This window comes from Sceloporus undulatus, chromosome 1 (genome assembly GCF_019175285.1).
Source record: "Sceloporus undulatus isolate JIND9_A2432 ecotype Alabama chromosome 1, SceUnd_v1.1, whole genome shotgun sequence".
Lineage (NCBI taxonomy): Eukaryota > Metazoa > Chordata > Lepidosauria > Squamata > Phrynosomatidae > Sceloporus > Sceloporus undulatus.
The window spans coordinates 92801044-92873132 of record NC_056522.1 but is presented as its reverse complement, the minus strand read 5'-3'; the positions used below and the strand labels follow the sequence as shown (position 1 = coordinate 92873132).

The 72089-nt window shown below is 40.4% G+C and overlaps 2 protein-coding genes across 2 annotated transcripts; both read right to left on the bottom strand.

Annotated features, from left to right (window-relative positions):
- Positions 1 to 21644: 21644 nt before the first annotated feature.
- Positions 21645 to 28298, bottom strand: LOC121918741 (p53 apoptosis effector related to PMP-22-like). The gene is made up of 3 exons (XM_042444744.1): positions 27956 to 28298; positions 24322 to 24465; positions 21645 to 23536 (listed from the first exon to the last, which is right to left on the bottom strand). The coding sequence occupies exons 1-3, from the start codon at positions 28155 to 28157 to the stop codon at positions 23319 to 23321; spliced, it is 564 nt and encodes a 187-aa protein (XP_042300678.1). The 5' UTR covers positions 28158 to 28298; the 3' UTR covers positions 21645 to 23318.
- Positions 28299 to 35347: 7049 nt separating this feature from the next.
- LOC121919633 (p53 apoptosis effector related to PMP22) lies at positions 35348 to 46202 on the bottom strand. Its single transcript, XM_042446458.1, has 4 exons — positions 46127 to 46202; positions 45752 to 45980; positions 38734 to 38877; positions 35348 to 37576 (listed from the first exon to the last, which is right to left on the bottom strand). The coding sequence occupies exons 2-4, from the start codon at positions 45963 to 45965 to the stop codon at positions 37356 to 37358; spliced, it is 579 nt and encodes a 192-aa protein (XP_042302392.1). The 5' UTR covers positions 45966 to 45980; positions 46127 to 46202; the 3' UTR covers positions 35348 to 37355.
- Positions 46203 to 72089: the final 25887 nt, after the last annotated feature.

The window sequence follows — 72089 nt, the reverse complement described above, 5'->3', positions numbered from 1 at the left end:
GAATTTTCCTTTGTTCCCCAAGTGTCTTGTACTTCAGGAACTCATCATTTCCACTGAGCATTTCAAAACAGAGTTCAGGCATACAAAGAAAAAGGGAAGGCAAAGGTACCAAGATAATGTGAAAACAGAAAATACTCTTGCTGTGGTGGGCATTTTCAAACTCTCACTCTCTGCAAAGCTAGAAGCTTGGAACTGAAGGAAAATGTCATTGGGGAGCAGTGGTGATAATCACCCTTGAAGGAAATCCCATGATTGGCTCCCTGGAATGCGGGACTTCCAGGTCAGGGGTTGCCACAAGGCACTATGGGAAGGCAAAAGGGGCTGGACTTCTGAGATGGGAGGTATTTTCGGGCTGTTTTTTGGTGTTGAGCGGTAAGGGCTGATTCCCTAGAATTTACGCTGAAATTTCTCATGCACAGAAATCAAATGGAAAGCTTTTAAATTACCCGGAAACCGGGGAATTCCCCGGAAATTGGCATCACTGTTGGGGAGAGTAGAATTCCCAATGCCCCCTTCCCGTTGCTACACCCCTAGGAGGGTGTGCTTAAGGACTAGGAGGTAAAGCTGTGAGGTGCAGGGAATGATGGGAGTTGAGGGTCTTTTTTAGTTTTCTTTTTCCTCAGCCAAGGCAGTTGGGAGCTTCACCTTTCAACCTCTTGGAAAAAGTGGTTCTGAGTCTAACACTTTTTAGGTTTCTTTTTCCTTAGACTATTTAGCCTTATGCTGCATCTGCACTGCAGAATTAATGCGGTTTGACACTGCTTTAACTACCACTGCTCAATGCCATGGAATCCTGGGATTTGTAGAATTCCATAGCATTGAGCCATGGCAATTAAAGTGGTGTCCAACTGCATTAATTCTGCAGTGGAGATACAGCCTACAGACAACTAAGCTCAAGCTTATATTTGAATTCCAGCCTACTTTTGGAAGTACTAGTTCCAGAACTCCCAATTAGTCTGATCCAAACATCCCAAGCCCTGCCTTTAAATAATATTACAGCTAAGAAGCATTCATCATCTTATTGCTCAGTAAACTCAATCCTTACCTTTTCTTGTTAATAATATATAACATTCAAGTTCAAGGCTATAATCACTGCTAATGTAGTCACCATTTTATTTGCTTTGCCTTTGCATCCTTCTAGACATGTGTGCGTTTTCTTTGCCACTGGTTGCCTCCCTCAAACATCACACAAAGTCGCCATTTACCATAGTTCCCTCCTTGTCCACCCAGCCTTTAGGATGAGCACAATTATACTTGCCAGAATTTTGTAACTTCTTTGCTTTGTCCTTTATGTCATTTGTGACGAGTCCTTACGTTTTACCCTCAACTTATGAATGAATACACAACAATAAATACCTCCTGTGATTTTATAATTGTGTCTCATTTTGTACTGTTACAAAATAATCACGTCAGTATATAGCAGTGATGATGAACCTTTTAGAAGCCGAGTGCCCAAACTGCAACCCAAAACCCACTTATTTATTGCAAAGTGCCATGTCCCTCTGGCTTTCTAATAACAAACTCTGGCAAACTCTGTGCTGGGGCAACGGCACATGTGCCCACAGAGAGGGCCCTGAGTGCCACCTCTGGCACGCATGCCATAGATTAGCCATCACTGGTATATAGGATTTTGTATAAGAAATGAACCACCTGAGATCCTAGAAAATAAAGCCAATGACATCATTTACACAGGGAGAAGCTGGAGCTCAGTGATACCAGTACAGTAGTCCCTCGGGTTACGAAATTAATTCGTTCCGCCGTTCCGTTCGTAACCCGAGTAATTTCGCAACCCGAAAAGGCTTTCCGTTAGCGCTGGAAAGCCGCTAGCCGCGCTTTGCGTTTGAATTTCGCGCCGAAAAAAATTTCGTAACCCGAAAAAAATATCGTAACCCGGAACAGTTTTTTCCAATCTAACTTTTTCGTACCCCGGAAATTTCGTAACGCGATCATTTCGTATCCCGGGGCACCACTGTATGTGCTTTACATACAGATGTAATCCCAGCTTCAATCCCTGGCATTTCTATTGTACAGCTCTAATGGTTTGTTGCTCACAAGGGTTGCAATTCAGGATCATACCAAACACTGAGATTTCTGGGCTAAAACCTGAGACCTAGAAACAGTCCATTAAGTACCAACTACAGTTGCTCAAAGTTTGTGCTTCAAACACACACACAGAGAGAGAAATCTGGTGCTGCTCCCAGATCAAGGTGAAATAGAAGGATTATTCCCTCTCACATACTTTGAGAAATGGGATAAGGAACATTTAATCTAGCCTACTTGCTCTTAGCAGAAGGGGGATGCAAAGCAGAGCAGAGGGTGAGCCCTGGCACCACCACAACTGGGAAGGAAGGAGCAAGTGAATATAAATCAATTAAGACTTGCACACTGGAGAAAGCAGCCACACTACTAGCTGAGCTGGATATCTGCACACAACCCTTTCCTCTTGCCTGGAGCTGAGCCCTGCAAAACTGGGGAACTTGTTCTCATTTCCTTCCTGAAGATGACACACGAAAACTGGAGAGTTAAGGCCAGGTCCTGAGAAATGGCAAGCTGTTATACATCCTGATTCATCATGCAAACAGAACAGTGTCATGACCTCCCTCCCTCCACCATCACCTCCTTCACATGGACTGTGCCGTTTCTTCAGATGCTCCTGTTGACATGGAAGTCTCTTCACTAGAATAATAACTCTGGAAAATTGGGAATCTTGCTTGTGTGGAAAACCTCCACAAGAAGAGCAACCTCCTTTTGGAGTCATATTGCTTGCCATGTGAGGAAAGCAACAAAGGCTTAATGCTCCTGTGCTCACATAATGAAGGAACTAGGGCGGCTAACAGTGAACAGGGCTTTAGGGGGTGCATGAAGGACTCTTGCCTGATGCCATAGAAACCTGCTGCCAATCAATATGGGTAATATTGATCTGTATCAGGGATGGGCAATTTTGGATGATCTAGGGACAAGTTACACTCCCTCGGCCTCAGATGATGGCAATGGCAAACCCCCTCTGAAGAAATTTGTCAAGAAAACCCAATAGGGTCACCATAAATCAGAAACAATGATGAAAAGGAATGAAAACATTTAAACATAGATGTTACTGCATGTCTCCATGCCCTGGCAGGAGGCATCCAGTACCCAGACATGGCATCCCATACCCTATCTGGACTTCTCCAACACTTTTTGAAAGAATTGGATTTTCCCATTCTTTGCAAGGCACAGAAGTCCAGATCTGTTGTAGGTTGCCTCCTACCTGGATACAAAGGCATATGATAACATCCATGTTTAAAAGTTTTCACCCTGCACCTAGCTTGGGAGGAAAGGATGGGAAAGGGCAGTGTGATAAACTCCAAAACAACAACAAGGGGCCATTTTGGCCCTTCCACCAACATATCCATGCCAGAAGGGTGTTTGGTATAAAAATGTCCAGTGGTGCCCACAGAAATCTCTCAACTGGAACTTAATTAACCATTTAAAAGCTACTTCTCACTAGGCCTCTCATACACCAGAGAGGGGGAAACTAAGATATTTTTTAAGAGCTTGTTTTTATCCAAAAAGAGGTTCTGCCCCCAAATAACTATTAAAGAGACAATCGAGTCCCCAAGAGATTTCTGTGGGTATGTGACTGGACATTTTCACATTTTTTTCCAGCCTAGGAGAAGTTCTGGGAGCTGGGCTGGGGGCCATGGTGCAGGGCAGCTGTATTGAACTCACAGGCCACCCTTCAACTACTCTTGAATAAGGGGCAGCTATTGTTGTCCAAAGTCTTCCAAGAATTCATGGCACAGAGGTGCTGTTTCATTGCCAACAATACAATTGGTCCAAGCAAACATGATATAAGGGGCAGAAAGACAAATTAGGACCAAGACATGTTTGTGGCTCTCTTCCGGTCAGAAGAACTTTCTAATTTAGTAGCTCATGAATTTTATAGATGCCAACTTCAAGAAAATATGTTTTCAGAAGTATGGTCAGCCTACTCTCTCTTCTCTTTTTTGGTCATCATACATTTAAAAATCTAATAAAAATATTTTTAAAAAGAAGAATTCTAAATTGTGTCTGCATAAGATATACTTCAATCAGATCTTGGAAGACTTGTGGGTTGTTTCATTTTGTTTTGTTTTAAACTGCTTTCCATGCTGACTGAGGGATTTTAGGACTTGTAGCTCAAAAAGTAGTTTTTTCAAGCTCTGTTTCTAATGCAATAATATTTTATCTAACTAGCACATATGTGGAAACTTCCTCCATGTAGTCACATGACAATGTCATGCATAAATACTTCATTTTTCAAACACTGTACTAGATTTCCTCCAGGTGGCATATTTTCCTTCTCACATCTTTAATGTGTAAGAGGAGGAATGGGGTGGAGAAAGAGGAGGGAGGTGAGCAAAGTCTTTTAAAACAGTGGTTCTCAAACTTTGGTCCTCCAGGTGTTTTTGACTTGAGTTTCCAGAAGCCTCATCCTCTTTGGCCAGTGATTTGGAACATCTGTAAGATAAAGAGTTAAGAACCACTCTGTTTTAAATTATAGCCAAAGCAAATTTTTCATACACTAAAAGCCAATAGAAACCAACACGGAAACTGGTCTTTTAAGTTCATACTACAAACAGTAAAAAATTATAACACGGGTGAAAGTGACAGGAGAGAAGTCGAATGCTCCCACCACTATTGCACAATTGGAGGAAGATTATCACACAACATTCTGCGGCATTGTGCTCATCTCATCCTTTTCCTGTCAGTGAAATTTAATGATCCCGTCACTTTTGTATTAATGGAACACATGTGATAATCATCCTCCAATCATGCGATAGTGATGAGAGCGCCCCACTTCTCTCCTGTCACTTTTCTGTAACTTTTGCCCATGTGATAATCTCCATAGTCCAAAGCAGTAACATTTTCAAGCTTTGAAATGCTAACCAGATTCCTTTGTAACTACCAAAATAAAGTCATCATATCACCTTAGGCTATGGCAATACTTCTCAAATAGTGGGGCGCGCCCCCTAGGGGGGGGCGTGTGGCTCTGTAAAGGGGGGCTCGTTTGACCTCGGCAAATACTGTAAATAGACAAATGATACTATATACAGTCGCGCGGGGGGCGCAAAATGTTTTCTTCTTCCTGGGGGGGGGGGGGCATGACAGAAAATAATTGAGAAGCACTGGGCTATGGTGACAAGAGAAATGCTAAAGCATTAACCATTGTTTCCATATGCTGTCCCATTATGTTTGATGAAGGGTAGATTTATAAGATCACTTTGTTTCATGTCTCCCATGGTTGGCACTGTTTACTGTTGCCTCCCAGTGGGAGAAGAGTTTTATGAATATGTCCAACAAAAGCACATTAAAGCAAGATTAATAAATGATGGTGGTCTATCGAAATAGGAGATTATGCAGAGAAAGGAAACAGAATGGATATTTGGAAGAAGGCAGGGCTACAGCCAATTCTACGTGAACAGGAGCACTCCACACTACAACATCATGATATCAGAAAAAGAAAACAAATATTAATACATTTCTTTTGGTGAGCTGTCCAGAGAACATGTATCCACATAATATATATATATTATTGGATAGCCACATACATTTATCAATCATATTCAACCAGTCAATCATGTTGTGGTTTCTCAGGAAAATGGGCTTTCTCCCTCCTGTTTCAAGGCAAGGGTTTCCCACATGAGAATGCTTAAGAAGCACAGATTTAGAGCAGACTTTAAAATGTGACCTCCTCAGGAAAAAGGAATAAGAGAATTTAACCCTTTTTTCTTTCAGTTTTCCAGATTAAATTCCTGCTACAAGTAGCAGTTTATCATTTATTGTTTTCTTATTGGCTTTAGAGACCACTTTTCTCCAAAAGGAAAGACACTCAAATTGGCTAATAGTACAAAATGATACAGAATGATAAAATTATAAGAGGCAGTTGTTGCTGTGTGCCTACAAGTTGTTTCTGACTTAGGTTGCCCCTAAGGCAATCCTATCACAGGGTTTTCTGGGGCTGAGAACATGTGACTTGCCCAAGGGTCACCCAGTGGGTTTCCATGGCCGAGCAGGAAATCAGACCACTACGCACCATGCTTGCTCTTTACAGAGGCAGAAAAAACACCAATAGATGTATTTCCTTCCTTCCATGGGGCAAATAATGGTTTGGAAAGGCTATTTTGATTAAGAACATAGAGAAAGACACAAAATAGCCTTACTCCACTGACACAGCCAACAACTCAGCAGCCCACATAACTGCATTTCAGTAAAAATGAAAGGATAAATCTTGCTTCTCCTGCATAGTTCAGCCCATAGTGTGTGAATGGCTTCCACTGGATGATGCAGTGTTCAAGGTGATGTGCAGGTCTGTGACATTCTGTTTTCAGTGAACCTGTTCATACATTCAAAAGTCATCACTTGCCAGAACATACTTAAAATGGGCACCATGCATATATGAGCTAAATCTACATATGTAAATAGGTAAGATGTGTAAATGTTTGGGGTCACTGGCATATGTTAAGATTCCCAGTGTAATAACAGTGGGGGCCCCCAGACAATCATGTTGTTTATTCTGCACTAATACTCCTGTTAAGGTAATCGTAACTTCAGTTTTTGTATTCATTGTGTCTTACACTTGCTTCAGTGACAATCAAAATGCCTGTCCTGCATTTTACTGTAATAACAGCAAATGTAAATGTGTACAACCACAAAGGCACCCCATCTCTTCAAATTACTACACACATTAGATACCTGCAGACATTTTCAGCTTGCATATACTTTGTCTTGGGTGGCTTTTTTGCTCTTCATTCTTCCTTGTCCTAATGTATATTTTCTTGTAGGACAATTACACCTTTTGCTCAGACACATGAAGCCAAAGATTTTCATTGCTGTAACAGCATGCCCAGTCTGTGCTGGGAACATATGAAAAGAGCCATACTGGAGATAAGAATCTCCACACATTGCTGTGAGGTGTATAAGCTGAATATCTAAGCAAATTAGACATAAAGTGAATCAAGAAAGGGCTGGGCAGGGCTCTTATTAGCACATCATTTACAAGTTAAAACAGAAATAGTTCTCGTGCAGTTGGGGAGGGGTACTCACTTGACACAGATGTTAAAGGGGGAAATTGTACTAATACTGGCCAAAATCCTGTATGGGATTTATGTATGCACAAGTACCACAGTTACAGTGTTATGCAGTGAATCCTATCCTTATCTTCTCCTGAGGGGCCTTGAGGGGCCTGTTCCCCTGTTGTTCAGAAAGCAGCTGACTGCCATTTGCACCCCCTCCCATGAACGATCTCTGGTACAACAGGCAGAATCACTGTCATAATTCCCCCTTGCACTCTAGTTTGCTCACATGAGGAGCAACAGTCAGCTGCTTCCCAAATGACATGGCAACAGGCCTCAGTCAATCATAGCAGCTGCTGCCTAGTAAATAGAGATTGGTGCACTTTCTTGGTCCCTGTGTAGTCCCTAAACTAGGATCATGAATACGCAACAGTCACAAGTGCACACCTCTAGTTTATGCGTTCATAATCACCATAGAGGTTTGCAGCACATATCTCTAACAAGTTGGCACTTTGATCACAAACATATTTGGTATATGAAAACCAGCATGGTCTGATTGTTGGACTACAACTCTGGAAAGCAGGGTTTGAATCCCCATTTGGCTATGGTAATCTGGCCTTGGGCAAGTTACAGTTTCTCAACCTCAGAGGAAGTCAAAGAGAAAACCCTTCTGAACAAATCTTGCCAAGAGACCCCTATGACAGGAGATTAGCACAGTGGCTTTTATTCCCTTGCTAGGCACGGGATGTAAACTCACAGGGATGGATTCTATCGCACAGCTCCATCCCCGGGCAGTACTCATCCCGTACTCAATCCGGGCTTCTCCCAGACCTTTCAAAGAATAGGATTTCCCCACTCTTTAAAAGGTCCAGGAGAAGCCCAGATCAGGTGCAGGATGAGTACTGCCCAGGGAATCCGTCCCTGTGCGTTCACATCCTGCATCTCGTGCAGAAATAAAAAGTCAGTGCACTAATCTCCAGGGTCACCTTAGAGTGAGAAATGACTTGAAAGCACACAAAAACAATACACTGAAATTACTTTTCTTTCCATGCTGATCTTGGAAACATTATTTTCTGGATTCCAGTTGCCAGAAATCCCCAGTGACCATATTGGCTCTGAGGTTCTGGGATTCAGAATCCCCCCCACCAAAAAAAAAAAAAAAACCTTTCCCAAGCATTTCTTTGGAAGAATTAACATATGTTTGTAACTGATTTCTGTCTTTGGCCTCCAATCTTGCTCAAATCCCATTGGAATCAGTAGGAGTTATGCTGGGTGCAGGACTGCAGTCATAATAGCTTAATCAGAGCAAGATAAAACATCTCTGAGCCACATTCCTGACTCCTCTGCTTACAAGCTAGGTTAAGCTGATAAACAGCTGACTTTTACTACCGAATATGTAATGAATTCAAAACATCTCAGTGCTAGCTATGGAGATGCTGTCTAGGGCTGATAGGAGTTGTCGTTCATCTGGAGGTTACCGGACTGAGAAAAGCTGGGAAATAATACGAGATGTCTGAATGCTCCATCTCATGGCCATATCTTTTTTCAACACATGAAAGTTATGTTTTAAAATGGTCCCTCGCTGTATGTTTTAAAAAATCTTTCTGACTGCAAGGCAGACAGATCAGATCATGTCTTCTTTGCTCAGAAATCTTCTCTGATGGGCTCTGTATGTTTTGCAAGACAAGGAGGGCATTTTGGGGGAGATATGCAATCAGTGTTAAAACTGGGAAGAGACATTTATAAATCAAACACAGGAACTTATCCCATTAACAAATAAGACAGTTTACCTATTCCAGCTTGAATTCAGGATCCAGGATGCCCCTCGATGTTATCATACCTAAATGGCTGCCTATCTAGCCAAGATGCTGCTGCCTGAACGAACCCCTGATCAAAGCTTTGCTCAGCTGGCAAATTTTTGAACTCAGAAATTTCAACACTTAGTTAAGTCCCAGTAATTCAGAGGGTCTACTTCACTTAGTACGACTGGTAATTTGATTTTGGTCTACGAATGAATCACCTCTGTAGCCCTAGTCAGTCATTATTGAAGAGGGTTTACTCTACATATGCATATTCTTCAACTATCCTGATTTGACAAAGACAATCCTCTGTGGTTTGACTTTTTCAGCAGCTTTCAAAATACTCCAGTTTTTCTGCTTTTCCCCTTTATCCTCAGCTTACCTCTGTTGCTGCAAACGGGGTTTAATGTGCAAAAATACTTTGCTTTCAGTTAACTTAACATGAAGGAGAGGAGAGGGCAGAATTTTCCCATTTCTTGTAGGCTCAGGCAAAAGCAAACCACTGTGGCCTCTTCTAGCTTGTCTGTTCTTCCTCATTAATAATGTTTACCATCTTGACCACACTGTGATGTTGCATGCCTTATGAAATACTGAAGAATATGTATGTGAGGAAGGAGATCATCCTAGTCCCATCACTTCCATTATCTGTTGGCTTTCTAAGGGGTTCAATAGGCTGCCCCTTCCCTAGCTGAATAGGAGCCATGGCAACTTCATGCTGCAGCCCCAATCTGCCCTTTCAAGGATGCAAAAAGGAGCCACAAAAAGCAGCTCCTTTTTGCGCTTTCCAAAGGGTGTCCTAGCCATGGCAGCACGGCTATATGGCGCTCCTTCAGTGGTGTATCATATGGACGCAGCGCTAGAGGCGTACCATGATGCCGCATGCCATGTGGAGTGGTGTGTGGCATCAGGGCACCCTGGGGGTGGAGTCAGGTGTGCATCATGAGGACACTATGCCCCAACTCTGCCCCCATGCCAGCCTTTCAGGCTGGTCTGTAAAGCGCCTCTGTGTTTTGGACAGGGGATGCTCCTGATTTTCTAGGATTTCAAATTGCTTGGAGACACACCATGGATAAGTTTTTTGCTTCAGATTTCTTGTCTTTCATATGTAGAGGGCAATAGAAGTGGCAGAAATGTAGGAAAAAGAGAATTAATACACACACACACACCTTGCATGCTGAGATAACATGCTTGTATAACAACTAAATAGGGGGTTCACACGTTTGCTGTGGATTTTTTTTTTTTTTTTTGGGTCAGCATTTCATTGTGAGCTCTATAGACTATAATATTCTCATCACAGCAAGGGTAACAGTTCTTATTCATTGCTACCCTTTTCTGACACTCTTGTATTGCCTCTTGCTATAGTGAAGAAGTAGTTCACATAATGTCAACTGCTTGACTGACATATAAAAGGCACCTTGTTCTCTTTCGTATCTTGGCCACAGTGGGTATATGCTGACTGCCATGAGATATTGGGGTGAAGGGCTTTCAAAGGATAGGTCAGTCAGTATTGCCCTCACCACAGGAATGGCAGCAGTCCCACAGTGTTAGGTCATAGAAATGCATGGCCAGAACAGAAACATGACCATTGCAGACCCAAAGAGTCAATATAACCTTTTCTTTTAGAGAAATGTCACCATAGAGGTCATCTCAGGTTAATATTCTAAAAAGCCTTCCTCTTTCTTTTCTTTTTTAGATTTTTTCTTTTTATTTTCTCTTAACACATAATATTACTTTGATTTTTTTTTTAAATACACGTAATAAGAAAAGGTAAATGCACATAATAATACAACATGATTACTTAACAACACAAGGGGAAGAAACACAATGATTTCAGCTATTAGAATATTTGAATGTTAGAATCAGAAATGAGAAGGGCTTCTAAACAGGAGATAAATTTGCAGGAAACGAATGTATCATTCTTAAACACTGTGGGAAGAAGACAGAATACTGTTTTTAATAATAATATTCCCAGACACTGTATACCAGTCTTTTCCAGCCTACTGTCCTCCAGATGTGTTGGACTTCAACTCTCAAATCCCCAGTCATTGGCCATGCTGCCAGGAAATGATGAGAGTTGCAGTGCCACACATCTGGAGAACACTGATATGGCCTTTAACTTGCTCCAAATCATTACAGAACCTGAATGAAACTTTTTGATATGGCCTATTAACTCTGCACATTTATTTTTCTGCTGAAGGGATGAGAATTATGTATCCCTCGAGATGTTCAGGTGCAACTCCCTGTTTTCCTCACCATTGGTTGTTTTGGTTGGGGTTGCTGGAAGTTACAGTTCAACTTCTGAAGGGATATAAAGTTTCCACTCTAGTTCTACTGCAGCTTTTGTAGCTCAGGCAGGGAAAGGTCTATCTTGTTTTGTCAGTTTCCTTCTGAGTGTAGAAACAAAGCATTTAGTTATTTTTTGTTCCACATGTCTTGCAGTTCCTAAGCCAACACCCAGTGCCTCACCCTCTGTCATTTTGACAGCAAAGACATTGTGTTCACTGACCACAACAAAGAGATCTCTCATCTTCTATATATTGCATATGGGTGTATCTCCCACTCAGGAGCCAGTACTAGCCACTATCAGTGTTGTGTGATGGAGGAAAAGTCTTTTTAATCAAACTGGTTAATTATGACTATTTCCATTGGCAGCTCAAGTCTCACAGGCTCAGCACCTATCATAGATTTGCAATACAAGGATGATCTCATAGAGTTCCTTACAGGGCTATCCCAAAGGTTGAAGAACTTATATATAGGAAAAGCATTAAATTTATGGGCTGAATCTTAGTCAGGATAGGCATAATAACCTTATTTCAAAGTAATACTCTATGATAAAGAAGAAAAGAAAAAGAAGCCTTCTAGAATACTATCCTGAGGCCACTACACTGACAACAATCCACAGAAGAAAACTGCCACATCATTTTCTTCCTTTGGAAAAGCAGGCTGGATTTCTTTCAATCTGAGGGGCCATTCACATTAAAATTTACCCCAGTTCTGAAATCGATTCTTGCAGTGAAGTTCATATTCACCCCGATCTCCCACAAGGAACAGAGGCTTGCACACCCCGTTCCATGGCAAATGCCTTAGAGCGGGTTAAAAGAAATCGACGCAAATAGCGTTTATTTTGAGAAACCCCGGGTTCTGTGGAATATGAACTGCCCCCGATCAGACCGGGGCAAATTGAGGGAGGGATTTAGTCAGAGGGTGGGCAAAGGGCAGGGCATTCCCCCCATCATCAGAAGGGAGGGGGAGGATGAGGATTAGGAGGAAAGAGCCGAAAAAAAGGGGAATCTGGATGCAAAGGGTGACTTTTGGGCTGCAGAGGACTGTCAGAGAGAGGTGGGAGGGTGGAGAAAGTGGGAGGAGGGGGAGGAGGGAGGAGGAGGAGGGAGAGGGGCCTAGGGAGGGACCTGGGAGGTTCTAATAGGACGAGGGGAATGCTGGGGAAGGTCAATGGATCCCCAAGGAAGGAGAGGGTCTGAAGGAAGGAGGAGAAAGAGGAGGATTTCCAGGGGGAAGTGGTTGCGGGGCTACGCTGCGGCATGTAGGGAAATCCAGCTGCAGCAGAAGCTGCTCCTTCTATTTCTGATAATTTCCCTTTGATGTGTATTTTTTAAAAATTATTTTTGGCAAAAAATGTGCATGTTCTGGCAAGATAGATAGAGATAGATAGATAGATGGTGATCAGGAGCAAGGGTCATTCAGGGCGGGGGGGGGGGCAAGAGCAAGACAACCCCCCTATCCATCAGGGACCTTTTCCCTTTAATGTGTATTTTTCTAAAATATTTTTTCTGTCTATTCTATGCGCGTATCCTTTCCTTTGGAATGACCTGCTGGATTGCGAATGAATGTTACAAACCGAATGTAATGTTGCAACTTGGCAAATTGATACAGCTTTTGCTAGGGCAGGCTATTATTTCCTTTGGAATGACTGCTGGATGAATGTTCTCAATTGAATGTAATGCTTCTCTTTCCAATTATGTAAATTGACAAATTGATACAGCTTTTGCTAGGAATTCAGGGGTAGCCTAGGGAGAGCAAAAAAAAAAAAAATGCATCCTTTTCTGGCATTCCGAGGTGAGGAATTAATATTATTGATATTATTATTATTACCTGTGTATGAGGCATTCTGGGGTGGCAAGGAATGGGGGATACTGGATCCATTAACTTGCATTTTGGGGTTGAAAATGGGGCCGGGGGAGATCATAACCTGCAACCCCCCCCCCCCCCCCACACACACACACAAAGAGGTTTATTTGACAAAATGTGCTCAATTTGGGGCATTTTGTGCATGGTTCTTTAAAAAAAGGAGGGGGGAGGACACTTCCGATGCCCCTGCAAACGTCACCTATGACGATTGCTTGATTGACAGCAGGTGCCCTCAAGTTAAACCCGATAAGACATTCGAGTTAAAATGCCCCTCAAATCGTAGTGGGCACTCGCTCACGGAGAGATTCAGGGGAGGGGCATCCGGATCTAACCAGTTCCACCCACGTTAACTGGGCCAGTGGGAATGGGGCCTGAGAAAACTCTCATCATAATAAATAGCTCCATCCCCTTTCTCTTCTTCTTTCCTTGCTATTATAGACTAACATGACTTTTCTCTTGGTGTTAGTGTATCCAAATCATTTGTGACTTCCTGTTTGGTGTCATGGATGTTGTTCTTTGTCTTGCAAATAACTTACTTTGGACTCGCTGGCAGTTTCACCTTAGGCAATCAGGTGGTTCTGAATAAGATGGGTGTGATGGCATAAAGAAAAATACCAGCTTCAGTGATCAAATGCCATCATTAGTGGAAAGTAATACTTTAATATTGACCCCAGTGGCATCTATAAATCTCTTCACAGACATTGTGGTTCACAGTTCCTCCACAGAGTACCTTATAGTTATAAATGGATGATTTTCTTGGATTTATAGTCAAAGAGTAAACAGTGTTTCCTAAAACCTAGGCAATGAATCCCTGAAAAAGATCCATATATAACATTTTGAGCTAAGCAGTTTTATTTCTGCCTTCTGTCTTCCTCTTTACATTCTCAAACAGCTCACAGTTAGAATATCTAGAATATCACTTAGAGTATGTTTGGCCACAGTCTCAAAAAGTGTTTTGTTTTTGTTTTTTGAACTAAAACTCCCAGAATCCCTCAGACAGCATGGATATAGGCAGCCTGGGAACTGGTGATCTGGATTATGTTAAATTGGGCAAAAGTCTATATGAAGCATGGTTGGGACTAGAGTCCACATGACATCTTCAATGTGATTCTCATCCAATCAATCAGATAGTGCATCAATCTTTTTATTTACCTTCCCCAAAGATTGGGGAAATCACTCAAAGTGGTTTACAGGATAAAATTAAATAAAGAGAAAATGACATGTAGCTAAAACATACAAAGAATTAATACAGAAACAGAATTAAGCTACCTATAGAATTAAAACCTTTAGATCATTAATTTAAAAGCATTGAATAAAAATAATAAACAAAGATGAGTGCGACTAAATCTGCTTCTGGCCAGAGTGGATTCGGGCCACTCTTTCATGCCCATCTGCTGCAGCCTGGATGCACACAGGTACAGTACAATCAGCTACAGAATTTACCTGTTCCTTTGTCTCTGCTTCTGTGGTGCGGAAGTTATTTGCATGGACCATCCTGTACATCCACAGCTGTTGTGGGTCACCCATTCTGAGGTCAAAATAAGGCCCCCAGCATGTGACCATCACTGGACACCTCAGTTTGACCTTAGAAGTGAGCAGCAGATGTGCCGCATAGTTTAGCAGAACATTGATACAGGCAAACATGCAGGAACGGGGTAGCTGTGGGGCCAGGATACTCTGGGATGCCCCTGGAGTATGCTGGTCAGTGCAGACAAGGCATCTGTAGTGAGAATGAACCCCAAGTTGCTGTATCCAGGGTCAAATCCTGGCTAGCAATTGTTTTACCATTCACTGACCTGGTATGAAGCAGAAGCTTTTGTCGGCCAAGAAGGACTGTCACCAAGGCAATCCAGAGGATATTTGAGCCAGGAGGCAGTTTGGGTACCCCTCTAAGAGTTTTGAAGTATCAGAGCAGCTGACACAACAGCTCCTCCCTTTTCATGTCTAGGTAGACCCTCAACTCTCTTCCAAGGAGTACTGTTGAGTCTCAAGCCTGTTGAGTCCAGTTTATTACGACATTCATATACAGGTATACCCATGTAATGAAGTAGTTGTTTACCTGGACATTACTTCATTAACAGAATATTTGTTACCAGGGGCAGAAACAACATGGAAAGGAAGAGAAGCTCAACATATTTCAGTAACTTTTTATTCAAAACTAACAATATGCACATAAACAACCAGATCAGATAAGTTTTGCATAAAAATATTTTAAACCTTCTAGATACCATTTCAAGGCTTCTTCCAATATGCATCCAGGGATGCTTCTTCCTTTCAAAAGTCTTCACTTTTCTTATGATTTTCATTTTAGTGACCAAGCTTACAGTCTATGGGTTGTTGGGTTTTGTTTTTTTACCATGTTGGGGGTAGATGGTGAGGCAGACTTATCTGCTCTTACCTATTCTGCTTCTGCTGTTCCTGCATGCCTAGTAAAAAAATTCCAGAGGCAGCTGTTGCTTATGTTGCCTTTTGTAAGTGGATGCAGACAGGTACGGTACAATCAGCTACAGAAGAATTCTACAGTATTCTTTCCCAACTCAAGCTTTATTGCATTGTTTATTGCAGATACTCTGCTCAACCTGGCACAGAAAGCCTGTGTTTCTCCAGTCCTTCACCACACTCTGAAGGCCATTCCAGCTTTAAAAAAAATCCAGCAGAAGATGAAGAGGAAATGGAGGTTGGACAGGTATAAAAAGACTTTTGTAAAAAAGACTTTCTCTGTCAGAAGCTTTAACTGAGGTATTCCTGTAGCTGTCATCACCAGGCTTCTTACCATGTTGAAGTTGTACAAGAAAAGATCTTGCCTTTTCCTTTTGTATTGGACTATTACACATTAACATTATCTATTTTTCTATAATCAACAAAATAGCATTTAAATAAACAAACAAACAAACAAATAAATAAATAAAGGTTACTTATTTTTCTACAGTCAAGTAAACAGGATTTTAATAACCTTAGCAGCTGTAAAGCTAAGATTATAATCACACCCAACTCTTAGAACACATCTGCAGAAGCATCCACAGGTAACACCTAACTACCATGTTCCACCTGGGGCTCCAATCCATAAGTGAAACAAACCAGTTCACTGTGATGCACTTGCCATGGATGCATGTCCTGGGGAGACAGTAGTGAAGCTACTGCAAGTATTTCACCTCAAGCTTGATGCATTGATGGGAAAACTGTATTTTCCTGCAGCCACAGCAGTGTGACACAAAATTCTTAAAATGAGAACAGTGTGGAATGTTAAGAAATCTTAATTTCAGATTTGTAACAGAGTAGTATATCCCACAGAGCTTTTTGGAGATTTTCCAGCTCAGTTCCAACGTGACTGTGCTTCCAACAATGCACATTCACGTTGTAAAGTGAATGTGTTATCAGACGCCATTCCTTTCTATGGGAGCTCCTTGCGAGGTGCTTCCGCAGTGATTCCAAAGTGACCTCTCATTTTGGTAAAACCGGAAAAAAAAGTGACTTCACAGAATTCGCTTCCAGGCTCACTTCAATTGCACTGCGAATTGGTCTGGTGTGGAAAACCACTCCAATGTCACCTCTCTTGGCTCCCTGTGTCCTGCTCCATCCTCCTCCTCCTCCTCCTCCTTCATGCCATCTTGCCCCCTCTGCCAACCAGCCGATCCCATCATCCCGAGTCCTCCTAGACCCCGATCTGCTCCCCTCCTTCAGCCTGCCACCAATCCCATCATCCCCTGTGTCCTCCTAGACCCTGATCTGCTCCCGTCCTTTACCCTGCCACCAATCCCATCATCCCCTGAATCCTCCTAGACCCCGATCTGCTCCCCTCCTTCAGCCTGCCACCAATCCCATCATCCCCTACATCCTCCTAGACCCTAATCTGCTCCCCTCCTTCAGCCTGCCACCAATCCCATCATTCCCTGAGTCCTCCTAGACCCCGATCTGCTCCCCTCCTTCACCCTGCTGCCTATCCCATCATCCCCTGCATCCTCCTAGACCCCGATCTGCTCCCCTCCTTCACCTTGCCGCCTATTCCATCATCCCCTGCATCCTCCTAGACCCCGATCTGCTCCAGCCTGCCACCAATCCCATCATCCCCTACCTTCTCCTAGACCATGATGAAGGATGATGAAGGGGGCAGGGAAGGAGGGCAGTGTCCAGAGCCCCACTGAGCATGTGCAAGGGTGCCAATTCGAATAATTGAACCCTCAAAGTATGCTCTGGTGTGGTAATACAATATACACTCACTTTGCTTTGCTTCAATCCGCATCACGTGACTTGCTTGGAATCCAACTGACTTCGCTTCCCCCTCAGTTTGGAAGAGCAACAGAAAGGCAACCAGGTGTGGTAAAACATCATGTTTTAACCTTAATTTGCATTGCTAGAGAGGAGTGGATCTGGTGTGAAAAAACATCACGCTTTGCATTGCTAGAACAGAAGTGACTGTGGATCTGAGCTGAAACCCCCCCCCACATGTGATAAGGTCCAGAGAAATCTTAAAATGAGAAAAGCAAGGAAAGTTAAAGGAGTTTGTTTGTTTGTTTGTTTGTTTGTTTGACAGCATCTCCCTGAATCACCCAGCCAATACGACTAGGGGATGGTCAGAATTGCACTCCAAAGAAGTAACACTCCAGAGGTGATTGCCATTGCCTTCCACTGAAATTTATCTACAACACTTAGCATAGAACCCTAATGCAATGTGGATTCCCTACCTCATATTCTAGAGAGGTTAGGATGGCCTCTACCATTTATTTATTGAATTTATATCCTACCTTTCTCCCAAAATGGGCTATTTGAGGAGTTTCTTGCTGAAAAAATCAGTACAACATTATGATTGAAATATTCCCTTCAGTTTTATTTTATTTATTTTTTTCTTATATTTTAATCAGGTCTAAAAGAACATCAATAAGATAGAAGGCAACAGATACTGAAAACTTACTCATGACAAATTGTACTCTGTTGTCAATTCTACAAAGGGGATATCTTCACCTTGCTATAAGTGTTTGATTTTATAGGTGGTAGGCATGGGTTTGCAATCAACTGTTGGGAACATGTGCCTGGTAACTGAAAACCAGGCTAAGAGGGTGGAGTTCTTAAATGCAATTATAAAGCTTCTTAGCACATGATCCCAGTTGTGCCATGGGAAAGACTCTTCTAACTTTGATTTCCATGCTGGAATGGCATCCCTGGTAATTGCTTAAGTGCCTTTGAGCAATTTCAGACCGACAGCTTTTTGGTATGCAATTTAAAGGCGTTGCTTATTGGGAGTTGTAGCCAGTGAGGTGTTGCTTCATTCAGCCCTTGCTTGAGGCAAAGGGACAAAACAAGTTTCAACAGAAATCTGAAATCAAATAATCATCTCTTCAAAGAGCAGTGGGCTGCTGATTCGGCTTTACAGATTTCTGTTTTTAAAGTGCAGAATTTTCCTTAACAATTTTATTCCCTAAAAATGAACAGAAAAAAACCCTGGATGTCTGTCTTGAGATATCCATGTAGGAAAATGTTGATGGCTAGGACAATGTGCATGAAAAGTTGCCATTGGTGGATAGCACATTACTTCTAACATTAGTAAATGTCTGATGACAATGTACATACTAGGCAACTTGTACCAAATATTACCCATAGAAAGTTGACACTTTATTCCCTCCCAGCCAATGAGTTCCCATATTTTTCTTCTGCACCACCCTCCTTTTCATCTCATTCCACCACTGTGCCTGTTTCTTCCCATCATTCCATTTCCTTAATAATTAAACCCAGACTTGAGTTTGAGGCTTTATGCCTGAAGCTAACAATGTCTGTTGCTACTATGTGGCTCAGTGGAAGCAGCAATAAAGTCAGACAAATCACTAATATTTGTATCCAGTGCCATCTCTGCATGCACACACTCACACAGACTCCATAATACTTGCCAGAAACAAATTAAGATGGAAATAGTTGTTGGAGAGGGATAAGGAGGCAATAGCTCCCAGGATACGTCAGAGAAAAAAGTGTTGTACTTTAGCCTCTTTCTAGTCTATCTGTACACTTCGTGCCCTAGTCTTTCACTATTCCCCTCATCTTTGTCAACTATATCTGTTGTGAATTGTGAGCCCATCAGTATCACAAAACAGAGGATGTTACAAGTTCTGTACAATATTTTTGTGACTAGAACTCAGATTCTTATTAATGTTTTGCCTTTGCTCCTTTCCTTCAAAATATACCCAGTCTCTGACAAAACTGTTAACATAGTCTGAGTACAGAATGTTTGTGTTTCATTTGGCCTAGGTTTTAGATGAATAAGAGCCACGCCTGAGGAGTGTCTGTGGGAGAGCTGACATACAAGCCTAGGCATATAAATATCACATTGCTTTGATTTTCATCTACTCACATTAAAAAAACCCCCCACAACATTCATGTTTCCCATGCTTATATGTTTTAGTTTCTTAAAAGCAAAACCCCTCCTTTATTCTTTATTTTCTATCCACTTCATCTTCAGAACATACCTGTTCAGGAATTCAGAACCTGATAAAACACTTTCAGTTTCTGTTATCTTTCTCCACTTTACAGGATGTTAACTTTTCAGGGTTTTATAAGTAAAGAATTGTCTTGTGTCCAGGCTGATATTGGCTTGGGCAAAGTCACTCTGTTCCACCAAAAGTCAATACAGAGATCATTGGCTGGGTAAACACAATAATTATTGTAAGCAACTAACATCTATGGACCATATCCAGGTGTAGCCTTGTTGGCTGTGTAGCAAAGTATAATAACATCCAAAATCCATAAAACAGTGCTAACTTTTTTTGTGGATTTTGGATGATATTGTTCTTTGCTACATGGCCAACACAGCTATCCCTGGATATGTTTTCTGGAGGTAAGATACCAAATTTTAGCCACATCAGGAGAAACCTGAAGAGAAATTCAATGGACTGGGACTTTACCATTTGAGGTTTCTACCTCCAACAAAGGCAAAACATTTTTCTAACAAATTTGGACTACACTTGGCATGTTCTACCAAAACAGCACCTAAGAAATGTTTCCCAATGCAAAACATGGAGGGCTTCTTTAGAAAGTCAGTGCTCTATACCTAACAAAGTAGCTTGTTGCTTCATAAAGGATGATGGCAACCATGATCTCAAAAGGAACATCACTTTTTGTCTTGCTAATGGAACTTTTTTTGTACTTCATGGAGTACCCACATGGCCAGAAGAAGGAGGGGCTTGCCTACCTGCTTGCCTGTCCCTCTAGACCATTTGAACTGAGAACAGCTACATCTTGACAAAATGCAGGTTTGTGACTAACACCATAATTTTTTCCCCTGTACGATTTTTAACACCTTTGCTTGATGAAGAAGCCAGAGGAGCTTCACAAGCTTGCAACATGTATTTGGTGCATTTTGGTTGGCCCGATAAAATTATCACTGTTTTGTGGATTTTTAATGTTATTGTACTTATGTATGAAGCATGTATTTGCACGTGATATATGAGAACTGTGAACTCATAGGTATTTTGACCATGAACCTCTAATGTGCATGAACCTGCTTTGTCTAAATTAGGGATTACCTCTTGTGGATCTCGGATGATCAAAACAGAGCCTGGGGAAATGGCTTTTGAGGTCCACAGTTCACAGAGTTCCCATAGCAAGTAGCTATGTTGGCTGAGGTATTCTAGTTCTCAAAGTCCAAAAAAGTAATACACCACCAAGCTCTGTCTCACACAACAGGGAGCCATTCACCACAAAGATACTACAAGAGTTGTTCAGCTGGACTGGTCAATTCTGGAAGAAAACCTCTGCTTCCCAACTTAACCATTGTCATTACAACAAATTCTGAAGCAGTGGTGAAGTGACTTGGGTAAAAATAGAAACACAGGACACTTTGTGCTGGTTACTTCCCACATTCTAGGCCAGCTCCAGAGAGCCTAGGCAGCCACACCTTTTGTTCTGCATCATGGAAATGGAGACAAGACCCTTGCTTAAAGGCAAAGAAAAGTTTGAAGGATGTTTCCTCACCTTTAAATTAAGCTAAACCATTTTTAAAAGTCCTCTTCCCAGCTCATAGAAAATATGAATATTAGGGGGAAACATTTCCTTCTCATACTCATTTTCTTCAGGAAGAAGAGTTTCTGATGCAGGGAGTGAACTCCATTTGCAGATTATGAAATTGTTCAGTCCAGTGAGGCCATGCTAATATTTCTAAATATGTAATTTGGTGAACCAAACACAAGGCTAAGGGAGGTGAAGGCCAACGTGTCCCTGATGTTACAAGAGCTTTCCATTTCTTCTAAAAGAAAGAGGAACAGTCTTAGATTTTGCAGCTCTGTTCACATGATGGCAGCATCTACACTGCAGAATTAATGCAGTTTGATGTCACTTTAACTGTCATGGCTCCATGGTATGGAATTCTAGGATTCGTGATTCTGTGAGATACTTTACCTTCTCTGTCAGAGAGCTCTTGTGCCACAACAAACTGTGAATCCCAGGTTTCTATAGGATGGAGTTGTGACAGTTAAAATGGTGTCAAACTGAATTAATTTTGCAGTGTGGCAATAGTCATGGGCTTCCAAAGCATTTAAATGAACAAGTCATTTCATGGACATGAAGGCTAACATATCTGCATACTTAAAGAGTTTTTAAAATTATTCACCACTAAACTTTCTTTATTTCCACCCTAAACATTCTTTTTACCATGAAGCAACAGACAGCAATATTTTATTAACTTGTTTTAATGAGAAAATGTCATCTTTAATATGCAGTAAAGAAATATTCAAAAATATGCCAGAACACTGTAGTTAGGCTGGAGTTAAAACTTCTAACACAACTACTGTTGATTTAACACTAGCTAACACCTTGTACATAATACAAAGCAGTAATCATACAGTTCTTGCCAAAGGGCTTGCAATCTACAGCTACAGACTATTACTTGGGATTAAGCATTGAATCATTTGGTAAAATGGACTGGGTAAAGACAAAAGGGAGGAATAAAGGAATACTGGTGTAACAGAATGAGTTGCTAATTAGTCTGTAGTCCATTTTCCTAATTCTCAAGACACTAGGACTAATCAAAGACATTTTGTTGCCTGTACCAAAACACAAGATGGTATCCCATTCAGTTGTCAATATATAGAACCCAATTTTAATCAAGTGGGTTCTACATATTGACAGGGGGATGGGATGTCATCCTGCCTTTTGCCTTAGCAAAATGTCTTTGCTCAGCCCTGGTGTCTTGAAAATTGGTTTGTTGATGGATTTGGAATTGGCTGGTGGTTGGATTGTACCAGGGATGAGATAATACCTTTCACCACACCTGAGTAAAGTGAGCCAGTATAAGGGCCTTGAGAAGGATAAGTTGGGGTCCCATCCTCCCACAACTGTTACCTATGTCAGACATCTCATTGGTCCTAATGATGTCTGGCCTTGCTGGATACACTAAAACTTTATTGCACAGTTCCTTCATCCTTTCACTTATTTGATGGAGAAGGATTTTGCTACTTCTCATCCATTACTGTTATCAGGGCAAAGAAACTTACACTGTACATACACAAAAAATACATCACTAGCTTCTGTGAAACCACAGTTTCTGGCAAATATGCATTATACAACCATTTTTTTCATCAACCAAATTGATGAAATCAGACTTGATTTAAATTGTAGCTTTGGTGACAATATTTGATAAGGGACTTAGATCTTACTCTTTTTTTCCCTAGGTAGCAAGGGTTTAACGACATTACATTTCAGAAGTAAGGTTATGAAAAAGGGTGAAGTTAGTGTACTGGTCTAATGAGAAATTCTTTTTATTTTCAAATCTCATGTGAGCAGCATTTTGACAGGTTTTAAAAAGTTCTATACTATACTGTTATGGAACATAATACTTCTGAGAAAAGTAGTGAAAAGTAACAAGAAAGTAGCCAGCAGTACAAAAAGGCTAGTTACTTTTTTCAACACTGTAGCAAGCAACAAAAGCAGTTACTTCTCAAACATTGTAATGAGTAATGGTAGCAAATTACTTTTTAAAAGGAACTTTCCAAGAGCTGGTGGAGATATACTGTACATTTTAATAGGTAATGTATCAGTCATAGACAGGATCCAATAAAAGTTTTATTTGCCTGTTCTACCTCAAAAATTAAAAAAGGCATTTTAAACAGTGACTTGCCTTCCCTTTGCTCTCTAGGGATGAAGAAAACTGTAAGGCAAAGTAACCCACATCAAAAAATGAAAAATAATTTCATTTCAAAGGTATGTATGCATATGTGCATGCTCTCTACTGTTTCTACTGGGTGCACAGAAATGCGGGGCGGGAGGGGGGCATGATATTGTAGTGTTTAGATATTTTTGGATTCCCACCATTCATGAAATTAATAAGATTTCTCTGCTGATGTTCTTAACAGTTATTCTATATGTCTGGATAATAATAAGGTTTGACATTTCCCAAAATTTGATCTTCATAGAGGGGAATGCAGCAAAAGAAGAATCCAAGTCCTATTGACATTAGACACATGGTCCAACCAAAGCCATAGGCCCAGCCAAACTCATTCACAGTCCCGACTGGGAAGAGGATATATTTGGAGATCATTACAGGATAGATGACGAGGCCCATTAGTGAGAAAGCAGCTGCAAAAATAAATAAACAAATAAGAGTTTTTAGAAATAAAAAATAATCATAGAATGAGTGATTATCTATTCAATTATATCTCTCTGTTATTTAGAGTCCACTTTTCCCTCAAAGCTGAGACTCAAGGCAGACAATGATGATAAAATCATTATCATGTCATTTATATAATGAAGACAGAAAGAGATAATTTAGGATGCTATTGCCTTAAGTAGTGAACTTGGATGATTACACTTCTATTAACCTGAAAGTAATTAAAGTAAAGTAAATTAGTGATTTCTACACACTATCAGAGCTTACTTGTTGGTCAGATATGTCTAGTAAAATATGCCACAGTGCTATTTCTGCCATCCAGTTGGACACATAATATCAGACTATTAAGCATCATTTAAAAACTCACACAATCTGTAGCTTCTGAGTGTTATCATCCGAAAGGAAACTTTTTCAAACTGTAATTCTAATTCTAACCTTGCTTCTATGAATGGCATTCAGGAAGGGCAGTGGGGTTAATTTTCTGACATTCTTCCCTATTCTTCCCTCAGTGAAATGTTCTAGTTCAATAACCAATTAAATGAGTATGCCAAAAGAATATTTTTAAAGAGATATTATTATTTTGTTCTGGGAGAATAACATCCTCTAGTTATTACAACCAGGGTTTGGGACCCTTGAAATGATCTGAAACAGTGTCCTTCAAGACTCTATTTTCCTACAACTCTTAACTTCAAATCAAAACCAGGCACATCTCCTCTCATTGTTTCAAGACTTTGAATTTGATGCACATTCTTACCAGCAACAAACAACAGGCCTCCTATTCCTCTCAAGAAGTTGAAGCGAAGTGTCGGGATAGCAAATGCGATGATGGCCAAGGCAAAACAGATGCACACAAGAACAAATCCAACCAAGAAAGTGGCTGCTGCACCTTGACCCCAGGCTGCAAATCCAAATCATATTTATTTATTTATTTATTTATTTATTTATATCCTGCCTTTCTCCCAAAATGGGACCCAAGGTGGCTAACATACATAAAACATAACAGTTAAAATTAGTTCATCTCCTGTTACATAGAGAAAGAGCCATACAAGTTTATTCATCTGCTGAAGACATTATGTTTCTGTGTGTGCCATGGAGACACTTGATCAATAGAACACCATGGGATCCTAGTACTACCAATGAGCAGACCTTGGGAAATCATTCTGTCCTAATCAGATTTTGATGCTGACAGGAAAAAACAGAAGCAAGGATCAGAAAAACAAGCTGAAAAATCCAAGGTGACAACAATATCTGTGCCCTAGCTCAATGAACAAGGCAATTGCACAATAAATATCTTTAGGACTGCATCTGCTCTGCATAATTAATGCAGTTAGACATCGCTTTAACTGTCATGGCTCCATCCTAAGGAATCCTGGGATTTGTAGTTTGTTGTGGCTCCAGACCTCTCAGACAAAGAAGGCTAAATGCCTCACAAAACTACAAATCTCAGGATTCTGCAGGATGGAGCCCTGACAGTTAAACTGGTGTCAAACTGAATTATTTCTACAGTGTAGAAGCAGCTTATGTCTCTATGTTTGCATGTAATGATACTTTAATGTAAATCTGTATGTAAATATTTGATGTTAAGATACTAATATTCTCGGTTCACTTTGCCTTTCCTTCTTTCAAACAGGTTTCTGTGAGTGATAGCTTGTTGCATTGCTTCAATAACCTATTTTGCCAGAGGCATTTAGAGCACCACGGAAAATGTGGGCATGACATGGGGAATAAAATCCTCCCAAAATCACTCCTAGATCTCTTAAAAACAGTTGCATGTTTTATGAATAAGTCGAATATACATTAGATTTGTAATCTGATGATATATGTTATTGTTATTATGTTAAAAGAACGTAAGTCTTGTAAACAAGATACTCTAATAAATATTTTTTTAAAAAAACAACAGTTGCATGTTTTTATTTTAACAACTTATTAAGACAGTAACACTAATCTCTCTGGAGTGTGTGTAGAAAAGAATGACCATGCTGGCTGGAGAATTCCAGATGTACAAGCCCCGAAAGTAACTTTTCCAAACTCTATTGGTTTGCCATATGAATACAGATGTTGAATCTGAACAGATTAAAACCAGGAGAGATTATCTGATGTGTGCCATTTCAAATGTGAATATAGAGAGCAGAATTTAATATTGACTGCTGCACAAATAAATAAATGAATAAATAAATAATCTGGAATGTGTTTGCTGGAAAGATAACACTGAAAGATGGTGGTAAATAACTGATAAGGTTCAGTGGGATTCCATTAAGTTTGGGTAAATGGGAGGCAAGATCTGTAGAACTACCCACTTAAAATGCAATATTCACAAAGGATGCAAAATACATCTTCTGTTCATATATATATATATATATATATTTGGACTGAAAAATAAACAAACCTAGCCTTTGGCTACCATTCTAGAATAAGTAACATGAAGAAATTAACAAAGTAAGACAGCAGAATTAATAAATATGGGGATAGTATGAATAAAAAATTCAAAAATAAGGTTCTATATCAGACTATTAAGCATCATTTTAAAACTCCATTTTCAAGTAGGTGTGTACAAGACTACAGCCTCACTCTACAAACCTATACCTGTCAGGTATACACTTGGAAGTAAAATGCTTTGAGTTCAGATGCACTTAAACATGTAAGTGTGTCTACATGTAGTCTCCACATGTAATTACGAGTGAGAGTCATCGTGGTGTAGTGGTTTGAGTGTTAGACTAGAACCTGAGACTCCAGTGGTTCAATCCATGCTTGGCCATGGAAACTCACTGGGTGAACCTGGACAAGTCACACTCTCACCATCAGAGGGAGGTAATGGCAATCCCACTTTGAAAAATTCTTGCCAAAAATTCTCCAGTCTGGGTTTTTCTTAGGATGAGACAGAATGTGAAAGCAACAACAGAGCATAGCATACAAATGCCAAAAGGAGAAACATTTACATATGGAAAAACTCAAGTTTGCAACAACCTTTAAAAACCAGCATGTAGTCTTCCAAGAAAGCAGCACATGTATTGAGATAAGGGGCATTAAAGAGGCAGAACACAGTGCTTTCCAGAAGATGGCAACCTTTTGATTAATGGGCACTATTTTTCAAGTGTTTCATAAACAATGTTACATGTAGATTTTATATATACCTCATATATCTTAAACTGTTAGGTAAAGGGAGATAATTGAAGGGTATATAATCCTCACTTCACCTTGGACATCCTATTATACAACTACTGTTGTAGTTGTATAATATACAACTCACACGTTGCTGAAATATTAATATTCTGATCAACAGTTATGTAACATGAGTGAAATAATTTTTAAAGGGATAACAGTTCAAAACATGTACAATTATGTCAGATTCTTAAGAGAGCATATTTACCTGCAAGCTCTTCCAAAGGTGAAGTGAGCTTCACTCTAGGTTGGAAGGGTAGGAAAAGTATGTCACAGGTTTACAACCCTATGTGATCCCAGGGACACACTTTGCCCATTGCTGATATAGAGCCATCACATTTTGCAATTATCATTAGCTTTATTCTTCATGAACATTAATTCCCTTTTGAAGACCCATCAAAGTTGATGGCCATTAGCATGGACTAGAAAAGCTGGGTAGTCACTGTGGTTATCTAGTTGTTTTAGTTGTATCACAATGGGCTTATTGTCTGGGATTTCAATGTTACCCCATGCCTATCCTGCTACAATTCCTAGCTTGAGTGTTTCCTTACAAACTATGGCTGCATCCTCTGGGTTAGTCTGTACTAGAGTATACCCATTCAATCAAATGTTGAATGGCGAGTGCAGTTAGCACAGAAATAAATTGAATGGATTCAGAGTCTACTCCAATTAGATTAAATAATGTAATTTAGACCTATATTTCTTTCATTAAAATTGTATGTTTAATCACAAATTGTTTATCTTTATCTCTTCTTCTGTCCCTAAAAATAAAAACTCTACTTGTGGTCAGGTTTGGTGTCTAGTATGGATTCTCATACATAGTTTTTCTGAATGTGTAACTTTCAACTCTGCACAACTATTTCACAATATACTTTGTTGGAGGTGCTTGTCATGACTTCCATTTTTAGACCCTGCCCCAACCATTTTTAGTCAGGGAGAAAAGTCTTACAGAGATCCCAGAGGGGAGCTGTTAAGACTTGCTGGCCCTTAAAGGCTTGCGGACATATACCTACAACAATATATATGTGTGTATGTATGTATGTATACACACACACACACCCCTCCCCCAACACACAAGCACCTATTGTGGAACAAAACATTAACCACGTTCATCAACTAAACCCCACTACTCCTTCTGCAAATGGCCTTTTCCTTTTCAAATTATGTAGACACAGTTCTGGAAGCCATATTTATCAGTGGAGCACAAACTTCATCACTGGGATGCTTACCATAATCCATGAGCGATCTGCATTGCCATCCACTCTCTAAAGAACATAATCTCCATAATGAGCCTTGTTGTGAAAATGGTAGGGTTTGCGAGTATATCCAGCCCCTACCAGCCAATGCTATGATGCCAAAGATCATGGCTAAACCCACAAGAAGAGGCAAAATCCATCTGCAGCGGGTATAGTCCAGGCCATATTTAACCATCTTGTTTAAATCTGCTTCACTTAGTTGACTGATAAGCCCAAAAGCCTTCCTGCTATAGCTTCAAGAGTCTGTGGAAAACTGCAGTTTAATGCAAGCTTACTGAGAGCATGTGAGAAAGAGAAGCAGAAGAGAGATGATAAGGCAGAGAATATTTGTCTGGTCCAGACAGGTACTGTAGAAGAAAACTCCACCTAAATTTCAGCAAGCAAGTCACTGCAACAACCTGTTGGACTGGAAAGGAAATTCAGGGTTGGGTTGGGACTGTGTTCATTTTGGAATCTCTCCTCCTCTCTCCCCCTCTCTCTCTGATCTGCTATTTATTAAGTTAAATATAGATAACATCCCATTGTCATTAGCATTTCACCATTTCCAGGTGGTAACACTTCACAGTGAAGAGCAGTGTTTTGTGGGGAGGAGAGCAAAGAAAGATGGAAACAAATTTCTGTAAACGAAAGTAGCCCACATATTTAAAAGAACGAAGAAACAGTTTGCTGAGGATTCCTGGGGGTTCTTCTATTGCAGAATGACTGAACAGAAGCCAGTACAGTGGTACCTCGGGTTACGAAATTAATTCGTTCCGCCGCCACTTTCGTAACCCGAAAAGCCTTCGCAAGCCGAAAACCCATAGGCGCTAATGGGGAAAAGCCGCAATTTCGTGTGAAATAGCGCCGAAAAGCACCAAAAATTTTTTCGTAACCCAAAAAAACGTTCGTAAGCCGGAACAGTTTTTTTTTAATGGATTTTTTTCGTAACCCGGAAATTTCGTAAGGCGGCGCATTCGTATCCCGGGGTACCACTGTACTAAGGCAATAACTGGAAATTGCTACTGAGGGATTAACTATGTTTCAAAGAAAGGTATCTTAATTTTATATCAGTTTCATTTGGATGGCTTTCCCTGAAAGAACTTACCTGTAATGAGCTTTAACCTACGTTTCCCAGGTCTCAGGGCCTGGCTCTGAGTCTCAATGCTTAGATCCTCCTGTCCAGTTCTTAGAGTAGGTGGGGAAATCTCAGGGTGAGAGCACTGACTTGAAATGTGTGTATATAACAGTATTTTAGTTTTCATTCATTGGTCTCTTTGCTTTTTAATGGTCTATGCTTCACAGTGGTGCTTGTTGTTAATGTATTGTGTTTAATGACATCACCAGAGGCTGCCTGATGTGATGTGATGTGATATGACAAGGGATCCTCCCTAGGTCTCACGTTTTGGCACTGAGAGCTCAGAGTGTAGGAGACTCCTGACATGTCAATCCGCTGAAACCTCATAGATGAAACCTTACATAAGGAAACTATGGCGGGTTATAGACGCCCATTTGGGGCAGGCTGCACCTGCCCCTTTCCCCGGTGTATGCGGGCCTCAGCGGCCAGAACGGCAGCCACGAGGACCCCGATCTGCCGCTTTTCAGGCTGCGGGAAGCAGCAAAACCCGCTTCCCCGCAGCCTGAAAAGGGGTGTCCCTGGGGCTTCAAGTGCCAAGGACACCCCCGGCGGTGGGGAGAAGGAGAAAGGGCCACTGGCCCCTTTCTCCATTGCTTCGCTGGGCGCAGCCATCTGAAGGCTGCGCCCAACAAGCAAGCACCGCCGCAAACCAGGAAGGAGCTCCGAACAGAGCTCCTTCCTGGTCCACGGAAAGGGCGCCCTAGGCGCCCTGGCTGGACCGACGATGTCACATCAGTGCCCCCCGTGTAGAGGTGGGCGGTCGGGACGTCATCATGGCGGCCCCCTTGTGGAAGGGAGCCACCATTTTGTACGGACTCAGACGTACGAGGTTTAGGGGGGTGCGGAAGCACCGCACCTTCCTAACCCTAGTACGGACTCAGTCCGTACTTTAATGGCGGTCTGTAATCCGCCTAAATTACCCAGTCATGGAGATTTTCTAAACTTAAGACTATTTGGAAGTATTGGTTTGCCAGATTGCGTGCGTTTGTGTTTTGGTTTTTTGTCTTTTCACCTGCTGGTTCTAAATCTTTCTGCACCTATGCAATACATTTGGGCTGACACCAACTTTCCACTAGAACAAACTTGTTCTTGCCCATGCATTTTACTTGGTTTGATTAAAATTCAAGGACAAGCTAATACTAAGGGTAAAATACAGTGGGCCCATGGTATCCACTGGGGTTTGGTTCCAGGATACTCTGTGGATACAAAACTCTGTGGATGCTCCAATCCCATTATATACAATGGTATAATAAAATGATATCCCTTATATAAAATGGCAAAATCAAGGTTTCATTTTGGGGTGGGGATTTGTAACATTTTCAAGCCACAGCATGGATGCAAAATCTGTGGATACTGAGGGCTGACTGTACATGGCAAAGCTTTATAGACAAACAGGAGAGAAATGACAGACAATTTAAATTTATTTTGGGCAACAGCACAGAACTGGGATAACCCAGCTATGTTATCTGTAGGGTATTGCCTATGCATACAATTGGTATTCCTCACGTGAAATACAATTAATTGGGTCTCTTGAAATGTCAAGGATAGGATCATGATCTCCATTTGTCAGGGGCAGTTAGCAGGAGCATCTCCTACAGTTGCTGTTCCTTCACAGTAGCAGTTAAGGGAGAAGACAGAAGAGGAGTGTTGTCATGAAGTGGAGCTACTGTTCAACCACCATTTTGCTTGAATTACCAGCTTCCAGTTTACCCAGAACTGCAGCAGGTTTGGGATATCATGAAAGGTTAAACAAATTGCTTCAGCTGAAAAGAATACTTGAGCAATTTTCTGCCTCCTGGGCCAAACTGGCAGATTTTAGATACTATACATCTTAATTTGTATGGGTCCTGGGGCACCATTTGCTAAGGCAACAAAATGTCTTTAAGATGGCATATTCAAAATAGACCATCATAATTTATTTTCCTTTATGAATATATGTTAAATAATGTATCTCTTTTCACCTGGGGTTAATCCTTTCCAAATGTAAGAATCATAGAATCATAGAATCATAGAATCATAGAGTTGGAAGAGACCCCAAGGGCCATCCAGTCCAACCCCCTGCCATGCAGGAAATCCAAATCAAAGCATCCCTGACAGATGGCCATCCAGCCTCTGTTTAAAGACCTCCAAGGAAGGAGACTCTATCACCCTCCGAGGGAGTGCATTCCACTGTCGAACAGCCCTTACTGTCAGGAAGTTCCTCCTAATGTTCAGGTGGAATCTCTTTTCCTGTAGCTTGCATCCATTGTTCCGGGTCTTGTTCTCTGGAGCAGCAGAAAACAAGCTTGCTCCCTCCTCAATATGACATCCTTTCAAATATTTAAACAGGGCTATCATATCACCTCTTAAAGGGCAATCTCTGCTTACTGATTGAAAGTACAGTACAGAGAAACACAAACAATATACACCTGGTAAGGCAATTATGGGGGATGTAGTGTACTCTAATGTAAATATGCATGCTACAAATGTTTCAGAAAGGAACCAAAATCTGACCGAAAGCCAAAACAAGGGCAAAATGTCCTAATTCCAATTGCAAATCCCTGCTGGAATAGATCAAATGTAATCAATTGCAACAGCAGCTCTCTGGAGATTATCACACCAGGGCCAATTGAGCAACGATCACGGCATTGGAAGATAACGCAAAAGTAGTACTATAACAATTAATATTTTTGCACAGTCACGCAATTTTGTGATAATGGCGACATAAAAACCAAATAATATTATGATTGCATTGCAAAATCATGTCCCATACCACAAAATAAGACTGAAATCCACTGCAAATATGACCCTAACTATGAGAATGAATTCGGTAATGGGTAAATGTCCCAGTTTGTTTTCCCAATAGCATGAAGGAAATGCAATTAACTTCTGCACCTTTACAATCGTGCTTCATTCATGCTATTGACAAGCCATTCACAGGACTTCCCCATGAATGAGAAGCTGCAAGAGCATGCCAGGGTGTTCATAGAAGTACAGAATGAGCATGACATCGTTTCAAAATCTTCGGTATTATTGCTTGTTTATGCCAGAAACATTCCCTTTACTTCTGCTTCTTTACTCCCATTTTTCCCCATCTCATAATCTCCTCTGTTGATGTGGCATTAGTTGGGGCCTCCCTTATACAGTGAGACTAAAGCGGGGTACAGACCATCCAAAAAGGGCAGTCTGCACGCACCTTGTTTTTCTGCGTGAGGAAGCTGCAGTGGACAAACCGCGTGGCTTCCTCGTGCAGCAAAAAGAACCCACAAAAAGCGGGTTCTTTTTATGGCACCATTGTGATGTCACATCACATTGGCGTCATGATGTGCAGACACTAAGCATGCATCAAAATGGCGGTGCCCATCTGTACAGGGCACTCATTTTAATGCACTCATCACGTGCGAGGAGTGTCTGGAAGCTCCACCCCTTGCATGTGACGACGGTGCCCCATTGCGCCCATCTGTTTAGCGCCCAAGTTATTATTAAAAGAAGGAAGTTGGTAGCATGAGCTTTTGTAGACTTTAGTCTAGTTCCTCTGAGCATCTGAGGAAGTCGACTGAAGTCTACAAAAACTCATGCTGCCAACTTCTTTCTTTCAGTTAGTCTCAAAGGTGCTACAAGATCTCTCTACATACTGATTCTACAGACTAACATGGCTATATCTTTAAATTCTACTCAGAGGCAATACTTTGGCACTTTGTGCCAGCCTGTGGAAGGGGTTAGCTGCATTCCCTACCCCCCCCCCCCCGCTCCATCTTGGTGTGTGCTGGTCCACACGGCCTGCGTCATGATGATGCCCCTCCGGTGCTGCATCCACATGATGCAGCACCAAAGAGGTGTCATAAAGCCACACCGCCATGACTATAGTACCTGTTGGAGGGTACAAAAAGGAGCCAGTTTTGGTGTTCCTTTTTGTGCTCTAGAAACAAGATCGAGGCCACAGCCAGGAAAGGGGTGGCTGCATGTCACTCGTCTGTACAGCCCCTATGTTATTATGTTTCTCTTGATTATTTTATATATTGTTGTGGCTTTCAGCTACTGTGTAGTTACTGTACTTACATTATCTTACAAAAGGGTCTTCCTGTTATATGGCTTTTAGAGATGGTGGGAGGTGAATAAATATGTAAGCACACCTAAAATATTATGTTTTATTCATCATTCCAAAATAAAATTTTCCAGCATCCATTTTTAATATTTCCCTATTTTTAATTTTTCCAGAAAGGAAAGCTTCTGAGAAAACAAAAGGATTGGTTTTCCCCATCCCACCCCAGCCTGTCACACCTCTTTCTCCATTCTGTACTTCTCTGTCCACTGCAGAGGAGCTACGGAACACCTCTTTTTATGCCCCCCCCAATAAAATAACATAAATGGCTATAAACCCAGTTCATGCCTGCATTAAGTTACCAGCAAGATTCCAACCTGTATATCTTGCAGCCCATTCATGCTACAGTTATAGCACTATGATCCAGTTTAGCTGCCATGGCAACATCGTATAATGGAATGCCCCCAATTGAAAATCCCTCCATTTTGGGAAATCCCTCAATACTATCTTACCTACGACATCTTAGGCAGAAACATTATCACCATTTTTCTCCTGTGTGATTTTTAATTTTGCCTAATGAAACTTTTCCTAATGAAGAAACCAATGAAGCTTCAAAAGCTTGCAACATGTATTTTGTGGTTTGGAGTTGGCCCAAGAAACGTATCACTGCTTGTAGATTTTGGATCTTATTGTATTTTGCTGCACAATCACATGGCTACTCCTAAATAATATAAGATAAAAATGTTATGCAGGGTGCTATCTAATCTAGCTTCATTCAAGGGAACAGCTGAGGAGGATTGGCAGGAAGAGAAGAAGAATAAAAATATCCCTAAGAATTATCTGTTTACATCAGGATAAGTAGACAAGGAGGGAACACATTTTGGGTAAAGCTATCTAACCCTATTTCTACTGGCCCCTCTGGGACATGCTTCACTCTTCAGTGCTAAGTATTGTTGCACTTCTAACAAAAAGATCAAAATTTTAAAAGGTACTTTATTCATTTAAGTGTGCTGAGCAACTTTAAATAAATACCTGATGTACTTTAGGGTTTTATAACATAAGTCTTCATGATCTACAGCATCAAGATGTTTAAAGGGTGGTCCATGGTGAAGAAAAGAAGCAAAGCCTGAATTTGGCCCTTAGGGTTGCAGGCATGCTGTCACCTTTTCACTAAACGACATTGCTTGGTGCACATTGCCAGGAGCCAAACTCACACACCAGGTTGCATGTTCTGGGACTAAGGGGCAAAGCAAGACCAGCAAAAAACACCAGCTTCAGGGTGACGTGGGGGCATGACATACACACGCCGCATGTACCAATGCCACCCCCAAGCTGGCATGATGCTATCCCACTGACCACACAGCAGGCATGTGACACAGTGTTTCTGTGGCATGGTGTTTATACATACCGTGCCACAGAAACATGGAAAAAACACCACCGTGGTGGGAAGGACACCTTTTTTCTGCGCCCAAAAGAAGCAGCATTTTGTTGCTTCTTTTTGAACTGGAAAAACGCTAGATTGGGGCTGCGGTCAGTGCTCAAAGGGGGGGGCATTAAGCCACCCCTTTACAGCCATCTGTTTCAGCCCTAAGTCCCAACAAATTCAGTGCAGCTTACTCCAAGGAAATTGGACTGTCTGTTTTGCAAAATCTGTTAAGTATAGACATTTACAAAACCCAGCAAATTTTGAAAAAATACATTTATTGAATTTATATCCTGCCTTTGAACAAAAACTGTTGACGCTCTTATGTTGTCTGTTGTGTCATTTAATATCCAATTAGCCCATAATCACACATATTTTAAAAAACCATTTAAACTAATGAGTATGGTAATGAGAGAAGGATGAAGTAGGAAGAAAAGATATAGAGAAGGTAAATTTAAAGGAAACTCTAAGAAGAAAGGAGAGAATGTAAGAATGATGAATGGGTAATGAATTTAGAGAAGGGTTTTTTCTTTGGTTTCTTGTTTCTGTGGAAGCTGTTTTTGTTTGACAACAGTTGATATAATGATTTTTAAATTACGGTAAGGATGAAGATGTATGTAAGATATGTAAGGTTAGGGTTAAAAATGATATATGATTCTTATGTTGTTTTAGATGATAAAAATGTATGTCTCATTTCTCTTTTCTTGGTATTTGTCTGTTTGTCATTGTTATATATTTTGAATAAAGGTATTTTTAAAAAAACCATTTAAGACTACTGAAATAAATGTAAATTTCCATAAAAACAACTTGTATGGCTTGAGCAATCTTTATTAATGAGTTTATTCAACCATGGATGGATTCTTTTGAACAGTGAGTTATAAACACATACAGTAGCCATTTTGAAATTATAAATTGCACTGTACAACATTTCTGCAAATACAAAAGAGTTCCTATAACAAGGTATACAACAAAACCATATATTTGGCATACCACTTCTCTTAGTAACATGCTTTATTCAAATAGCTGTCATTGTAAGCATAAGTTTTATGTGCTATGTTTTACATTTTAATATAAATGGAAGTATGCATACATGATAGTCAAGTCTGAAGACATAATAATTTAATCCTTGTTTGAAGTGGTGACTTTTAAATCCTATCTGCTACTAATAATACAAATTAGAATCTGAGATCTAAAAATACTCATCTTCTGAATGCAGAATAGGATATCCTTTATTAGCCACTACAATGTAAATTAGACATCAAATTCTAGTCAAAGTTACAGTTTTAAATCCCAAAGTAGGATTTTCAAAGTAGGACCCTTAGGAAATGCTTATATCTCCAATCCTCTACAAGCTTACCTGGGAGTAACGCTGAATTTTACTTCTGAGTAGACACACCTAAGAATGCATTGTACATGTCATCAACTGGATAGATGGTGCTAGCAGATTAAAATCTATGCAACTGGTAAATAATTTGATGTACAAAATTGTATCATGTGCTTAAGCACTAATACAACCATTTTATAACATTATCTTATGGATATTTTCAACTACTAAGTATCAGCCAGCATTCTCATCCCAGAGAGGAATCCAAATTATATTGTGATTTTTCTGCTATATGGAAGGAGAATGGGGAATATTTGTTTATTTACTTTATTACACTTTTCGTGTCAAGAAAAGATACTTCAGACTTCTTAGAAAAAACAGTTTATTCCAGGATGTTTTTCTGTTGAGGTCATTCAAGTAAAGATAAAATTATGCCACATACTGGGAGGGAAATGTATTACAGGTACATCAGTGAGGTTCTTTCCTATCACACTTTAAAATCTCTTACTTGTGAAACACATTGAATATTCTGCTGGGAAATATACCACTCCTTCACAATTGTAAGTGAAATTAATTTGTGCCTTAGACCTACAGAACAACCATTTGTGTTATACTTGTCTTGCACAGAAAGTACTGTAATCCTCATACTTAGAATTTAATTGACAGCAACTAGTAACTAATTGAATATAATATTCATTTTGGCTGTACTGCTCCAAGCACTGCTCTAGCACAAGCCGCATTAACAAACAAACAAACAAACAAACAAAAAGAGGGGGTGAATAAAAAAGAGTGGTTAGCAGATTGCATGCTAAATCTATATACATTTATTCTGTGCTTTTTCAAAAGCATTTTCAGATACATTGTTTTGTTGTAACCACATTGTCATCCTAAAACCTACCCTTAGCGTTCTGTTATTGTATAGACTTCCTTAGCAACAGACATAAAACAAAATTTAAGAGTTGTGCTGTCCAAAAAGTTCCAAAATATTCTTTATCAATTTATTCAGTAAGGCATTACCATATAGAAATGAACTGCATGAGCAATAATTATTAAGGCAATTATTTTTAAAAGGGAAATATTAAAAAGGAGCTACCAAAATACAGTGCAATGTCTTATTTTTCCTGTAATTAAACTACGATTAGATATGAAAATGGGTATATACCTAAAAAAGTTTGCATCTATCTTCAGGTAGGTAGCTGTGCTTGTCTGTTGCAGCAAAAACAATGAAGAGCCACAGCACCTTAAAGACTTAAAATAATTTTATTGTGGCGTAAGTGTTCAGAGACTATGAAGTAAACTATAGTCCATGGAATCTCATGCCATAATAATATTTGCTAACTTTTTAAAGATAGCACACAACTTTGTGGCATTTTTGTGGCTTGGTTATTAGCACAAAATTCTGTTATCAAATGAAAGAATGGTAATACAAGCACTGATTTCCTGCCACAAAGCAGAAAAAAATATTCAAAACAATTTTCTACTGTCCTCAAATCAAATACGTTCCACATCATTGTACCCATAGGGTTTTATATTCCCCAGGACTTCGTCTTCCCAGTTGGGCAGACAGCAGAAAAAGAATGCACAACCTATCGCTATCACTGTGCTTGCCCAACCAAAGCCATAGGCCCAGCTGAACATGTTGCTTCCTGTCAGTGGAATGTCTTCTGTGTACATCACTGGATAGATGACCAAGCCCAGAATCTGGAAAGCGGCTAAAGAGAAAGAAGAGAATAAATATAATTCAGGTTTGCTTTCATACACAAGTATTTGGAGCAAGCCATATGTCTCATATCACAGTTGCTAACTGGTTTTACCACAGCCAACAGGGGATATTTGGGAGTCATCACAAGTATGTTCTGACAGAAGATAAAGTAATAAGTTTTTAATTCAGTATTTGGTTTATTTATTTAAGGTGTTTTCAATGACTTCTTAGCCCACCAGGAGATACACAATTGATGCACATTAGTCTCCACTGGCCAGAGGTTAACAGTTTATCGGTCATTCTCTTTGAGAACACTTGTAATCAGATATCTAACAAAGAATTCTCAACAATAATTAATCTACAAGGTTCAGTATATAATTTTATTTTATTTTATTGGAGACAATGACAATTAAATATGCCATGATATATTTTTGTGGTGTTAATAAGACTTGTGATAATCCCCCAGATCTAGGAAAGTTGCCAAAGCAGTGACTTTAACATCCAGCTGACACAGAGACTCGCCATAAAATCAAGAATTTCTATACCAAAGGTACAATATATTGTGTGTTTGTGAGTGTGTATTAACATGCTGTATATTAAATATTAAACTGCAATGATGTGATGACCTATGTTGTTGTCTCATGCCCTTTGGTGAATGTCAACCTGACAAAAATTATGTAGATTCAAAGAGAGTTTGTTTGGTTCCACTGTCCAGTGGCTTGTAGCATTCAGAGGGCTTTAGTTAAAAAGCTAGGAAATGGAAAAGTAAAAGTTACTTTTTAAAAACTGCAATTGTAATAGTCATGAATCACTTTGGGGCCCTTGGAAGCAAGAACTGTGACTATTTTTTTTCATGTTGTGTCTTTTAAAAACAAACAAAAGAAAAGAAAACATTGTACAGTCTACAAGTTGCACATGTGACAAATTTAAAGTATTGGCTTTAAAAAAATGTTAGTGTGCACATGTGCTGTCACAAATCTTAGATATACCGTATATTTAACTCTAATTGTTATAATGTTGAACACTTCTGGATTAATACAAGTCCAGTCTGGTCTAAGACTTTTTACAAAAATTATAATTCACCACAGGACAAGAGAAGAAATTTTGGGGAGGTAACACAAGTGACAAGAAGATATTTAAAAACCAGTTGCTTAGCTGCAGCCTTACCAACAACGAAGAGCAAGCCTCCAATTCCTCGAACAAAATTCCACCGCAGTATTTCAAGGGAAAACGCTATGACTGCCAGGCAGAAGCAGATACACAGGATGACAAAGCCAACCAGGTATGTAGCAGCAGCTGCTTTACCCCAACCTTTGAAGAAGAAGGAAAAATAGTAAGGCAGAAAGAACAAGTGAAACATTATTTTTCACACAGTGTTTGTTTTTACAAAGATCCTCTGCTGTATCTAAATTGCTAACAAAGTATCTCAGTGTTGAATAAAATGTGTAAGAAGTCTTCATTTTAGTGCCTGGGCCTAAATCTAACTTTTAGTCCTAACTAGAGAGTTTGACTATCTAGAAACCAGGTTTTGAATTTCTGCTCAGCCATGGAAACCCGCTGGGTGACCTTGAGGAAGTCACACACTCTCAGCCTCTGAAGAAGGCAAAAACAAACCCCCTCTGAACAAATCTTGCCAATACACAGCTGTGACAGGGTTGCCATGAGTCAGAAATGACTTAAAGGCACACAACAAGAGGTCCAAACTAGAGAAGACCCAGTGAAGCAATGGGGTTTATGTAATTGTTGACATACCATTCAGCAATTGACTGGGTTCTACTCTTAATGGGACAAGCAACTGGATTTGGAGTCTAGTAAAATACTGTAGATTGCTCTATTTGAACAATAAAAATTGTAGAACTTAATAAATATCATACATTTACAACGAAAGCATTAAAGGCACTAGAGCTGAGAATTCTAAACATTTCTCCTCAAACTATAAATCCCAGAATTCTACAGGCTGCAGCCACGGCAGTTAAAGTGGAACCATAACACTATTATCATGTAATGTTTTGCTATTATCATGTAATGTGAAAGGAATCCTGGGCAGAGGAGATCCCAATAGTTAACCTTCTGGGACAGCACGTTTGAGACATTTCTGTGAGTTTGCAATCCTGCTTACATAGTTTTTAAGCTTAGCTGAAGAGTCTAGCTCAGTTCGTAGTTGTTCTAAGACCGCTTGGTTCTGGGAAAGGATGCACACCTCCAGCTGTATGGAAAATGTATCCTGGGATTTACAGTTTAGGGTGCAGATTTAGAATTTAGTCAGAGAGTTCTAGTACTTCATCAAACCACAAACCCCAGGATTCCTAGGATGCCACTTTGGAAAAGGGGAGCAATCTGTAGAAAAGAGTTGGATAGAGGATGAGAGTGAACCCACATTCATGGGTTTCAGGAGTCATTAAACAAATGTTTCATTTCTCAACTTGGTAGCTTTCTGCAAGAGGATTGTAGGCTGACTGCAGCCCCCGGTGCCATTTTTATAGGCTCATTGCCACCCCACCCCATCTTCCACTATGTTATACATAAACTATGTTGGATAGCATTAAATCAAGGCTTTCACAACAAAGATTGGGAATGTGGAGCCCATCTCAGTATTGTATTGGATGGCAACTCCCACACTCCATCCTTGGCTAAGCTGGCTAGGTCTGATGGGAATTGCTGCCCAGCAATCAATCTGGAGGCCACACCTTCCTTGCCTCGGTTTTGCCACCATAAGCATTAGTAACAGTCAATAAATAAAATGAAAGATCAAGACTAAGTCAGGCTATTTCAACCTACACTGAATCATTAATTACGACAATTTATGAAGATGACTTCCATGTAACAATTTAGGCCATTCTTTGTTATAAAGTTAATTGCAGTATTAGAAAGTACTCTGGATTAAAGACTGAACAAGCGTGTTAGGAAAACTGAATACAAACACAGATAAGGAGGTGGAAGTGCTAAGATTATCCAAATCTTTTTGTAACACTCATAGGATCGTCATCATCAGCATCATTATGGCAACCGAGACACTCCTAAATTGCTTCTCTCTGTACAAGGTTTTCACTTGCTGTCTGCAAGATTCATATTTAACAAGTATAAACTTGAATAAGAATCAGTGGTCAATGATGGTTTCCATTACCAAGACAGTATTTTTTTGAAGTTAGCATCCTTATAATTGGGAAGGGTGGAGGGAAAGTTGAGTATGAGCTGGGTACAGCTTATACTGTAATTATAACTCTTTTTACCCCACTGTCATTTGGGCAATGACAAATCCACTGTTCCACACTTCATTCATTACCCCTCCATACAAGCAAAAGATACATGCAAGTAACGCCATCATGGTGTAGTGGTTTGAGCATTGGACTATGATATTATGAGCCCAGGGTTCAAATTATGAAAACAAACTGGAAATTCTAGGCTGCCTTCACAGATGCCTCTAAGGAATTTATCACACAAAGGAGATCAGGAGTTTATCCTGTGGATATCTCGGGAAAATAGCATAAATACGCAAAACAATTTCACACATCACACAAAAACCACCGTTAAAGTGGTCACAAACAAGCATTAACATGCATCTTTTTACTTTTGGGGTTTCAGCAACAATGCATTTTCAGTATCACTTTATTTGCACTATTGTGTGTGATAATCACCATTTTCTCTTTATTTGCAGAATGCTTTAAATGCACTTTATTATCTCTTTAATGCCAAAATTAGCCCCATTGTGATAAACTCCTAAGAATGCATATGCTACTATAGCTACTATAGCCTTTGGAAATGAGAAGTAAAGCAAACTTATTTAATGTTGCCTAACTTTCCTACAAAAGATTGTTACCCAGCACAGTTCTTTAACACAAGTACTACTTCAGGATATGATTACATACAAATTACTGAAGTAAATAATAAAACAGATGAAACCCTATTATAAAAGATAATTGCATCTTAAGTAAGGTTTTTTCACAGTTAAATCTCTGCCACTATTTTTGTAGTAACCTACATGCCCAGAATAGCAATAGCTCCATGATCATAAACTGTTTCAACAAAACAGCACAGTATGAAGAACATTGTCTGTGTGTTCTAAACTTTCTTACTTCTCTATACTATGTTGTTATGTTTGCAGGCAAATCTTGTCATATATGTTTCACAGGTGACAGTGTAGAAAAAGCCCACACAAGTTTCATTCCATCAGCTTAAGATCACTTCTGGCCTTCACTTGAATAGATTTAGATCCAGTCAAGGCTTGTCACCACACTCCCAGTCACCATTTTGTGCATATTCATTTACCCAGGGGTGGGAATGGTATGGCCCTCCAGGTGTTGCTGAACTGCAATTTCCAGTATTCCTAATTATTGGATATGGCTTCTGGGACTGCTGGGAGGAGTAATCTAACACCTGGAGAGCTGCAGGATTCCCATCCTTGACATACAATTAATGGTTTGTTTTTAGAGCTACCAATATATATTCCCTGTGCAAATATTCATAGATCGCTCTCTGAATCAAAGCCTTTGGGTTTTTGCTTAGCCTTATTTATTTTCAGTGACAGGAAAATGGAGTAATAGTGTTGGTAGATTTGGTGGGAAGGAGAAGAAACCTAGACCACTCTTCTGTGCCTCCCTCCCCATTTGCACTGACTCACAACACAAATGTATGTGCCTCAATATCATAGAATCATAGAGTTGGAAGAGACCACAAGGGCCATTCAGTCCAACCCCCCTGCCATGCAGGAACTCTCAATCAAAACATACCCAACAGATGGCCATCCAGCCTCTGTTTAAAGACTTCCAATATATAACAAGGTGTGTCATAATAAATGTGGTTTTCCAAGTGAAAATATGGATACAAAGCTTCCTCTTTGTTCTCTCTTACTGAAACCATTTTTGGCTGTGGAACACAACCAAAAGTGCAACATAATGCAGCAGCAAGACTGGTGTCAGGTGTACATTTCAAAGACCATGTAACAGCAGTCTTATGAAAACTGCACTGGCTTCCAAGTGCTGTTTTAACCAACCAAGCCCAAAAAGATTTGGGTCCAGGACACTTGAAAGATCAGCTCCTCCCATATGAGTTTGGCCCAAATTTGAGTGTGTCATTGGAGGAGGCCCTGTTGAATGTCCCAACACCCTGTGAAGTTGGCATATACACATAGCAGGACTTATTCTGTAGCAGCACCCTAACTCCCAACTCCCTACCAAAGGAAGTTAGACTGGTTCCATCTCTTTTGCACTTCCGGCAGGCACCTTATAAAGTGCTGTTCTGCATGGCCTTTAACATTTAAAGTTGTTCTCTCTTATCTTAATTGTTTTAAAATTGTTTTCTATGATTGTATTTAGACTGTTTTAAAAAGTTTTAAAGGAGTATTTTAATATATATTTAATTGTTTAAATGTTTGTACTGTTTTTTGTGGGTTTTTCGGGCTATGTGGCCATGTTCTAGCAACGTCAGAAAGAAACTCTGCTAGAACATGGCCACATAGCCCGAAAACCCACAAAAAAACTGTGGATGCTGGCCATGAAGCCTTTGATTTGACTTGTACTGTTTTAATTGTGTTTATTGTTCATCCTCTTAAGACCCATGTGGGGATGGGAGGCAATAAATACAATAAAATAAATGAATAAATAAATAATATGAAAAGGTGTAATTGCCTTTGCTGAACTTGGATATCTTGGCAAAATCTTTCCAAAGGTTCATAATAAAATGCTTTTATTATATGTGAGTGTAAGAGAGGTTTAAGATTTCTGCTCATCTGATAAAATATATTTTAACTCCCCTGCACATCTTTCTTTCATAGAGGAAAACAATAGCATCTCAGGATATGAGATTTGAATTCCAATATTCCACTTTTTGTTTAAAGTTTGCCTCCAGTTTGATTTTTTGAGGTTATGTATGGAGATTATGTATTATATAATCATATAATTATGATTATAATTAACAATCCAAAAGCAGATGAGAATTTGAGAATATGCTTAATTCGAGTATAAAGCTTTTCTGCTTCTAAAGTGCAGATATTCTCTGTTATGTTAACTCCTAGTGTACCATGCCACACAATGACAACCACCATCTAGAATATGTATTCTACATTTAAGCTTCTTTGCTGTTGTTATTCTTCTGTTTTTCTGCTATGGGACAGAAACAATTCTACATTAAGGTTACACAGAAGCCCTGCAATACAAGCCCGTTCTTTGTTGAAACAACCTGCAACCCCATCTAGGGACTGGGTTTAATCACAGAACTCAACAGTTAAAAGCATGTACCTGTCTGTCTGTCTATCTATTTATTGCTATCTAGCCTGTCAAAGAGTTCCCAAAAGCTTACACATTGTTTATGAAATTGTTCTTGGTTGGTTCCCATAAAGGTAGTGTCCAACTGCAGATTTTTGAGTTTTCTTTCATTGTTGATAGTTGCACTAGTTTTTAAAAGAAACATGAAGTAATATGGAAGGCTGGCACTAAAAAAAACAAGAACAGAAAAATGTCTCCACAGGGTGTACACAAAGCCTTAGTCGCACATAAATAGCTCTCTGGGTGGTGACTTGCACCTACTGATTAAAGGTATGGATTTATATTCAATGCTATTTGTGCACATTTTACTAGCAAGAGAAAAGAAACCTTGCACTTCTTGAATGTTTTTACTCCCCCCCCCCCCGACTATATTGATAGTACGTACACAGATTATGAAATGTTAGATGTTTCAGTTTCTTGCAATAAGATTGTATGCAACAATAAAAAAGTGTTAATTTAACATTTCTTAATGGGAAATTGCTCAGAAATTGCACTAAGAAACAAAGAAGGAAAACTATATTTCAAACATTAGTTGGCAGGTTAAGTCACCAGACCACCTGAAAGTTATTCTTCCCTTATAGAATGATCACTTGTCAAAGAGTCCTTTTGTCCAGATTGGCAGATAATCAAATGGTAGAGAGAAGTCTTCTCAAAATAAAAGACAAGTTCAGTCAGGTAAAAGGAGTGGCAGGGCCTTGGAAGCTAAAGGGGGATTACTCACATAAGTGAATCACATTCTCTTCTATTGTTCCAGCTGCAGCTACAGTAGTTCACGTTACACATCAGAATGCTTAACTGAGCAAACTGAAAGCAAGGAAGGCCTTGCTTTTTAACTCTATTCCCACTCCTCTTCTCCCAGTGGTTTTGCTATACTTGCTTCTCACCACTCACCTCTTGTTGCCATTATGTGTGTGTGTGTGTGTGCCTTCCAGTCGCCTCTTGATTTATGGCAGCCCCATGAATTTCACAGGATCTTCTTAGGTGAGGAATACTCAGAGGCAGTTTTGTCAGTTCTTTCCTCTGAAATATAGCCTACAGCACCGAGTATTTATTGGTGGTCTCCCATCCAAATACTAACCCTGCTTAGCTTCCAAGATCAGACAGGATCTGGTGCCTTTAGGGTTTCCTTTACTCAGCCTTTAAATGACAGAAGAGTCAAATTTCTGCTTTTTCCAAACTCCACAATTCAGACCCACAAGTTCACAATCTTGCTTCTTCTTCTTTCTTTTTTCTGTGCTGAATGGTGACGGTTTTTGCTAACAGCAATGGTTAAGACTTGTTGGATAACACTTAAATGTAAGCAAACGCTTCCCACAGCTCCAGGCCTAGGCCCAGACTGCCTGTCTTCTTCTTTTTTCTTTATTCTAAATTACAGCATTACAAATGTGCCCTTTGGACAATATACACCCTCTTTTTAAGATATGTTCTGAGACACATTCAGCACTGATTAACCCACTTTCATCATGTGTTTCTTTATGCAAGCAAAACTCCTTTTTTCAGTCCCCCTGTTCATGATTCCAATCCATTAAGGGCCCAATTGATTAATACCTTTGAGGGGCCCTTTCCCATTACACAGTCATAGCTCTACAATTCCACTTTACCTGCCATGGCTGCATCCCATGAAATCTTGGCAATTGTAGAGGCATTAGAGTTCTCTGGCTGGAAATTCTGGACACTGCTTCCTAAAGGACAAAACCTAAGCTCCAACAGGATGCAGCCATGGCAGTTAAAGTGGAATCATAGCCATGTAATCAGCTAGAGTGATCAGTTTTCAATTTTAATTGGAAAAAAATGGAGAATTGAGAATCTGGGTCCAGACATGATTTCTGCATGCACATATATCCTCATATTATGCTGGTCTGTGACCATAATAAATATTTATCTATTATCATATCCCCACATGCATGCCAACTAGAAATACTTACTGTACTCCATGAGGGAGTTGCATGCCCAGTTGAGGTCCCCAGGGCTGGATTTGAAGCAGTCCCACCATAGTGATGCTTTGCGCACATAAGGCGCTTCGGCCGACTCCAGCCACCCTCTGCCAGCCAAGGCGATGATGCCCAGGATGATGGCTAAGCCCAAGAGAAGGGGCAAGAGCCATCGGCACCTCCAACAGGCCAGACCACACCGGACCATTTTGAGCAGACAAACCTGCAGGAGAAATTGAGTGAAGAAGCCTGAAGAGAGGCACAAAGGTTTGCTTCCAGGAGACTACCTTTAGGCTGCACTTTGTGAGTGAGTAAGCCTGGTGCTTTTTACTCAGGAGAGAAATCTCCTAGGGAGGAGAGGGGCCCCACCTAGATTGCAGTTGCTGAGAACAGCAGGGGCAGCAGTAACCTGTTGAGCCAGAAAGAAACTGGCTGATAAACAAACCTGGATTCCAAAGACACTCCCAGGCTCTTCTTAACCCTTTCCAAGCAAATGTGACAGGAGTGGTATACAGGACTCACATGCTGTGGCTGAAATAGCACTGCTTACATTTCTTTTTTTGGCAGAAGACAACTCACTGCAAGGAAAGAGAACCACCAATCTTGGGCAGTGCAGGGAAAGCCTGTTGGAAGGAAGTGCACAGCCTGGAAATGTCACTCCTTTTGCATTTCAATAGCCTCTCAGCCAGCAGAAGAGATTCTGGGAGCTTGGCCAAGAAAGTAACTTTTCCAAGTTCTGAGGAAATGACAGTAATGATACACATTAACAACCCAGTCCTGGAAGGCCACAATTCAACATACACATATTTCAATGGAAATGAAAACCCATTGAAATCTGAGTAAAAATGCTTAAAAGCAAGCTGCAAATCATATGTTTTGCTTAAGAATCATAAATAGGACACAAACCAACAGATTGAAGCTCAATCCATACAGCAGCTGATCTGCTATGAGATGGCAGGGAGAGAAAAAAGCCTTTTCTGATAAGACTACACATTCCATAAATGATCAGATTTAGACTCCTGGACCTTGCATTGCTCTAAGGGGTTCAGGTGGCTGTTGTAATTTAGTATCACAATATGTTCTTCTTTTCCTGGATATGTCCTCTTTTTCAGAACTAAAACATGTGTCCAGGTGGGTTTTTAAAATGTCCGTGTTTCAATTCAATTGCGTTTCAGATCAATCGTTATTATTAAATATCACTAACAAATCAATTACAATTGTTGTTATTTAAATACAGTGAAGGTTAGGAATATTTCTAGTAGCAATTACCACAGTTTATATAGTAGGAGTACTTGAAGTGAAAGTCATCATAGAAGTCAGTGGTTTGAAGTAGTAAATTGATGAATGTGTCCTTTTCAAAATTATGTAACCCTATGTAACTAGAAATGATCAGCTCTAGGTGTTCCATCCTTCCTGCAGAAATTGGATCTGACCAATTGGATCTTGGCCACCTTCTTTTTTGACTACTGCAACATGTTCTTTGTGAGGTTTTCCCTTGAAAAGCACTTTAGTGCTATACAGACTTACTTCAGTTAACAAAGCCACAGGGAGTGAAGCTCTGGCCTGGCCTCATTTTCTTTCTTGTCTTCTGTCTAGCTGGAGGTTTTTCAGCAGCATTGCCAGCTTGTATATTTGTGTAAACTGAACCATCAGAAAGCAAAGGTGTCACTATCTCAGCCACCCATGTGGACAATTTGGGATTTTGGAGTATTTTGGATTTCAGAATTCCAGACAAGGAAGACTCAACCTGTATTAGTTGCAATTTCTAGGACTCCATATATACTGCAGAAAAAAATCCAGCTTGACACCACTTTAACTGCCATGGCTCAATAGTATGGAATTCTGGAAACTGTTGTTTTGTGAGGCATTTAGTCTCTTTTGTCAGCAAGTATTGGTGCCACAACAAATTACAATTCCTGGAATTCAACAGCATTGAGCTGTAGCAGTTAAAGTAGTATCAAACTGGATCATTTCTGCAGTATGGATGCAGGGCAGATCACTTGAGAAATCAGGCAGTTATTTCCAATAATGTAGTTGTGACTTAATCTAGAAATGCTAATTTTTGTGTACTCATCTGGACATTCAAACAAAAATTCACCAAACAATGATAGCTTTATTGGCCAACCTAAATATTTGTTGCAAGCTTTTGAAGCTCCACTGGCTTCTTCATCAGGCAAGATGTTACATACCAAACAGGAGAAAAAAATGGAGATGTTAGTAAGATGCCTGCATTTTGTTGTTTCTGTCCTTAGTTAAGATGGTATGAGGAGGGTAAATTTTGCAGGCTGTTCCCCCTCCCCTGCTGGCAATGTGGGGATTGGAAGTTTAACAAAGTCCAGGAAATTTAAAGTCCATTTGCATATCAACAGGACATATCATCTGGACATGTAAAGATTAGAAGAGAAACAGCAAAAGGTGCATTGGTCATACTGAAGCATGGCAACCATCCTTTTTTTCCCTACTGTTATCAAATCTCCCTGACAACTTTCTGCAAACTCTCCATCCATCATACATTCCCAGCTCACAGTCATCTCCTTCTTCCAGACTGTCCTGTCCAGATTCCCTGCTATTTAAAACTCTCAAAACATTATGAACAAGCCACAAGCCCCCTCCCCAATAATTCTTCATCTACAAAACTTTGTTTGCCAAAGATGAATCAGACTAGTTGCAGACCTTTTTCGAAGGCCTTATTTATGCATACAGTGAAGAATGAGATGGTAAAATGGTATGGTACCATTCTAGATTGTACTACTTTAGTCTAAAGGTAGGGAATATATTTTGAAAAGTTCTCATATTAAAGAAAAAAAGACCCTCAAAACACATACATATGTTGTGCTGTTTTTCCTTCATTCATCAATCACTGCTGGGCTAAGTTTCTTCCTGCAGTAAAGTTTATGTATAGGAGAACTTTCAAAATGTGATTCCAGTTTACTCTACCACCCAACTATACACAATATTTTGACAATGTCTGCCTCAGCAACTAGAAAAGACTCATGGAGCAGAGATTATATCTTTTCAGCCCCCCCCCCCCATGGCCAACTATATCATTTGGGCCACCCAGTTGATATTCGGACCTGGTATTGGGGAGCAAAAGCTAGTGTGGTGTAGTGATTTGAGCATTGGTCTATGACTCTGGGAACCAGGGTTCAAATCCCCACTCAGTCATGGAAACCCAGTGGGCAAGTCACACATTCTCAGCCTCAGAGAAAGGCAATGGCAAACCTCCTCTGAACAAAACTTGCCAAGTAAACCTCTTGGAAACTACTTGAAAGCACACAACAAACTGGGGTGCAACGGAGAATGCATTGCTTCTCACAGCATATGGAAACTCCAGAAAGGCAGGGGAGGATTTTAATCTGGAAACAGACACTGAAGTTTGCAGAATTTAATAGCCTCCCAGCAACACAGCTCCAACCCTAAATGGAGATAACACAGCATTTTTCTCTTTTAAAAATATGGTCACCTTGATCATGAGTTTGGTTTTTGTTCTACTTATTCCTAAAGGAGTGGCTGGACTCCTTTATTAGTGATAGCTGAGGATCTGAAAAAAATATTGGCATTCTTTTAACAAGCGAGAGATACAGTGTATCACTAGATGGCTGTCCTTTTGAAATTAGGTAGATGGACAAGGATGTAGGCATGGGGAGAAGGGCAAAATTAGAGCATTCCTCCCTAAGAATTCTGCCCTCACAAATGGGCTTTTCCTTCAATCTCCAGGAGAGTGAGTTGTTGAGAATTGTCCATATCTTGTTGTGGTCATTGCTCTTGTGTCTTTCAAGTCATTTCCAACTCCTGGCAACCCTAAGCCCAGAGACGTAGCCAAGATTTTAGGAAGGGGGGGGTCCAGACTAAGTGCCACCATTATAATGGGGCTTGGGCATGGAGGGGCAGCAGCACACACCATTCATTTTCCTAATGGAAGGGGAGGTCCGGACCCCAAGAACTCCCCCCCCCCTTGGCTACGTCCCTGCTAAGCCAAACCTATCACAGGTTTTCTAGGGCTTAGAATATGTAACTCACCTAAGGACACCCTATGGGTGTTCATGGCCAAGCAGGGAATTAAACCCTGATCCCCAGAGTTGTAGTCCAACACTCAAACCACTACACCATCCTGGTACACTCCTAGAACCCTTATATTTGCTATGTTAGCATTGCCTTTGTGACTTGCCTGTAATTTTGCCTTAAGCATTTTGAATGCCTTAACTGTGGCCTGTTACAGACAGGCCAAAATAAAGCTGCTTCGAGTCACTTTGGAGGTACGGTATTTCAATGATGCATGAGTCCTAAGAGTCCAAAATCCACACCAAAGCTGCACTCCAGTCCTTATCTTCCTGGCACAATCTTTTGCCTATGAACCTTTCCTCCAGGTCTTGCTGTGTATGTTCACCCTGTTTACTTCCTATAGAGACTCCCTTTCCATGAGTTAATCTATTCATACATGCCCTTATTGGAAGTGCTTATGGGAGGCAGTGGCTGCCACTGCCACTATTGTTTTTGAAACTGGCTTTAACTGCAGATTGCTACATATTCTTGGAAACGCAAATGGCTGGAGAATGTCACATGGCTGTCAGTTTCCCATTTTTCCCCAATTACAAGTAGCAGGGATAGAAAGAATATCCTCAACTGTTTGTTTCTAAATAGAAAAATGAGTTTTTAAAAGTCATCCAGACACACACTCTCTCTCTCTTTCTCTCTCTCTCTCTCTCTCTCTTTCTGTACAGAAAGCAAGTTTCTTGCACAGCAAATGGTTTCTGTGCAGAAAACATGTTTTTGTGACCAATGGGTTTTATTTTGCCCACCCTTGATATACATGTTTTTCTTCTTTGTCTGTTTCTCCTTTATTTCTCCTTCTAATTTTAATTCTAATTCTTATTATTTCTCCTGTCCTGTCTTCTTTATTTATTTTTAGTGTCATTAGTGAACATGCATTCTAACATGCATTGTGCAACAAATAAAAAAGACAAACTGACCTGGCAAAAGTATGCAAACTAATTTTTAAAAAAGGACTACAGGGGAAAGAAGGAATTAATGCAATACAATAACACACACAAAAAAACTTTTAATATTTGCAAAAACAGTTACAATTAGAAAAAAATGCATTCTTATATACAATTTAAAGTATACATCTTCCATCATGATTACATCTGCACTGCAGAATGCAATTTGGCGCTGCTTTAACTGCCATGGATCAATGAAAAGGAATTCTGGGATTTGTAGTTTCGTAAGCTATTTAGCCTTCTTTGTCAGAAAGACCGCTTGTGCCACAGCAAACTACAAATGCCATTATTTCATGGAATGGAGCCATGACAGTTAAAGTGGTATCAAATTGCATTAATTCTGCAGTGTGGCAGCAACCTGTGTAAAACATGCTTCTGTGCATTTTCAAATGTATGTTTTTGGTTATGTTTATTTTTCAAATGCAAGTACAGTTTAGTACTGTACATATATTTCTTTTTAATGATCATTCTAAATCTTACAAATATGTGGGTTTTGAAGGCTAGCTATGCTCAGATCTTTTGCAAATTTGGAGAGTACAAAACTGGTATTTCTGTATGTGTAGAAATACAGATCCAAGATATTTATTTTCCATAACTGCCCTTCTCACATCACATCCTTTCCCATCAGTTTCTGAGCCCATTTCAGTTACACAGCTGCCCTAGCAGTTTATACCAGCTTTCATGGGCACAACTTTGTTTCTCTGTTTGTATGTGTATGAAAATGTGTGTGTATGTATAAATATAGGATTGAAGAGGGGAAAGTGGTAACTAACAATGTCAGCCAGGTACAACTGCACTTAGACAAGATTCTATCTGGCTCCAAATTTGTTTGACAGAAGACAGACTATATATATATATATATATGACCACTACAACAGGTGTTTGATAAACTGACCCTAAAGGAGATTTCCTTAGTACTTCTTGGTTTCTTGGATGCATATCAACTGAAACATTTAATATGAACTTTCTGCAGATCTTTGGTGAAGCAAGAGCAGTCCAGAATGTTGGGTTCAAAGTTATTATTATTATTATTATTATTATTATTATTATTATTAACCTTTATTTATGAAGCGCTGTAAATTTACACAGCGCTGTACATGCAATCTTTTTAGTTAGACGGTTCCCTGCCCTCAGGCTTACAATCTAAAAAGACATGACACAGAAGGAGAAAGGAGTGGTGGAGGGAAAGGGTAAGAGGTCCAGCAGTTCCTCTCTACCTCCGAGGCCTGGACCAAGGCAGATGGACTGGAGGGAGGGCTTGGCTTCAAAATGGAAGGTTAATCATTATCCAGGGAAAATACATACTCACAAGTAGGATAATACATATACAGTACATAGCAATACAGGAAATGGATCGATAAACAGTCAACAACAGAACATCAGATAGTAAGTGACAATTATGCGATGCCTGGGAAGGCTTCTCTGAATAGGATGGTTTTCAACTCCGTTTTGAAGCTGGTTAAAGAAGTGATGGCTCTTGCTTGTGGAGGAAGAAGGTTCCAGGAGTGAGGGGCAGCGAGTGAAAAGGGGCGAATCCGAGATGGGGCAGAGGAAATCCTGGGCTGGGATAGGAACCCTTGACTACCAGAACGGAGGGCCCTGGTGGGAAGGTGAGGAGAAAGAAGGTCTGATAAGTAAGGAGGGGCCAGTCCATGGAGGGCTTTAAATGTCGACAGCAGGAGCTTATACTAATGCGGAAAGGGAGAGGGAGCCAGTGAAGGGATGCCAACACAGGAGAGATGTGGTCAGAGCGGTGGGTGGAAGTGATAATGCATGCAGCTGAATGCTGGACAGAGATTAAAGGACGGAGGTGAGAAAAAGGAAGCCCAGCCAGGAGGACATTACAGTAATCAAGTCGTGAGATTACTAGGGCATGGACCAGGATCTTGGCAGTAGAGGCGGAGAGATATGGTCGGATTTTGGCAATATTGTACAAAAAGAATCTACAAGCCTTGGCTGTGGTCTGGATCTGAAGGATACACGACAGAGAAGAGTCAAAGATAAAGCCAAGACTGTGGGCTTGCTGGACTGGTTGAATAGAAATGTTGTCCACAGAGACAGAAAAGGAGTGTTGAAGGTTGGGCTTAGTTAAAGTACAAGTCCTAAGCACAGCTTTTATTTCAAAATTCCCACAGTACAAATACTGTGCAAGTGATTGTCATAACATGTCATATATTACAAATGGGGATGAAACTGAACAAGTCTTTAACTGTGAGTGACTCATCAGCCCAGAAAAATGAGTCTTGCTCTAGCACATTTCACCTCAGTCATTTTTTAAACAACTCAGCACTGCATGTAGAGAATTGTTTCCCCAATGGCTTGTGTAGCACTTATCTCCTCAAACTGAGAGGACAGAGGAGATCCTTTTGCTCTACAGAGTGGTTGCATTAGAATAGGATACATGTGATGGTGAGAAAAACATAAAGAACTTAGAAAGTTGTGGCAACAGGAAGATGGAGAAGGCGGCCATGGGAGGAGAATATGGCTGGCTCTGAACCACCTATTTCATGAATGACTGGCTTGTATGAATATCTAGGGCAGGGTCTTCAAAAGCAGGGCACCTTGGTAGATATGTCATGGGAAACGCCTGTGCCAGGCCAAGTCAGGCCATCCTTCTCATAAAGCTGTGGCTCTGAGGACCTTCCCAATGCCAGGAATTCAAATAAAAGCTGGCATGGAGCCAGGTTCAACCTCCTATCACTTCTGCTGCTGGTCCTCTGCCACTTTTATGAGCAGACAGGTTATTGAATCATTGGTGAAAGACGCTGTTTCATGAAAGGAACTATCTGAACATAATTGTCTTCTTGAGAAACAAGTACAGAAGTCTGATGCCTCCTCATAAAAAGACCAGTGCAGTGAAATCTGTAGTGAAGATTGCAGTGAAGTCAGGAGGGGCCCACTCGGTCCTTCTCAGCCCACAGAGAGATGTCACCTGGTGCAATTCTGGGGTGTCACCTGGTGTAATCTATACCCCTCTTCACCCCCTAGTGATGCCACTGATTCAGTGTTCTGGCTTATGTTGTGCACATTTTTCCAGCTGAGAACAAACTGAATAAGCAGGCCAATATTATTGTTATTTTTTATTGTTATACATTTTTCTTAGGACACATCCATAGATACAAGAAAATGTTTAGATAAGAACTTTAAGAGGAGCTCTGTAGAGTTAGAGCAAACACATGTCTAGTCCAACATCTAGTTTGTCACAGCAGCTAAACAAGGAAATTGTCTCAAAGGCAAAACATGAGAAATCTAGCCATTTCCCAGTGTCATTCCCCAGTGATTGGTATTCAGAGGCACCTAGAAATTGCATATAGCCAACATAACTAGGAGTTATAGATAGCTTTAACTTCCATAAATAGAAGTTTCTGTCAGTATCTACTTTTTTTACAAATAAATTCTTCCAAAATGACCCTCTTACACCAGCTCTAGTCTGTGGAGATTATGACCATGGGACGCTGTAAAACTGTGACACATTGACAAGGGTGTGAATGTCAAGGTGTGGCTATGACTGGGAAACAGTTGTCTACTTTTGTATGAAGTGACATACAACATTCCACCATCTCAGCATTGTTCTGCCTATTTCTTCTGCACATGTAGATTGGGCCTGAACATCTTCCATAAGAGGAATAAACTTTAAAAAAAATTTTTTAAAGAATTATTGTGTACTCAGATATTTGTATCTGGCACTATATCATAGTGTGTCAGGGCAACATGGAATTAAAATCATTTTAAACAATTTAAAACAGTTCAAAATTCAAAACAATTCAAATATTTTAAAAGAGTAATAAAAACAATAAAGAGCTTCCCAAAATAATCTCAAATGTATCTTCTTTTATGTCTCCTCTCACCACTCTTACTTTGTATGTAAATTTTCCTGAAAGAGGTATGGGCCATATCCTATTCAGCCACTTTTGTACTGATAAATTATCTAATGTTTTAAATGTTTTGGTTATTTCTAGTCTAACGACACTTAACACAAGTGTAATATTACTCAGATTCTTTATGCTACAGAAGTCCATCCTGGACTTAAACTTCCTTTGGATCAAGAGCAATTTGGGGAAAAAATGATCATTATAGGTTATGATTAATATATAAACAGAATATAATTATTTGGAAGACAATTTATATCCATGATGATTGACAGGGATAAGATTTATGATTCCATGGTGTAACATTTATGCTATTCCCTTGTAAGACTTAAGGTTTCTTTTCTCTAAGAATTACAGATTGAGACTTCCTTATCCAAAATGATTGGGACCATAAGTGTTCTGGATTCGTGGTTTTAAAATTTATTTATTTATTTTATTTTAGACTATTTGCATATATATAGATAGATATAGATATAGATATAGATATATAAATAAGATATCTTGGAGAGGGGATACAAGTCTAAACATGAAATTCATAGATGTTTTGTATATACCTTATACACACAGTCTAAAGGTATTTTTATACATAATATTTTTAATAATTTTGGGCAAGAAACAAGGTTTGTGTACACTGAACCATCAGAATGAATGAATGAATGAAATATTTATTTATATCCTGCCTCTTCCATTTTGGGGATCGAGGCGGGTAACAACATTATACAGTACATAATAATCAAACATTAAAACCCACAAAAACCCTGTCTAACCCTCCCACCCAAATTTAAAATTACATAGTAGGACACAGTTAAAATATATAACAACACATCACAATTATTGCACAATCTGCGATGAAAGAGGTGTGGAAAAGGTTCAACGGTTCTGGGCAATTTTCAGTCTGGTAGGCCTGCCGGAGAGAAGGGTTTTTGTCACCTTTCTGAAACCTCCAGCGAGGATAGTTGGTGAATTTTCTTCTGGCAAGTCATTCCAAATTTTTCGGGGGCGGTGGCCAAGAAAGATCTCTGGGAGGTCGCCGCCAATCTGGTCTTTCTTATTTGTAGGAGGTTTTTCCCGGAGGACTGGAATGTATGGGGAGGACTATATGGGAGGAGGCGTTCCTTCAAGTAGACTGGACCCAGGCCATGTAGGGCTTTATAGGTGGTAACCAACACCTTGTACTGAGCCCAGAAGCTAATAGGCAGCCAATGAAGTGACTTTAAAATAGGTGTAATTTGGTCGAACCTGGATTTTCCGGCGACCAGTCTGGCTGCCACGTTTTGTATCAATTGAAGCTTCCGGATGTGGCACAAGGGTTGCCCCATGTAGAGTGCATTGCAGAAGTCAAGACGAGAGGTTACTAGAGCATGTACAACCATTTCTAGGTCCCGCTGCTCCAGGTAGGGGCGCAACTGGCATATCAGCTGAAGCTGATAGCAGGCGCTCCTGGCTGTCGTGTCAATTTGAGAGGACAGATGAAGTGACAAATCCAGGAGCATCCTCAAGCTGCGGACGCAGTCCTTCAGGGGAGGTGCGACCCCCATCTAGAACTGGCGAACTTATCTCCATGCCCAGATTGGGGTTACCTATCACAAGTACTTCCATTTTATTTGGATTCAGCTTAAGTCTATTTTCCCTCATCCAATCCATTACTGACCTTAGGTAGTCATTCAGCGGAGAGATGCCCTCCTTGGTCGCTGTAACATTCTGAGACATAGAGAAGTAAATTTGGGTGTCATCAGCATACTGATAACACCCCACCCCATTTCTTCGGATAATCTCACCCAGTGGCTTCATGTAAATGTTAAATAGCATTAGCGACAGTATCACGCCTTGAGGAACGCCCGCTTTGAGCTCCTTCTTGGCCGAATAACTGTCGCCAAATGACACCATCTGGAACCTTCCCAAGAGATAGGACTGAAACCACTGCAAAGCAGTGTCTCCAATTCCCAACTCTCTTAGGCATTCCAGAAGGATACCATGGTCAATGGTATCGAAGGCCGCTGAGAGTTCCAAGAGCATCAACAGAGCCACACTTCCCCTGATGATGCACAGACGGAGATCATCAACCAAGGCAACCAGAGCAGTCTGAACTCCGTATCCCGACCTGAAGCCAGTTTGAAATGGGTCAAGATAATCGGTGTCATCCAAGACTGCTTGGAGCTGGTTTGCAACTGTCCTCTCGATCACCTTACCCAGAAAGGGAAGTAGAGATATTTGTTGATAATTGTTTTTGTCCAGGGGATCAAGGGAAGGTTTCTTTAGAATGGGTTTTACCATTGCCAATTTCAGACTTGATGGAAAACCACCTTCCCTGAAGGAGGCATTGGTTGAAGTAACTTCAGAGTTGCCTCACCTCCCTGGATGGCCAGCCATGATGGACAGGGATCAAGAGGGCAGGTGGTCTTTTTTATCTCATAGACTGAAGGCCTTCCCATGAGCTGGACTTTGTCATGTAGATTTTACCTCATAGACTGAAATTGATCCAAGAAAGCAAAGGTGTCACTATCTCAGCCACCCATGTGGACGATTTTGGAGCATTTCAGATTTTTGAATTCTGGATAAGGGACACTCAATATGTAAAGGAAACTCATAAAAGTAACAAACAGTACAACACTAGTATAGTGAGTTACCTTTTCAGCATTGTAACAAGTAATGGCAATAGGTTACTTCTGAAATACTGAAGTTAATAAAAACTGGGGGGAATTGTTTTTAATAGTTCCATCCATTTGATTTCAGATGGTGAAATTAGATACATTTATTACCTTTATTGCAGTCACAATATTCAATATTCAAATCACAATAGACACCAGTTGATCATTGTATGGGATTTTCCTCACCTACACATATTGCTTTGGTTTGTGATCTATTTCTGGATGAAATAAAAAAAAATAGTATAATGTTTTAGTGTGATTGCTGGCATACATTTCTGAGTAAATCCCAAAGTGGAAGGGAAAGTGGATTAGTCATAGGAACTACGCATTCTCCTTAACATGTAATTTGGTCTGTAATCTGCAGCATTCACTGTCTTAGGCTAAATTAAGTGATTTCATGTTTTTGCATACCGATCATCATGATGCTCTGTGACAGAAGTAAAAGCAAATAAATAAATATTAATAATAATTTGTGCCATACATAGGGATGTGTGATGAATAGACAAGCAATAGCACCAGACTATATGTGAGAAGTTTATTGCTAAAAACCATTAACACAAACACGTCGGAATTTGTTTAAATTAATATTGCATTAAACCAGATTAATGACTGGTTTAAACTGATTAAGGAAACAGGTTCTGCTCATCATTTAAAGTCATGTTTAGGATAGGTACTAAAAAACACTGCAGATAACAAGTGCCATCTTTCCCTATCAAGAAGATAAAAGCTTTGCTGTATCAGAGAAAAGACCTGTGTAGTCTAGATATGGCCAAGATGTGGCCTGATAATTTGTATGCCTGGATCTCCAGATCCCTTTCTAAAGCTTCAACAATCCCATGAATTCTGCTGGGAGACATGATACACTGGGAACAGCCATCTTGTTTCTCAGCAGAGCTATCCTCCCAGCTGAGTCATTTGTTGATACAATACACAAATAGGTTGAAAATGGTTAGGTTCACAACAAAAAAGGAGGAGAAGAAAGAAAAACCGGAACTTCTGCGGTCTTACTGAGACTCTGTGAGAGCTGTCTTGCAAGACTGACTGCCATGTCAGCACTCAGATTGAATTATTCAGAGGCCTTGGGGATTGAGAGATGTGTGACCGATTATCTGAATTACCAGATGTTTCAACAATAATGATTTATTTAATGGTGAAATGATTTCTTTAATTGTTGTTTCCTTATAAAAAAAGGTGTGTAGATACAGTGTATGTATATAGCATAGCCACTAGCTGACAGTGCACTTCATTGCCTCTGAGTGCAATTTTAGGGCTGGTGTTTTTTCAGGTTTTTTTTTCTTTTTCAAAGAAAACCTTAAAACATTCCTGTTGGTGAGCCCTCTTAAATTTTCTGTGTCAATGACTTTATTTATCTGTGGCAAGGGGAGGGGGACTATGTAGCCCTCCAGGTGTTGTTGGTGTGCAAGTCCCAGCAGCTGCAGGTGGCATAGCTAAATAGCGAGGAATGCTGGGAGTTGCAGTTGACAACATCTGCAGGACTGCATGATTCCCACCCTAATCTGGCCACCTTTGAAATCCTGTGTATGGTTTTGGTTACATATCTTATCTGGCTGTGCCAGAGTGGTCTAAAGAAGCATGCGTTCTTGCTATATAAGACCTATGATTTTGCCAGTTGTTGCCTCTGCATCTATTCATTTCATTCTTTTAAGGGACTGGCTGTAGTGTTTTGTGGACTTACTCTAGGGCAAAAGTTTATTAAAGCTGGAGTGCGATTTGCTGTGGGGGTCCTATGGTTTGAAGGACAAATTTTAACCTTTTTAAAAAAAAAACAGAGTGCTATACTGTTTCACTGATGCTGTTTAAAAAAATTAAAAGCCCAATTTTGAAAAGACAAGAAAGTACCATCATCACACGAATGGCTATTGAAATTAGTTGAAATGATGGAAATGGACAAGTTAACATGTCAGTTAAATCAAAAGGATACTCAAACAGTAGAGTTTGGTTCCCTGTTAAGGAATTTTGCAAAATGAGATGGAATTGGGAGGTAAAAAATAAGAAGGAGAGGATAATCTGACATGGATTTAAAAATTATAAAGTTATTAGATATTTGGGCTGGGCCCGAATTGTAGAAAAAAACAAAAACAAAATGAGAGATTATATTAATATTAAAGATATAAGTAATAACAGGAGCTTGATACCAGAGGCACCTGGGAAGTACTTTGTTGATATACTTTTTGAACAGGAGTGGAAGAATGAGAGGCTGAGTGTCTAATGTAATTGATTATAATAAGAATGAAAATCAAATAAGAGAAGGTTAACAGTTATAGGAAAAGAATAATTAACTGTGAAAAATAACATAGGTTATGTTCTTAATGAAATTATTGAATTAAGATAACGAGAAATGTATAAATTTGCATTGTTATTTTTGTTTAGGCTAAAAATCTAAGAAATGTTATGTTATAATTTTTTGCAATTTATTGACTGAAAATAAAATAAAATAATAAAAAAATTAAAAATGGGGGGAAATGAAGTATACTCTCTCATTCTGATGTGCTTTGGGATCACTCAATGGTGGGAATAAAAAAAGTTGCGACCTCTGCTGGGAATTGGCAGAAAGCAGTCCAAGACAATAGAAACACCATTTAGATATTTAAAAAAAACAAACCCTCAAGAACTACAGCTACAGATACAACCTCCTGACGCATTTGCCCTGCCTGGAGGAGCCTATCATGGAGCTGAAAAACAAATTGCAAAGTGGGGGAGAAAACTTGGAAGGGCTGGAAAAACCTGGATTACAATTCATAGCCCAATCACCTGTGTATCAGGCATGTAGAACTAGCATCTGTTTACTTAGAAGTAAGTTCTGTCTGATCTTGGAAGCCAAACAGGATCAGCCCTAGTTGGTACTTGGATGGGAGATCACCAATGAACACCAAGTGCTGTAGGCTGGATTTCAGAGGAAGGAACTGGCTAAACCATCTCTGAATATTTCTTGCCTAAGAATTCCCTTTGAAATTAATTGGGTCACCATCAACCGACAAGTGACTTGAAGGCATATACTGTATATACACACACACAAATCCCATCGAGTAGAAGGGCTATAGTTGATTAGGGCAATCCCTTGTTACTACTTAGCACTGAAGAAGATCATATAGTCAATACATATTATTATTCATTTATTCTAAAGACAGCTAGCCAGATCTGTCACAGAGCTTACCTAAAATTCTTCTTTCCATTCTTGTGATGAAAAATTGTGGTATTTCATTTTGAATTTTTGAACAGTTTTTGCCTTACAATATGAGTAATAAAACATGTTCACTGTTTATGTTTCCTAGTTTATTTACTGTGTTTCAGTTTTGTGTTGTCACATTTCCATCTCTTGTTTAGATGTCTTTCATCTAAATCAGTCCATAATTGAAAAGCAGCTAATGAACTAAAAATATTGTATCAATTTGCAGTTTTCAACCTAATATTGTATCATATTGTACCAATATCAGTTTGCAGCCTTTCTCCTCCTTAGTAATGAATAGCCAAATGTCTGTTTGGAGTGCCCTCTGGTGGAAATGTTTGTGACTAGTAAATACCATTGTGTTTGTTTTTTAACCTGATAACAGTCCCTTTTATGTGCTCATGGCAATCGTAAATAAAATGAGAAATATTTGACAGGAAAAAGAGATGAAGAATACAACTGAGACACTCATCTTACTACTCTCCGGACATCGCTCCTGGCATTTTTCTCCTTGGCTTTTTTACCCCTTCTAAGATATCTTAAGTTTCAGAATCAGGACCTCAGGCATAGCCTTGGATCTTTCACATCACACAATTGTTACACTATGATTCTACTTCAACTGTCATGGCTGCATCTTATGGGATCCTGGAATCTGTAGTTTGGTGACTAGACATCTCTGTTTGAGAATTTTAAATCCCTGTCCCAAATCCTCAGAACCCATGGAATCATGGCAGTTAAAGAGGAAACATAGTGAAATAAGTTTGTAATTTGAAAGAGCTAGAAGTCAGGAATATCTCAGAATGGGAATGAGCGAGGGGTTTAGCAATTGGGAGAGAGCAGAAAGGAAAACATTGCCCTCTTATAAGTATTCTGATGCCCCCAAGAAATTTTCCTTCCGCCCTCAACTTTCTAGCATTGCAGAGAGTGAGACATTGAAAACTGTTCACATCTAAAACTCTTACGTTTGCTGTGTTGGGAATATTGTCTGCCTCTTTTGTTTGGATGCTTAAATGGCATTTGTAAATGAAGCTTTAAGCTACTGCAGTGCTAGAAATGTTGGGACTGAAGGAAAACTTTATGGGTGGGAAGAATCCTGAATTGGGGGGGGCAATGACTTCATTTTGTCTCCACTGCAGCTATATATTTGGAAGCACCTCATTCCCTGCCCCAACATTTGGGGGCTGCCAAGGGTGAGCTATTCCCAAATACTCTGTTTCCCAACAAAACAGCACTTTTTTATTTCAAAGTCTGTATTATTATTTAGTCTTAAATTTGATTTAAATCTCACCTTTCTCCCGGTATGAAATGGCAGGCTGCTCATAAATAGATTTTTAAAAATAAAACTGAGAAAGCCATCATTATAATAAAGAGTTTTTAAAAACAATTAGATAATTTATTTTATTAAAAGCAACACCAATTTAAAACACTTTAAAACATTTAAAACATAACAATGAGAAGAAAAGCTCAACACACACACACAATTCTTTTGCAAAAGTCAGTTAATAGTCAAAACAGGTATTTAAACAAAAAAAAAAAAAAGTCTTTTCCTGCTGGTAGCAGAAGAACAGACTGGGGACAGCCTAGTCGCCCTGTGGGAGCAAATTTCACAGTGTGGGAGCAGCCACCAAGAAGACCCTTTCTCTTCAGTGGAGGGACATCGTGGAGCAGAAATCTGCAAGAACACTTGTTATGCAGGACCACTTGTACCTTGTGGGCTTCTAGTTGCCAACCCTTGTCCTAGATCCATGGTAAAGAAAGTGAGGCCCCAATCCCATTTTTTGCAGTTCCCCTAGTCCCTAGCAGACATGCTACTAATGCTCCTAGATCACAAGTTTGATCTTTTCAAATACTTGCGAATTGTATAAAAAAAAAATGGCCATTTGCCTTTTTCTCACCACAGCCCCACCAAAAGCCACCCACAGCTGAAAACAGGCCAACACTGAAAATGGAGTGACTTTCATTGTTAAAAGTTACTTTGAGGTCTACAACTCCCAGAAACTCCCAACCAGCATGGCCACTCTCCATGCTGTCTAGAGGATTGTGGAAGTTATATTTTTTTTTAAAAGCAACTATTCGAAGCTTTGACATTTATACCTAAAGGTTAAGGCACATCCTTAGCCCACTTTACACATGAACACAGCCTAGATCTCACATCTGATTTGGCCATGTGATAACTCCTTTTGGAAATGAATCAGAGAGACCTGTGGAGATCACTCCCACACCCTTTATGAATCAGTATTAATATGTGGGTGTAAGGTGGAGAAACCTACCAATATTTTTAGTGAGTCAGCAGTTTGCTTACACAGTTATATCCAGATGTAGGTCTGCCTTGGATATCATGGTGCTCTTAACAAATAGTCCAGCCCTTAAGTGCAATTGCCTCCACCCTTAATAAGTTTGTTAATTCATTCAGTAAACTTGCAGGTAATATTTCAACAATAGCCCAACTAATCCAAACTGACCTGCTTAGAGTCTCAGTGGAGGAACCAAACTGCTGGGTCTGTACCACTTCAGGCTGATGCCACACTGCAAAAATAATGAACTTTGACACAGCTTTAGCTGTCATGGCACTGTCTATGGAATCCTGGGATTTGTAGTTTGATGTGGCACCAGAGCTCTCTGACAGAGAAGGCTAAATATCTCACAAAACTACGGATCCCAGAATTCCGTAGCATGGAGCCATGCCAGCTAAAGTGGTGTCAAACTATACCAATTCTGCAGTGTAATTGTAACCTCAATTGTTGTAGGATGATCACATTTATAATTACTCTGCCACAAAACTGTTCCGGACTACTTGTCATGCTTGGTAATGAATTCTGTAAATCATACACAAAAAAGTAAGCTCTCCTCTGTCAACAATCTTTGCATGTACAGAACAGCAGGCGAGAACTCACCCTAGTGACATGACACTTTTCTGTGCAGGGATTCAATCTGTTGAGTGTGATTTAACATGGGAGAAAATTCAGGGAATCAATCCTCCACTTGAAGTTTTAAATGGTGCAATCCTAGGAAAGGTGTATCATCTCAACAGGTAGATACTTCCCTGACAACATGACGGACTTGTTATTAAGTTTGCAAAAGTTATTAGCTTACAAAAATTTTACTTGCATACTGTGCTTTAGCAAGAAAAAGAAAAAGAAACCCTGCAATCCTAAGCTAGACAAGAAGATGGTTTTCCTCTTCTAGCAGCCCACTTGGTTTCTCTGCTGAGTGCAGAGGTGGGGCAATTTGTGCTCCATCTCTCCCACCAATCTGCTCATTCACCTGCATGAAAAGGTGGGCGTTTGCATCCATGTAGTTCCAAGAAACCCATGGCTAGTGTTGGCCACTATGGGAAAAGAATGCTTGTCTAGATAGTGATCCAGTCAGATCCATGGCTCCTTATCCTACCTGGAAGTAAGACTGATTGAGCTCAATAGAACTAACTTTTGGGTAGAAATGCACAGATTACACTCTATTATTCCTCTCATTTTGGTACAGTTAAATTAAATAAAGCAAATGGCAACTGTTTTTCACTCTCTAGGCCTAAATAGGGTAGATCCTGTCTGATCTTGGAAGCTAACTAGGATCAACCCTACTTAGTATTTGGATTGGAGAAACAACAAACACCAGGTGCTGTAGGCTATATTTCAGAGGAAAGAATTGGCAAAACCACCTCTGAGTATTCCTTGTCGAAGAAAATGCTATGAAATTCATGGGGTCACCATAAATTGACAGGGGACTTGAAGGCAGATGCACGTGCATGCACGAACACACACACACACGAACACACACACACACACACACACACACACACACACAGGTCTACACTGCTAAGGAAAAGATGAAACACCAATGTATCTTAACCACTAGGGGGTAGAAGAAGCAAATTTACAAATACTTTATTCTGAAAACAAAATCTATCTGATCAGCTAATGCAAGTCTGGGCCCAGTGTTTCAAAGCATCTGTGCATGTCATAAGCCGGAAATAGATCAATGCCTGGAGCAACTATACCAAGACAAGGCATACATGCCATCCATCCTTCCATGGCCCTGAAAGCAGCATGGAATGGCAGGATCTGCTGGTGGAAAAGATGAGGGAAACCTAGGACTTTATCATACAGGAGGCAATCCCATGGATAAAGTGCATTTAATCCCATCAATATCCCACAAGAGCGGGATGATTTTCAGATGATGTCCCTTAACGTTGCCTTTATTGGGACATTATCTCATAAATAAAGTGGCAAAGTCATGCCACTTTTTATTTTGGGGATTTTCCTGTAAATAATAAGCAGCACGATTTTGCCACTTCATTCACGAAATAATGTCCCAATAATGGCAACGTCTGAATGTGTTTTGCTGTTCACTGAATGAAGTCACCAGAACATACTAAAGCAGATTTCGGGGTGATTACAATGAGACAAAACTGTTTAGTTATTTTTTTAGAGGAAGTGGAAGTACTGGTAGTAGTAGTAGTAGAAGAAGAAGAAGTACAGACTGATTTTCCCTTATCTCAAATTTCAAAAATCAAAACTGGCTGTCAGAGCCAGTAACACCTTTGCTTTCTGATGGTTCAATGTACAAAAGCTTTGTTTTCACAAAATTATTTTTAAAAATATTGTATAAAAGTTACCTTCACACTGTGTGTACAAGGTGTACCTGAAACATAAATATTTCATTTGGTGTGTTTGGACTTGGGTCCCATATCCAGGACATCTCATTATGTACATATATACCAATATTCTAAAATCTGGGGAAAAAATCTAAAATCCTAAACATTTATCATCCCAAGCATTTTGGATAAGGGAAACTCAGTCAGTACTGGCAATTAGTGGATGCAGCAGGTAGCTTACAACAGAGAACAACCCTTCCAGTCAATGGGAAATGTCTCCACAGCCAGTGGTGTGTTGGGTCCTCAAGTGACACTCATGTGATGCTAGTGCATCTGTTCCCTTAGAGTGAGACCAAGGGTGTGGTAGCAATCAAGAGACTTGAATAGCAAATGTCTAAACAAGGAGTAAGCTTGTGCCTGCCCCCAAAGCTTGGGGTGGGGAAAGAAGATCCAAGCACACATACACACGTCTCTCACTTAGTGGAAGTGTATGCTCTGAGATTCCTAGAGGAAAGCAGGCAATCACATGTGCTACTGGAATGCTCTGCCAGGAGCCACAGTGAAGCTTTCCTACACTAAGAACAAAATAACCCCTTTCATGCTAATATGGATATGGAGGGCACTGAGTGAGCCTCACACGCCAGTGCCATCATGGAGAATGATGTTCTGAAGACGATGTTCTGCAACGACTAGAGTGCCGCTGGTGGAAACATCAACGATTACCTGACAAGACACTCCATCAGAACCTATTGGATTCTTATGGAGTGGCAATAGATGCAGCAAAGAATTATTGCTATGCTACACATATTGCATCAGCAGAGTCTCATCCAGCAGAGCTGTTCAGGGTGGTTAAATTGCTAACACAACTGCCTCCCACCCTGAACCTTTTATCAGAACCAACTAAATCCTGCTGTAATGCTTTTAATTACTTTTTTGCTGATTAAAATCTCTCAGATAAGAGTCGATCTGGATGCGGACATTAAAACAGAAACAAGAAGAGAGATGTCCAGTGACTCTGTGGATTATGTTAAACTGGATCATTTTGAGTATGTAAATACCAATGAAGTGGACAAGCTTCTTGGAAGTGTAAGGAGGAAAAAGTGTCCTCTCGATCCTTGCTCATCATGGTTGATTGCCCAGGGAGGGGATGCTATGAAAATATTATTACAACTTATAATCAACACATCCTTTAGGCAGGGAATATTTCCATTGAAACTGAAACAAGCGATAGTTAGACCGCTTCAAAAAAAACCTCCCTGGACCCTCTGGTGAGAAACAATTACAGGCTAGTCTACCATTCTTGGGCAAAGTGATCAAGAGGGCAGTTGCCCTCCAGCTCCAGGCAGTCTTCAATGAAGCCAATTATCTGGACCCATTTCAAACCGGCTTCAGGGTGGGATACGGAGTTGAGACTGTCATGGTCGCCAATGGTCGCCTTAGTCGATGATCTCCGTCTGGGTATAGACATGGGAAGTGTGACCCTGTTGGTGCTCTTGGACATCTCAGCGGCTTTCGATACCATAGACCATAGTACCCATCTGGAATGCCTGAGGGAGTTAAGTATTGGGGGCACTACACTCCAGGTGCTCTGGTCCTACCTCTCGGGCAGTTTCCAGATGGTGATGCTGGGGGACAGCTGCTCTTCTAAAAGAGAGTTGACATCTGGCGTCCCTCAGGGCGCCATTCTGTCCCCCATGCTGTTTAACATTTACACGAAGCCACTGGGAGAAATCATCCAAAGACATGGGGCGTCGTGTTATCAGTACACTGATGACACCCAAATCTATTTCTCTATGTCTCTGACTGTTGCATTAACTAAGCATGGCATCTCTCCTCTGGATGCCTGGCTCGAGTCGGTAATGGGCTGGATGAGGGAAAACAAACTCAAATTGAATCCAGAGAAAACGGAGGTACTTGCGATAGGTACCCCGAGTCCAGGGACAGAGATTTGTCAACCAGCCCTGGATTGGGTCACGCTTCCCCTAAAGGACAAAGTTCACAGTTTGAGAGTACTCCTGGATCCATCTCTACAGTTGTCATCTCAAGTAGATGTGATGGCCAGGACTGCTTGGTACCAGCTTCAGTTGTTACACCAAATGCGTCCTTACCTGGACCAAAAAAACCTTGAAACAGTGGTACATGCACTGGTAATCTCTAGTTTAGAATTCTGTAATGCACTCTACATGAGGCTACCTTTGTACCAAGTCCAGAAGCTTCAATTGGTTCAAAATGAGGCAGCCAGACTGGTCACTGGGACATCTACATCAGACCACATAACACCGGTGTTAAAATCCCTTCATTGGTTGCCAATTAGCTTCCGGGCGCAATACAAAGTGTTGGTTATTACCTTTAAAGCCCTACATGACTTGGGCCTGAGTTATCTGAGGGAATGTCTCTCCCTACACAATCCTCCCTGCACTCTCAGAACATCTAGAAAGAACCTATTGGAGTACTCAAAAACCAGGCTAACAACAACTTCTTACAGAACATTCACCACCATGGCCCCCAGATTGTAGAACAGCTTGCCGGAGCTTGTGCTCTCTCCTTTTCATGTGCTGTGAAGCAGACTTCAGAATGCCTGAGGACGGATCAAAAACTAGTGAGATCTGTTCCTAGCAAGCATATAACAAGTAAGTTTGGGTAATGCATACACAATCAGGCTTGTAAATCTTGACACGCAGGAAAAAATGTAATTGTGGGGAGGATGGTAATAAACAACAAAAACAGGAACACTGACTGCACAGTTGCTTTGCTTTTAGCATTTCCTGTAGTTAAGCAAATGTGTAAATCTGCCCCAACAGGATAAACGAGTTAGCACAAAGGCCTATCTATCTCCTTACAAGCAGACTTTTGTCAAGCAACTGCTGTGAAATACTGACATTCTGGTTGCTCTGCCTCACCAGTTCTGTTAGTAACAGGACAATAATAAAGGATATTGTTAAAATATAGACACATTTGTCACCCCAACAACAACAGTTATGGTAATTACAGTTTTTGAACAATTTTCAGACAAAACATAAGCATACATTTAAAGCTTATGGTCTAACAGCTTTAAGAACTATAGGCGTAATTGAACAGAATTATGTCCAGGTAGAAGCATGCCATCAAACAAGCCTGCTTAAGTAAAGGGGTTTTCCATTCCTGTTCAAAGACCATTGAAAAGTCCCACTCACTTGTTGCCACCAGCAGTAATACCAGCAACTGTAGGCCACGGATAAGGGCACAGTTGGGGGAAGTAGTTTTACCAAGCTCTGGTCTGAAGCCAACTTCCAGGTATGAACAATTATTAAAACTGTAAATCAACACTCTGATGTTCTAAATGGAGTATGGATCTTTTGTATCTAGACCATTATCTTCATTTTCCCCTCCAGGTCTATAAGCTGAGAGCACAACAGCAACGAAGAGATGGAAAGAGTTAAATGTGTTGATAATAAAGTCAGTGGTCTAGATCCAGGCACTTCAAGCAGAATCATTAAAATTAATAAGTTTTAGGTGCAGCTAACCAAAGTCTCAATGGTTTCAATGGGTTTGTTCAAATTATGACTAAATCTGGACTAGTACATATGAATGCAAAGGGGTCTTGTAGCACCTTTGAGACTAACTGCAAAAGTTATAACATAAGTTTTCATAGATTTGGTCTACTTCCTCAGTTGCATGGAGGAAGCAGAGCAAATCTACAAAAGCTTATGCTACAACTTATGCTGCAGGTAGTCTCAAGTGCTACAAGATACCTTTGCATATTTACATTCCAGACTAACACAGCTATGCCTCTGAATTCTACTAGTATATATGTAGTATGTGCAATATCTCCTTGGTTCTTTTTCCCAGCACAGACTGCATAATTACATGCTTCCTACCACTCATACAGGTTGCCAAGGTTTCAATTTAGCAATGAGGGAAAGTCAAAATTCATGATATGCAGGCTGGAAAAATCAGGAAATAACTCTTAACAAGTTTGTATTCTACCTATGTACTGAATGAAAGTATTGATTTCAGTTAATGTAGCCATGTGTTTATCTGTAAAATTAACAAATTGTCCCAATTCATCAATTACAGAATGCACACATTTATGTATATATGAAGGGCCCACACACCAAAATGTGGCCATTTATTTATTTTGGCACCTTATTTCCAATTCTCAGATCGGGACTACCCTTCTGATAAGGGAGACCTGGCAACCCTGCTCATTCAGTAAGCAGAACTTAAAAAAACAATTACTTTCAGGACTCTCCTATTCAGCATGGGCTACAGCTCATTTAGTTTGGAAATGCAACATCTTGTCTTTTTCAGTATTTCCATCTTCCAGTTAGACAGAAGGGAACACAAAAGACAACTTACTCATCTGTGTGTGAATGTGTGCGTTTATGCATACATGGGTACATACACATTTGTGCACACACATCTTCCTACATAAGGTTATGTGTGATAGAAGTGAGTTATTTACAAGAAAGGGGTTAAGTTAAGGAGGAGCAGATATATTTAAGGATAAGAAATAAAATTTAAAAAGACACCAAAAATAGTTTACTATTTCTGAACAGTTTGCTCAGATGGAGATCAAACATTGTGTTGAAAGAGAGGAGTGGAGAGTGCCAATAGTCAATTAAAACAGCCACTTCTGAGATTTAACATTCAATTTGTTCAGCTGTTTTCTCCCACTTGTTAAGTAGTACATACTGATCATCCAGTGAAACTGATTGGCATTAAGTTCAGCACAGAAAGAAATATGATGTCAAGATGGGCACATGCTAGATTTGTTCTCACGCTTCAGTACACATTTCGTGGAGAGTGGGCTTCAATGGAGTCAATTCAGACTCGTATCTGAGAACGCATGGCATAGGATTCCACTGTACAAGGATTCGAACATAAAAGGGCAACACATCTATGTATGTTTATTCATCTGACAATAAAAATAGCATCACAGCATATCTCTGATTATATAATGGATGCATATAACATCTAGGAACAGTTGTTACCTTGATGTCCTGCTTATTAGCTTTCTAAAAATAGTGTTCTGGTTTGATCTATGCAAGGCAATTATGTCTAATGAAAATTTTTTTTTGCTGGGAATGCATGTATAGATGGTGTGGATAACTGTTATATACCATGTAAGCCTATAGATTAAGGTTGTGATTTTGATGTTTGGATAAATTAGGGTGTCATGACTACTTGTGTGTGCATCCTACAGATGCACGTGTGAAATGCAGATAGCACTATGAAAGAACTATGACACAGGATCCTGGTGGAACTTGCAAATCTGAGAGCAATCACATTAGCTTAATAAGGCCGGCATCTTGTTTGCTGCACAAGCCTTATGCCTGCTTATGTCTCTTTGGCCCCATTCCCACTGGGCTATAAAGCGAATCAAGAATCGGATTATAGGAACATCATTCCCATTTGAATTCGTGTTCGATCCTAGTTTAAGGAAAAGCGTTCCCATTTGAATTTGCATTTGATCCTACTTTGATCAATTTCTCTAGCGAAAACCCAAATCAGTGGTGGATAACCTGGGTTATCCTGACACCACTTTTCCAGCGGTTCTTTTGCCAGGGACCGTGACTGATCCGGGGTAAATTAATGGGAACATCGGGTGTCTGATTTGGGTATTTTGGGATGGGAGGGCCAATGTTAAAGGGGCTGATCTGGGGGTGCCACTTGCTTTGTTCTCTTTCCTGGCATTCCCGGTGCCATTTTCCCATTCGCATAGCCTTTCCTCGGTGGTGTGAGAAGCGATCACGTGTGTAGTGGGCTCATAGCTAGGCTGAGGCAAGGGGACCCCAAAGAGAGGGAGACAGAGAGACTTTTAGGCTGTAATCTACACTGGAAAAATCACCTGGGTTGGCACCGCTTTCACTCTTTCCTGGCTCTAGGAATTCTGGGATTTGGACCCACAACAAACTCCAACTCCCAGAATGTCATAGCCTTGAGCCAGGATGCTTAAAAGCGGTGCCAAACTGGGTGATTTCTCCAGTGTAGATGCAGCCTCAGTCCCTCTCTTTCTGGTGTGCACGTGTCTGCATGCTCCCCTGCCCCTCCAGGGAGTTGGAGTTTGTTGTGGGACTGGGCACACACACACACACGGGAAGATCTTTGGATCTGAATTGGATCCTCTCTTATTCTTCCTCCTATTCCTCTTCCTCCTCTTCCACGCTGGGCCTGACAACATACTCCAACTCCCAGAATTCCATAGCTTAGAGCCAGAAAAGAGTGAAAGAGGTGCCAAGAGTGTGGATGTAGCCTTTCTCTTTCTGGTGCGTGTGCGCTCCCCTGCCCCGAGTCCTGGGAGTTGGGGTTTGTTGCTGGCCGGCTGGGCCCTTCTTATTTCACTTCCTCCTCTTCCTCCTCCTCCTCCTCCTCTTCTTCTTCCTCCCCTCTTCTTCTTCCTCCTCCTCATCTTCCTCCTTTCTTCCTCCTCCTTCCTCCCCTCTTCCTCCTCCTCCTCTTCTTCCTTCTTTCTTCTTCCTCCTCCTCCTCCTCCTCCTCTTCTGCCTCCCCTCTTCCTCCTCTTCTTTTTATCTTCTTTCTCCTATTCTCCTCCTCCTCCTTTCTCCTCCCCCTTCCTCCTCTTCCTCTTCTGTTGTTGTTGCTGCTGTTGTGTGCCTTCAACTCCTTTTGGACTTATAGCAACCCTGCAGAGTTTCCTTGGCAAGTTTCTTCAAGGGGAGATTGCCTTTACTTTCTCCTGAGAGGCTGAGAGAGTGTGAAGTGCCCAAGGTCTCCCAGTGGTTTGCATGGCCAGTCTGTCTCCTCCAATTCTTTAGCCACCAAGCCAGCCCCCTCTTCTTCCCCTTTCTTCTTCTTTTCCTCCTCCTCTTTCTCCTCCTCCTCCCCTCCTCTTCCTCTTCTGTTGTTGTTGTTGTTATTGTGTGCCGTCAACTCCTTTCTGACTTATGGCAACCTTGTAGAGTTCCCTTGGCATAGTTTCTTCCGGGGGGGGGGGGGGGGGGGTGTCTTTACTTTCTCCTGAGAGGCTGTGAGAGTGTGTCTTGCCCAAGGGTTTGCATGGCCAGTCTGTCTCCTCCAATTCTCTAGCCACCAAGCCA

What these genes read in the sequence shown, in the direction of transcription:
- LOC121919633 (XM_042446458.1), bottom strand. Translation starts at nt 45,965, where the DNA reads ATGGTCCGGTGTGGTCTGGCCTGTTGGAGGTGCCGATGGCTCTTGCCC. An exon ending in CAACTCCCTCATGGAGTACA is followed by an intron (nt 38,878 to 45,751) that starts GTAAGTATTTCT and finishes TCTTCTTCAAAG; the next exon opens with GTTGGGGTAAAGCAGCTGCT. An exon ending in AGGCTTGCTCTTCGTTGTTG is followed by an intron (nt 37,577 to 38,733) that starts GTAAGGCTGCAG and finishes CTTTCTCTTTAG; the next exon opens with CCGCTTTCCAGATTCTGGGC.
- LOC121918741 (XM_042444744.1), bottom strand. Translation starts at nt 28,157, where the DNA reads ATGGTTAAATATGGCCTGGACTATACCCGCTGCAGATGGATTTTGCCT. An exon ending in CAGATCGCTCATGGATTATG is followed by an intron (nt 24,466 to 27,955) that starts GTAAGCATCCCA and finishes TTGGATTTGCAG; the next exon opens with CCTGGGGTCAAGGTGCAGCA. An exon ending in AGGCCTGTTGTTTGTTGCTG is followed by an intron (nt 23,537 to 24,321) that starts GTAAGAATGTGC and finishes TTATTTTTGCAG; the next exon opens with CTGCTTTCTCACTAATGGGC.